Raw genomic sequence first — 69,597 nt, forward strand, 5'->3', positions numbered from 1 at the left:
CCTGTAAGTAACAACACATTGTACAGGGTTGCTGTGAAAAGGGAAACTCTGCACAATGTCGTACATTTGATAAGATCTTCAAACAATGAATGAGTTTCGGAACTTTTTGTACAAGGTATCAAATATGTTTTTTAAAAGAGGAGAAGCAAACGAATCGTTCACAGTATATCGGGTGCACGGTTCTGGTAGAAATATAGTCTATTAGAAACTAAGGAATACCCGCACTCATTTTTGATCCATTAGGATTCTTGTGTATTGCAGATTCAAACCCAGCAGCAGAACAAACGGATGGTTTGTGTGAGGAAGGCCTTCCTCAGCGTTGCCTACAGTCAAGAGGCCTAACAAAAGGAATTGAACTGTCTGCAACCATGGGGGCAGGCAAGACGGGGAACGAGTACTTAAGTCCAATTGACATTTAAGTGAAGCCATGATTTAAGATCAGCTTTAAACTTTAGCAGGGAATTCATGGATTTTAGATTTGCTGGCAAAGCATTCCACTGAGCGGTGACTATATAATAAAAAGCATTCTTACGTCTTACCCAGTTACCCTTGAGCGTGACCTGTAGACGACAGGGGTGGATGCGGACGCCTCCTTCTCACACAGGCTCCTCGACCCGGTCCTCGAAGCTTGTCCCCTGGATGTCATCTAAGATGGACTTCACGTCAAAGTCAGAGATCACAGGCCTGTGGATATATAGATAGAATATTTTATTTGGCATAATTTCAAAGCAACAATTCAATTAGTATTATTATATACATGTACTGTATTTGCGAGGGGCAGCACATATTGAACTCTAATACCCAAGGACAAGTGAACCCAATTAACATGCAGTTACCCATAAACTGACCATTTAATGACCCTTTCCCTAATTCCAATAACTGATCAATTATCTAAACCCATCAAGACCGACGCAATAACACATTAGTTACCCATGTCTCAACACAGCGCAGAACTGAATGAAGGCCAAAGACAGTGTGTGAGCACCATCTACTGGACTGGCTGCATTCCAATACAGTAGGTAGCAATATCATACTATAATTCTAACAATGTCTGTGTGTGTGTGTGTGTGTGTGTGTGTCAGAATATCTCACAACGGGTAAGGACTAGTATATATAAATCACAATTCACAAGTGTGTCTGTCTCTTTTTTTGTCCGTTTGTCTTCTTGTCTGTCCGTCTGTAAATAATTTGATTAACTTTTGATATGTACAATGAAAGCTGGTCTAGATTATTGTAGAATGCTTGTGCTTTCACCATAATGAAGCCCAAAGTGAGAGGACAGTTTTCTTTTACCAGTTTTATTATGGGTATGGTTGTAAAGATTATTAAGCAATTAGCCACATTCAGTCTTGATAACGGACCTGGACCTTCCATGTCAAAATAATAGACTTTGGCTGATTGATTTTTTGTATTCAGTTTGTAGAATGGGTACAGCTCAACGAAGGTACAGGTCAACACAAAGTTCTGGGAGTTAGGCCAGGTCAGGCCTGACTAGTTTGTTTTGGGATGTCTGGAGCTTGTTAGTTCTGAGGCTAAATTCAAATGAATAGCTCTACTCATAATGAAATTAAATTAATAAAAAGCACATAAATGGTGGTATACACATATCCCAGGGTGTATGTTCACAAACTCTATACCATTTAATGGGAACCTGCCAAAGATGTATGGTGGTGGGGTATCTCAGTGCTGATGGTTAGGCCTCTTGTGCAACCTGTAAGTTGCTCAAATAACTTTAAAGGTTTTGTGTGATGACTGTGATCTCTGCAATATAAATGTGAGAGCGAGCAGAAACTTGTGTTCAGTTTGCTCTGCAGGCAACTAGTAACCTGGAACAAACCAATGTGTTTCTGGTGCAGTCTAACCTTTCTCTGCTCCTCAACCTGTGCTCAAAGGCTGAGTTCATAACAGAAGGGCAGTAGGCAGCAGCAGTACTGCATATGGGAGAATATGTACGCATCCTAGCATATTGATTTGATCTTGTAACATATTGATCAAGAATCAACTTTAAAACAAGTGAGTATACATACGTACAACAACAGCAACCACAACTTTATGGTGTTTAATCATGAACTGGATACCTGGAAAATGCAACATTGTTCTTCAGCATTTTAGTTGTAGGCCGACTAGTATAAAATGCACCTGGCCTCTTCTAGTTGGATACGATGTATGCTTTGTCTTACTTGAAGAGAAAGCTTAGAGTAATTAGGATGGCGAGGTCTTGCCATTTCACCTATTACAATCATCTTACACACAAAACAAACAAATCAGAGAGAAATCAACAAGCTAAAATGCCAAAAATGTGTGCTCTGAAATGGAGAGAATACCTTTCTCAAAAGGTCACAAATAAGAAACATGCTAGCCACATGTTATTGTGGCAACATTGAACAATTCAAGTCAAGATTCAAAGTCAATACAGTATGACACATTATTAATAATTGAATCTCCAGATATATAAAACCTCTGACCTATAATTGCTTTAATACATTGACTGAAACTTTGAGTAACTATTGACTGTGCTTTCCATTTTCAAGATCTGAAAAAAAGGATCGTCACAAAATATTGGCATAGATTTAAGTCTATAATGGTTGGTCGCTTCACTACTTTGGTCCTAAACAGATATCAACTGATTGGATTGTCATGGAATTTGCTGTGAAACTTCATGATGAATCAAACAAACTGTATAGATTAATCAAATAATAATAATAATAAAGTATTTAATCATTAGTCGCAGGCGCAGCCCAACTGCATTTTGGATTTTCTTTTAAGGAAGTCCCCTTTAGATGCTGAATTTACTCATCTGTATCAAGAAGGTGGACGCCATTTAAAGTAATAGGGCGACAGAAAAGAACATGCCAGGCGTGGCCATTGAGTTCTATGGAGAAGTGGTACCATGTTATATTTGGTCGTGTGTGTGTGTGTGTTTGTGTGTGTGTGTGTGATTTGTGTTTTTAAGTCAGCACGTGGGCACACTGGGCAGCACACTGCTATAGTCTTCCACCATCTCAAACAGGAAGTGAAAAGGGCCACTTCGGCGGGCCACCTCGCTGGCCGTTTCCCCACTGCTGCTACAGAGTCCGGCCTTCAGGTGCCGCTGAGAAAGGAGAAGCTCTAGTGTGCTTGCGGAGTCTGTAGGCGGAGAGCTGGTGTGGGAGGCAGCCAGGTGGAGTGCCGTAAGTCCCCCGTTTGTCTGGGCATTGAGCTCGGCGCCATGTCGCAGTAAAAGGGCTGCCACGGACACGCGGCCCCAGCGACAGGCGCTGTGGAGAGGGGTCCAGCCGTCGACTGTGCGCGAGTTAATGACCGAACCAGCAGCAAGCAACGCCGAGGCTGCAGCGACATGCCCGTTGTATGCTGCACGGTGCAGAGGTGTGTAGCGGTCCTCGTCATGGCAACATGCCAGAGAGGGGTCAGCAGACAATAACCTGTGGATTGTTGACACCTGAAAGACAGGATCGGAGGTAGGGAGAGAGAATGGTGATTTTACGCTAATTTGTCTAAAAGCGCCACATTTTGCACATATGTAGCCCAGGGCCTGATCTAATGATTTATCTAGGGCGCCCGAGAAAAAAGACGGAGAAAACGTTAAAATCACCAAAATTGCAGCTGTAGGGCATGTTTGAATGATCCTCTTTCAATCTGCAAAGCATTAAGTTTCATAAAAATCCACCGTAGGCGTAGACATGTTATAAGCTACTTCCTGTCAAGAACTTGCAGGTGATTATGTTGGATTTTGGAAGCACTCATTTTCATTAACGCCTTCTGCCTCCTGCATTATTCGCAAATTCGAAATAGTTGGTACGCAGGGCCGTTTAGTGACACAGACGAGCACTTCCAAACTCCAACACTTCAAGACTTAGATCACCTGTACTGAATTTCCTGACATAAAGTAGCTCAGATAACATGTCTACGGTGTATTTTTCATATGAAACAAACTCTTTGCAGATTGAAAAGAGTTAAATCTGGCCCTACAGCTACAATGTTGGTGAGTTTAACATCGTTTAATACAAGCAGATCGGAAATTTCTATTTGGATCAATGGACTGTCAATGGAGGGTGTTGCAACTCCAGATTCATCTTATTATGAACAAATCTAGTGTTGCAAATTGCGGTGTATAACCTGTTGTCAGACCTTGTTTTGTTTTGTGTTGGCCCGTAGCATTTACCCTACCCCCTTAGATAGCATTTGATACAGACGTATAGCATGTTATGTAGACAGCACTATAATTGCATTGTATGTAGTCATAGCACGTCATAGTACATATGTATAGCATAGTAGTATATATGTATAGTTTCATTATATAGATATTCCACTGTTACTTTCTTAGCTTATGCATGTTTCATGATAAATGCTTTTTATGTGATGTATTCCCATGCTTTTTGTTCTTGCTTAATGTAAATCACTCTGGATTAAGAGCGTCTGCTAAATGCCTAAATTGTAATTGTAAATTGTCTAGTCAAGAACAAAAATCTGACTTTCCAAACCAGCCTGGTTGAAGCCAGTTTGGAAAATGCCATTAGTAAGCGCCATGTAATTTATTTGCAAAACTGTTGACAAACATCTCTCAAAAACCAAAAAGAAAAAACCTAATTATGCCAACTAAACTCAGCAACAAAAGTTCAGAAACCTACATTTGGTTCATTATTTCTCCACTGCAGCCATAAGATGCAGCTGATAGATCCGCCTATTGTAGGTTGAAAATATCAAATCTACAAGCTCACAACACATCGCAAGGCACCACGTTGTGAGCTTGTATGTCTGCTATTGTCAATGCAAAACAACACCGTCATACGGCGAAGCCCACATTGAGCTTTACAGACTACAGCTCCGCTACTCATCAGCGCTTTATAGTCTTTTTGGTTCAGGGTGTTATTAAGAATGAACAGAACCAGGCGTTCCGACTCCGAGGCTGAAAGACGGAATAAAACGTGGATAAAATTCATGATGACATTAACAGTTAAAACAAACTGTAGGTTTTGCATACGTATTATGGTTGAATGAGATGTAAAGCCAAAAACATTAATTAATTAATTTAATTTATTGTTGCCCAATCACGGCCACTTTAGTTCTTTTTTGGCAAGCGATGTCTGCATGATAGTACAGTAGATTATAGACTATAGTAGCCATGTTACACATATGACGCTCGTATGTTACAGGGGGACCAGGGGCAGGGCTAGTATTTATAAAAACAGGAACAGGCCGCAATCGCAAGTAGAAAGAAGGGCGGCGCTATCATAATGAGGTGTAATTATGAGCTGGGCGCATGTATCTGCAAACACGCATTTAACGTTATTCACAGCGATTTAAAATAAATGCTGATTAATTTATTATTTGGAAGGTAAAATATAATCCTGTCGGCCAACCCTGATATGGCGTCATCTAGTCCAAACATTAACGTTTGTTTCATTAGATCACCTAATCAACATGAGTTAGACTTTAATATATTAGCGGCCCTCACTTCACAGTTCACACGGGTGTGATTTTTTATTAATAAATAGGCTACTGATTTATGCAATACACTCAATTACTCAAATCCTGGTTCATTATGTCTCAAATCATCAAAGCCTCAGGCAAAGTGCTTGGTTTAATGTTTTTAAGTCTTATTAAAGTTATTATCATCCACTTTCCCTCACGAATACGCTTCCTGTCCCCTATGAATCTTATGTTGTTATTTGTCCCAGGACCCAACGCTAAAATCGAGATGGGGGAAAAAAAACTCCATAACCTGTGAGTTAGCTTAGCATGCTCGTTCTACCCACAGATGACCACTCATTTTGGGCTTGCTGCGGCCCCACTCGCCCGCTGTAAGCCTGGGGGAGATAAATCAAGACATGCCCCTCGCGTGACTGCAGACCCGTAGCCTCTGTTTCACTATGAATATTGCAAAAAAAACAGTCTATCCAAATAAGAAAACATAACGTGTGATAGACTTTAAAGTTTCAACACTTACACGGTTGTACTCTGCTGCCCACAAAATGAGCTCCTCTGGTCTCTCTTTGAGTAAGTCTTCCTTTTGCAGATACCATTCCTCACTGTGCTCTCCCTCCTCATCATCATCATCCTCGTCAACCTCCTCCGCATTCCATGAGCTACTTGCTCCACGGGGGATCAGATGTCCATGTGTGTTTAGAAGCTCAAGTTGATTAAAATCTTCTGGGAACTCCATCAAGCTTCAAGTATCTACCAGAGCAAGAGAGAGAGAGAGATGAGAAAAATATTACAATCATGTAAGGCTGCTTTATTGAAGAGAGCAATCCCTGTGTAATTTCAGGCGATTCTCCTTTTGTTCTAAAATCAATATTAACAACTGCGCAAAATGTGTCAGATAAACATTCTGGCGTTCCACACATAGACTACATTTCTATATCCGTCGCTCTGTGTCCCTTTATTCCTATATATGGAGTTCTGTGTCAGGCATACCTAAATATGGAGTGTTGTGATGTCACACTCATACATGCCCAAATATGGAGTGTTGTGATGTCAGAACAGGCCAGCTCCAATATGGACAAGCCCGGGCAGAAGCCTTGTGTCGGTTCTGGACAACCGTGGGTCCGATCGACATGACATTAAATATTGAAATGCATGTTGTAGATTGATTGATTGATTGATCGAAATATTTATTAACAGTTTGTAGAATTTACAGTACATTTTAAGCACAAACTCAATACAAAGACTGTTAACTGTGAGTGGACGACCCAATTAAGCATTACACTTGTTTACAACAGGGTCCACATTGTTCAATTCATCAAAACATTTAGAGACATACAAATAGACACTTCTATGTAGCTAAAGAACAGAACAGGAATTCATCATATAGGAAGCAAAAAGGGAAAAGATACATATACAGTGAGGGGAAATGGGGTGGGGGGGGGGGGGATTCAGATTTTACAGAGGCCAGTTTCGAATTGCAGCCATCCGTAGGTGCCCTTTGAGAGCGGTTTTGAAGGAGTCAAGGGATTCACATGTCTTAATGACTGTTGGTAGGGCGTTCCACATTTTGGTGGCATAGGAGCGAAAATAATTTAGTCCCTTGTTTGTGCCGAATCTGGGTTGTACATGGTTTGTTGCACTCCCTCTGGTGTTGTGGGTGTGGACTTCGTTTACATTAAGGAAGTATTTAGACAGGTACATGGGTATCTTGGTGGTGTATCGAATCTTGTGGACCAGACCCATTGCAAGATGCTGTACTCTGTCGTCGACCCTAAGCCATCCCAGCCTGTCAAAGTGGGCAGGGGTGAGGTGGGTTCGGGGGGTGAGGCCAAGTAGGAGCCTGACCAGTTTGTTTTGGGAGGTCTGGAGCCTTGTTTTAAGGGCCTTTGAGGTGCTGTGGTACCAAGAGGTAGATGCATAGTCAAAGAAACCTTGTACGAGGGCTCCTGTTAAGGTCTTCAAGGTGTTTTTGCTGACCAGTGAGGAGATCCTGTAAAGGAATCTTGTTCTTTGATTGACTTTTTTGAATACGTTGGTGGCCATCTTATCACCGGAAAGATTGGCCTCCAGTTCCTTTAAAACACTGAATTATTCTGCTGCTACAATAAAACAGCACAAGTTTACTCTTATGCCATGCTCTATATATAACCCAGTATACTGCATATTTAGCTATCAAATACAACTTGTCTTTCTCTAATATAACCCATTAAACCCAAGTGTTTGTCCAATTCTCAAATCACGATGGTCTTATTTTCCATTTATTAGCTAACTAGCCAAAGTTCTGATTGCATGCACTCCATGCAGACACATTTTTGCATATGTAATCATCATTCATTAGATTAACAACATTCGTTTTATAGCTATTCATAGCTATTAACCAGTTTGCGCTGCTATTAGCCCTGAAAGTACGAGCGTCATGTGAACCATATGGCTACGCTGCTATTAGCTAAGGTAGCGTAACAAACACACTGCAGCGCTTCTGCAACGCGCAAATGTCAGCAACATCTAGGGTTATTTATAAAATAAGTTTAATATTTATTTATCAATCAGAAGGTTACCTACCAGCAGCTTTGTTTGCTAAATCAAACCACCACAGCTAGCCTAGGTGGTTAGCGAATGAGGTGTGACATGGGATATGTAGTTCTTATCCAGCATACACACAGCTGTAAGAACTACATACCTGCTGCCGAGCCATAGAATAAGACAGAGTTACGCAAACTCCGTTCACATAAACATAAACATTACAGAGACTTTAGTTGTCACTGTACAATACTTTAAAACAGTTGGCATGATGCACACATGCCAAACTTGCTCTTATTTGCGCCACCCTCGTTGAAAACAATGTATTTCCAACTCCAGCTTGTCTCAGTTCAGGCTGCATGAACAGCGCTCGAGTGCTCGGTTTCTGCCCCCTCAATACCGTAACTCTTCTATTAGATGGCTCTGATACCTGCCAACCATAGACTGTGCTGCCAACCAACACTCCGAGATGTGACTTGGGATATGTAGTTCTTATCCAGCATACCCCTGTATAATTAATTACACAGTAAGAACTACATAGGCCTATGTGCATGATTACCTAACAACACTCAGGACTGCATTTTGCAGGAGACTCCATTTATTTGAACCATTTCTCCTGCATGACTCCTGCAGCTGCAGGCCTGCAGCCCTCCATTTCTCCTGCTTTTCTCTTTGGGGGGATTTCACCCTTTTTGCGTGGTCAACCCATGCAGCCACGGCCATAATGATATGCAAATCACCATGGCAGAAACGGTGCGGGGGTCCCCGGGGGGGTCCGGGGGTCGTAGGGTGTCGTAGGGTGCTCCACATTTTAGTGGCATAGGAGTGAAATTAATTGAACCACTTGGTGTTGTGATTGTGGACTTCATTGACATTAAGGAAATATTTTGACAGGTACATGGGTATCTTAGTGGTGCAGTGAATCTTGTAGACCAGGCCCATTGCTGTACTGAAGTTGCTGTACTCTGTTGTCAACCCTAAGTCATTCCAGCCTATCAAAATGGGCAGTGATGGTTGATAACAAAACAAATGCAGTGAGATAATTTAAAATACCCTCATGTAGCACACTATCTCAGCGCGTCCTTTAATTGGTGAAGTTAAGAGCGGACAAGAGTATTAAGGTTAACATGGATTTAATCAAATTGCATAAAGTTATAATATTACAGATTGAATAATATGAATATAAAATGATTTACAGAGCTCTGGGCTTCAAAACTCCTTACCCTTTCAGTAAGTACAATCACCAAATGCCAGGACGAAAAGTCTGAGCACTTGGTCAACACTATCCCTTGCCCATTTATACTGGTTAACAATGCAAAAGGTTGATTCCGACGAGATGTTCCCTTCTCAGGAACTTCTGCTTTCCTCTGGGTTATTTTATGGTCATTGAGTCATTCAGTCATGTTCAACCTAAAGAGAAAGAGAACATACAAAAAAACATACAACTTATAGAAATATGGAACTATAAGGACTGGAGTCACATGAACACATGAAGCCGTTATCCGGTATTTTCAATCCATTTCTCAATACTTCCTGAGCATCAACTTAAGATCATTGTCTGGTGCCACAGTATGGGGCTTTCTGTTTTGTGAGGGGAGACATTGTTACAGTATATTAGACAAACAGTATACGTAATCATGTAGGTAAAAGGTTAAACATGGATATACAATATCCTAACATATTCATAATGTTTAGTACAATTCTAATACCATAACAACATAATGTTTAGTAAAATCGTATGATCACACTATGCCATAACTAATTGGCCCTTATTTAAGATTAATGGATATGATTAGACAACAATATACTTGAAGAGGATATAAGCAAAGGAAATCTCAACAGAAGCATAATTATTCCATCAGCAGGGCCTCACTGTGGGGGGACACCGGGACAGTGTTCCGTTCACCTCCACCATCTGTTCTCTCCCCGGCTCCAGGTAGGATTGCATCCAGCTCACTGATGTGCTATCACGAGCTTGGGTGGCCAATCGTGATCCTGATTATCTGAGCTGTATCTAGATCCTAGATTGTATGTCTGTCCCAAATCAACAGACAGACAATCTAATATTAAGTTTGAGTGTTACACTTTGTCAGCTTGTTCTTTTGTCAGTCTATGCCTGGCATGTCATGATCTAGTAGCCTACCGGTAATTGTCCAAAGCAAAACGAAAGTGTCTCTGAGGAATCTGGTGGGGATGTTATAGCCAGTGGCCTTGGTTGAAGGTACAGTGTGCCCATACACACATGAATAACCCAAGTAGGAACCATGCACACAACACTTTTCAAGGACCTCAATGCATATTATGACAGTATGCCCATGAGTGAACAGTTTGTCTTTCATGGTATTTTCACAGCATGGTATTTAGCCAGATATATATATATGGAGATATATGGATATATAACACATGGCATGGGTAATTGAAGGATGGCTGATAATATATACTGGTACCGGACTGTCTTTTGTACCTTACATCACTGGCACTACTTCAGAGCCACAACAGAGCCTGCGCCAGGCATTCTTGAACTGGAAGACTGAGTAGAGGATGGGGTTGAGGGCTGAGTTAGTCATGGTGAATGTCACCACCCAGAAGAACAGGCTGGAGGAGACATACAGCTGCCCTAGGAAGTTCCTGGCCAGGATGAGGAAGGTGGTGATGAAAATGGGACTCCACATGATTAGGAAAGAGAGCATGAGGACCATTAGTGTACGCAAGAGCTTTATGTCCTGGCGGGAGACAGAGTACACACGAGACTCTCCCATGTGAGAGGATGGGTTGACTCTGGACCAGATCCGCCGCCTGGAACATTTTCTAACCTGCAATATCAGACAAAAGAGATGGTGTCAATCATTAACTTAATACACATTCAATGCTATCTTGTTCTTTAGGAGGTGATAACAAAAATGCATCACACAACAGAGGCAGTTGACATAGTGATTATTTGATGAAAACGAAAGACACAATGAGATTACCTTATCTAGCCAACTAACTTGCCCAATGTAGCGGCACACGAAGGTCTATTATGTCTTAACATTTCTAAAAGGTTGCTTAAAAATAGACATAGTGTCCCATTATCTCGAATGCTCTAATGTTGCAAGTCCAATGTGCTGAGACTTCCAAAGTAATATTGACAGATGATAATGCAAGCCTTGTGTACATACAGCTACCATTTCCAGCTTCAGTAGTCAATAGCGTAAACACTAATGTCCTGCAGCTTTTCTGTTCCCACAATGACACTAAAATGTCATTGTCCTAAGAGTTACATTAATGATCCACACAAGATGTACAGTATACTAGGCAAGTGAAGTACATGGGACAGACTAGACAGTCACTAGAGGATTCCTACCTGTAGAATTTTGCTGTAACTGACCACAATGATTAGGCCTGGAAGCAGGAAGCACAGGGCCGTAAAGGATACATTCCACACAATCTCTGCAGTCATATCTGGCCACTTGAGAGTACAAATGTGGAAATCTCCCTGTTTTAAAGTCATGAAACGCAGATATGAGAAAGGCACTGTGTGGGACCATATCCATCCATCCATCCATCCGCGCGCACACACACACACACACACACACACACACACACACACACACACACACAATACGTACATGTTTTGGGAATTCCTCCTCCATTACAGTGAAGAACAGGCTAAGGGGTATGGATGCAAGGGCAGAAAAAGCCCAGATGAAAGTGAGGACAGCAGACACCATCCAAGTGTTGAGGGTGGGGACCGTTTGCAGCCGAAGAATAGCTTGGAGCCTTTCCACGCTAATGGAGGCCAGGGTAGAGATCGTGACACAGCCACTCACACAAATGACATACTGCACAATGTGACAAGCTGTGTATCCCAGTCTCCAGGACACGGTCCAACGTACTGCGATGATCAACGGGATCATGGTGACAAAAAGCAGGTCGGCCACAAACAGGTTGAGGGTGAGTACCGTCTTATTGGACAAGAGTCGGCGTTCTCTGACGACCATGACCACAGCTCCCATGTTGGCTGCCACGGAGACCAGCAGGACAGCCGAGATAGCCAGGGTCTCCACAACAGTCTTGCCAATGGGATCCGAGTGTCGTCGTATCTCTGAGAAGAAGGAGAAGTAGGAGACATTTCTGGGGTGCAGAAAATGGCCGTGAGGAGAAACATCCATATCCTGGGGGTCTTCTGTTCCAATTAATTGACTCCTTCCTTCATACGTACTGCAACTCAGAGGACGCCTCATGGGAAGAAAGTGCTGAGGGACGCATGACGATTTAAAGGCATGGGTGAAAGGGGTGGCAATGAGTGTCACCAGCCACCTTTGTGATACTGTTTGCTCCAGCTGCTGTGTCACAGGCCGAAAGCTTGTGTCAAAGCAAACAGCTTTTACACCTTGATAGCAAGCAAAATAGCCTCAATGAATAGACCAATTTCAGACTGTCATAATTCAGTTCATCTTGGATAGTGCAATTCCTCTAATAATAATAATTCACTTCATCTTTCGTGATTCAGTTAATCTGTCATATTGACTACGAATAGTCAATATGACATCAGCACAGACGCGTCAACTCCGGGGGTGCCGAGGCGCAGCTGCACCCACTGGCATTCTGTTTTAAACTTTTAATAGCAGAATATGCACCCACTGTATAGTGACTGTCCTGAATGAAAATGTCACGTAGTCACATACCAGCTTGTGCAGCGTCGGGCGCGGGCCAGAGGTGTTGGGCCGCCGCCCATGGGCATTCAAATGCTAATAAGGTGGCTTTTGTTCTGCTGCCAGGTAGAGAGTATAAATGTCCATACATTACAGTACACGATTCATTTCCAAATCCATTTGACTACGAAACTACGATGATGAAGCCACCTCCTGCAAAGAAGCGAGTCCAGTCCATCCTACAATTCGGCGCCGCTGCTGCCGCCTCAAAGACCCGGCTGCTCGCACCAGAGCCCGCTGCTACATCGACTCCAGTGCCACTGCCCGGCGCTCCTGCGCCTGCCGCCGCCAAGACCCGTCTCCCAGTCTGGCAAGACATATTTGCGATCCACAATGGGACAAGCAAGACTCAATCACCTGGTTCTGATAAACTGTCACAGCGACATGGTGCAGGAATTGGACATGGATGCTATAGCCAACGAGTTCATCAGCCGTGCAGCTGTTAGGAGAAACACTTTCCTCGTACGTTAAATGGTACGTCAATAAGCGACCGCCACAAAGCGACTGCTAGCTGTTTATCATTGATCATGCTGAAATGTTGAAACTATTTAATGTTATAGCTGTAATGTAAGGACTCTAGAAACACTTTCCTCGTAAGCGACCGCCACAAAGCGACTGCTTTACTGTTTATCATTGATCATGTTGAAACAAGATACTGAAACAATTGAATGTATTCGTTGTGAACTGAAACACTGTGTTCATTAGCAAACTGTAAATAAATTACCAACCGAAAAACAAAACTCGTTTTTTTTCCACCGCTGGGGGGGGGGGGGGGGTTATTTGTTTTATTCGCATTACAACACTTACAACTAAATTAAATGCTTGTTACATTTTGTCATTGTAGCTTGTAGTTCAGCTATTTTTTTAATCATGATTTGTAAATGTATGCTAAAAAAATCACACCCGTGTGAAGTGAATATAGCATAGCACAGTACCAAATGCCACCCTACAATCTTGTAGATGGGGGGGGGGGGGGGGAGGGGGAGGAGGGGGGGGGGGGGGGGGGGGGGGGGGGAGGAGGGCGGGGGTGGCACCCACCGCCGTTATAGGAACGTGACGCGCCTGCATCAGCAGATGGCCAAAATCTATGGCTCTGGTCGAAGTGTAGTCATCTTTTTATGAGCAGAGGTGCAGAGAGGCCATGCGGCAGCAGAGACTCTGACGAGGCGACCAGGCCTAGCCTGGCTAATAAGCCTGATGCGAATCTGCCGTTGGCAAAAAAGAAATGCCGGCGTCAGTGGGACAGTGGGATATGAGTCTGGCTTATAGTAATTCAGTTCATCTTGGATAGTGCAATTCCTCTAATAATAATAATTCACTTCATCTTTCGTGATTCAGTTAATCTGTCATATTGACTACGAATAGTCAATATGACATCAGCAGATGGCCAAAATCTATGGCTCTGGTCGAAGTGTAGTCATCTTTTTATGAGCAGAGGTGCAGAGAGGCCATGCGGCAGCAGAGACTCTGACGAGGCGACCAGGCCTAGCCTGGCTAATAAGCCTGATGCGAATCTGCCGTTGGCAAAAAAGAAATGCCGGCGTCAGTGGGACAGTGGGATATGAGTCTGGCTTATAGCCAGGCTAGGATCATTGCATGAGGAAACTCCAATCTGCGTGCATGATCATCATCACCTACATCTGCATACATGTATATGGAGCTGGCCAGAAACTCTACATCTGACAGATAGATAGATATGATTGATTGATTGATTGATAGATAGATAGATAGATAGATAGATAGATAGATAGATAGATAGATAGATAGATAGATAGATAGATAGATAGATAGATAGCCACGTCTATGGACTTTTAATGTTTGTTTAGAGCACTAAACGTGACGTCATGTGGCAGCCAAGTTTATAGACTTTTAATGTTTGCTTAGAGGACTAAACATGACGTCATGTGGCAGCCATATCAATGGACTTTCAGAACAGAACAATATATACTGTATAAACAAAAAGAACATCCCTAAACCATAAAAACAACAGTTTTTACAATAGATGATTGGAGCCTATGGGCCTAAGCTTTTGGTGCATGATCAGTGTGCAGACCTTATTTGTCTTTTTGTGTTAGAGATAAATGCCACACCTGGTCTGACAGTGATATCAGTAAGCCTATCTCAAGTGTACAAATGTGAAAAGATATTGAACATCAGTTCATTATCTTTTCACATTTGTATAGGATCATAGGATGGCTGATAATTGGCAGAGATTATGACTGACTTGGTGCCGTGATTAGCTTCATGCAGGAGTGGAGGATCTCAAAGCCGTGGAGCTCTCGAAGTCTATTTACGTGTCTGGGCTCGGCCCGACACAACTTCCCCAGAGCAATGGAGGCGTTCTTTTGTACAGTGATCCTTTTGGCATCCCCTGCGGCATGACGCAGCAACGACAACACGATGTCGGTGCCAAGGAGATCAGTGGCACTTCCCTCCACTTCCAGGCAGTGGCCCAGGCAAAGGGCAGTATTTCCATGCACCACCTCATCACAATTGGAAACCAGCAAACAACGCAGGACGGAGAGTCTTTTATCAGACTTCACCAGCTCTACCCGTGCCAAGTCACTGATGCTGGTGCACACTGCAAGGGTCTTAATGGCGTACTTTGTGGGGGCCACTCCGTCTCCCTTTAGCAGTTTGTACATGGTCCTCACAACACCTCGCTCAACAACGTGGTGGACGGCAGCAGGGGATTGTGGGAGGATATTGCTCAACACACCTGTGGCTCTAGAGATGATTTCTCCATCGCTGTTATTCAACAGGGCCATACACCGACTGCAGAGGGAAATAGCATGTTCCTGAATAGCTGGAGAGGTGATAGTTGACACATTGATCATTAAGCCAAGTAGGGGATAAAGTATGTTGTTGTATTCATAGCTACTGCAGTGATTCATAGCGACTAGAAAGGCTTCCCAAATGTCTGCAGAGTGAGCCAAATTATGTCGGATTACATCATCAATAGCCAGACAGTTTATTGTCGATATCAGCGCTGGAAGGAGATGCATATTGGCTGTGTTTATATTTCTCAGTATTGTGACAAAAGGGAGACCAACAGTTTGTGAAAACACGCCTCTAATCTGTATGCAAAATCTGTTTTCTGTGGCAAAGTTCTCCAGAATGGTCAGTGCTGTGTTTTCCTTGCACTTGTTTGGCTTTGAGATGCATACCTTTAGATTTCTGATCAACAGGTGCAAATTCAAGTTGTCAATGGCCAGACCTCTTCCATGTGGCGTGTGCGAGTATAAACACAGCAATGCCAGGCATTCATTCTGCACAGCAATGTCCTCTGATGCTAATAAGTCAACAACAGACTGGCTGGAAACTGAGCACGTCATTAACATCTTCTGGTTTTCATGATTTCCATTGCAAAACACCTTCCATAATCTCAGCACCGACACACACAACTCACTGGCAAATGGGTCCTTTGATCTCTGTAACAGACAACTCCTCACAGTGTCATTGTTGCTGATGATACTGAAGCCTTTATTCAGTCTGAAAAGGGTCTGGCCAGTGCAGTCAGTAATGGCTTGCGACAGAAGTTCCACCACTCCACAGTAGTAGAGAGGGTCCTGCTTAGACCTCGAAAGCTTCTCCAGCAGCAGCAGCACTGTATTGTCTTCTCTTTTAACAAACTCTACTCTCGCATCCCTCTCCTGCTTCTCTCTCTCCTCATCCACAGCCGCCTGGGTTAAGTATTCTCTCACCATATTCTGCCTTGCAGGTTCAATTTCCATAATCTTTTCATAACAGTTCCTGCACTCTGTGTAGTTTTTCAGTGCCATATATGCTTTGCCCATGTGTATATAAGCTTTGATGCATCTTTCATTACACTTCAGGGCCCATTCACAGTCACTGATGGCCTCCTTATACCTGCCCAGCTTGATGAAGGCTTGTGCTCGGTTGGTGTACAGGGGCTGCATATCCCGTAGCTCTGCCAATCCTTCACTGTAATACTTAACAGCAGTTTCATAGTCTTCTCTTGCATAAGCTTCATTCCCCTTGTCCTTAAGCACATTAGCTTTTTCCCGCTTTGCTCTTCTTCTCTTCTTCCTGTCTTCTGCATCTCTCTCCATGGTCTTCATGAATTGTTCTGGACTCTCTGCACTTTGAGCCTCATGGGAATTCTCTGAAACAGGGTTTGTGTTGATATTTGTCCTGTTGATTTTTGTCCTGCATGGTTCATCTGCTTCCAAATTAGCGATATAATGATCAACTTTCTGCTCAGCCTCTGGGTCGGAAGAGTTCAGACCTTTCACCAGTTCACCTATTTCATCAACTTTCTGCAAAAAACTCTCAAAATCTTCATCATTCTCACCTATACCATCAACCTTCTTCAAAAGACTCTCAAAATCATCCATTAAGTTTTTTCCCCAAAAAACCTTGAAAATGAGTTTCTTAAATAATCTATGTAATCCTAGACAATCTATTCTTATTCTTTAGTGTTTTCTCTTAATTAGTTTTAATCATTTATGACTCTCCTATATTTCAACTGCACAATTTATAACCATAGCAACGAATGCCCAAAGATTGATGATGTCATTTGGCTGTAAGAATTATGGTCATTATGTGAAAGTTGGGCTAGCAGAAAGCTTTTTCTCACGGGCCAATTGTAAGATGGAGAAATGGAGACAAAATGGAGGTTTAAATTGTGAATAAAACATGTAATCATTTATTGATACTAGTCCATACCCGTTCGGGTATATGACATAGCCTACCCAAATATGTGCAGAGTTTCTCCCTACCTCTCTCCCCCACTCTCTCAGCTCTCTCTCTCTCCATCGCTCTGCCTGTACTCAGACTCAAGGGGTGTCAAGAAAGTGCCTAGACCAGGCACCTCTTCCGGGTTTTTGAGGGGCGCTAGCCCCTCCTATGTAAAGGCTTTGAGGGTCTGTGTAAACCAACACAAACATTGAAGATAAAAACATTGAAGACGAAAGTGTGTAAACACAAACATTGAAGACAAAAGTAAGGACGCGTGATTGGCCAGAGATGATGTACTGTATGATGATAAGAGCGCCCCTCACTTCACGCGGGTGTGATTGAGGGGCGTTAGCCACTCCTATGCCCAGCTTTGATTCCGTTGAACATTTTGAAGACGTAATCTCTAGAATTATGAATCGTTAGATATATCTCTTTCTCGTCCAGAGCCATAATAAAAACTGCCACTCAGCTCTATAACAACAAGTGACATATGCTAGTGGTTTCCAAAGTTTGGTCCAAGGACCCCCAGGAGACCAAGGCCCTTGAGGGAGTTTCAGAGGGTCCCCAGCTGAATAATATAACATCAGAATTAGTAATTTATAGCAATTTAATCACTTGCTAAGTGTTTAAATGTTTCATGACATTAATTTTCATATTTTTTTGTTTTTCTTTTAGGTTGTATGACCTCAATTGCATCCACACAACCTGAACATTGAACATTCAGTGGATTTTCTGTGGTCTGGCGGTTTCTCTGTGTGTTCTGAAGCCTTTTGAGCTTCAATGAAAACAGTGTCAGTGACATCTGCTGGCAAATTCATATGGATTTGTGGACTCTCACCTCACAGTCCACAGGCAAATCAGAGCACTTGTTTAAGCCAGAAAACCCCAGACCACAGAAAATCTACTGAATGTTAAATGTACATATTTTATTAAATTATTTCCAACCATGATGTTTTTGCATATATTGTATTTGTCTGTCATTAAATGTTTCAATGAATTGCATATGGGTTTATAACACTTGTTTTTTTGTGCTAATAAAGTATTTAATCAAACTGTCGTACGACAAATTACATTAATAATAATATTAATAATTCAACCAATGACAATGGCGACGACGGGACGTCGGTCGCGTCACGCCTCTTTCCTGCGCATGCTCAGACACAACGGAGGCGCAGAATCGCAGCTCAGTCTCTTCCTGTATAAAGGATCTAATTATTTCCCTAGCCAAGGTAAAATGTGTGCCTTTTGTGGATCTATGTGCAATCTTGTCAATGGCCATAGGCTCATTGAAGTCGTCAAATTATGTTCACTGTGTTTTTTAACGATGGGTGTTCATGTTACTGCGTTCCCTGCCGTCAATGTTTGTGCTAACCCCGGCACAACAAGCTAACGTTCGGTAGCTAATGTTTAACGAGCTAACTGGTTGTTGATGCTAGCTTAAGGTTCAATGAGCTAACTGGCTTGATGATTCCAGGCTGGAATCATCAGCTAGCTGGAATTTCCAGCTATCTGACGTTAGCATCTGATAACAACACAGCAGCTGGCTCTAACCCTCTCCTTACAGTGATCTCAGTTTTGCACTCAGAAATAAGTAATGCCAGCTTTGTAGAATGAATGGGTCGTATGTTTGCTTACGAATACGTACGTTGCTTGAAACAGACCAACACGATGAATTGAGTTGAGTACATGCATGAGGAGTGAGCCTGTGAGGACAGGCAGCTCAGGACACCAATGGAAACAAGCCGAATGGCTTTTTAGCAGACCTACTAGCCATATGATTCGGTCTGGCTTATTAGCCAGGCTAATAGACTACTAGATCGATGGCTGTGTCTCAACCAATCAGCCATAGATCGGTCCCGATGTGCGCGATCTACTCCGCAGTCCGCACGGTGTGTACTCACGCAATAATAGACTTGGGAGTCAGATTATCAAACTTTATTAGCAGACTCGGGTCCGTAGAGAAACATACAATTACCCCTATCATTGTATGTTTCTCTACGGACCTGAGTCTGCTAATAAAGTTTGAATTTGAATTGAATATCCATTTGAAAGTTCTGCAGAAAACGTGTGTTTAGTAAAATGACTAAAATATCTCCACTTTTCCACGAGCTGCACACGAACAACATTCTGTCAGGGCAAGGCTGAATTATTGGAATATGTAAAAACGTCCTTTGGGAAGCACAAATTGATTGATTGAAATATTTATTAACAGTTTGCAGAATTACAGTACATTTCAAGCACAAACTCGATACAAAGACCAATTAAGCATTACACTTGTTTACAAGAGGGTCCACCTTGTTCAATTCATCAAAACATTTAGAGACGTACAAATAGACACTTCTATATAGCCAAAGAACAGAACTAACAAATTAGTGCGTTGCCATTGATGCGGGGTAATTATTCATCATACCATCACAGACATTCTAGGTCTAGGGCAGACCTAGCCCTGAAACATGACTGTCATGTCATGTTTCACTGTCATGGCGTCATGTGAACCATGGCTATAGCAGACCTGTACTTCCTTGTGCCTGTCCTTGCAATCGCATAAATCAATCTGAAAGCTATAAGTAAATACACCATAAAAAAGTTAATACAGTATTATAATTAACACATGGTGCAACAGTGGTGCAACTCCCCACCAACACAAAAAGTCACAAGGACTTGTTTCCATTGTTTTCCTGTGTGTAATCAATTCATCAATATGTTTTGGTCAACAACATGAGAAATCCTGGCTAGGAACATGAAACTTATGGATTGCAGCAAGTGCTTACAACCATGCACATTTGTGCATGCGTGTATACTATAGATTACAAAATAAAGCCAGAAAGCAATGTGTAACGTTCCTTTATCTTCACCGTCTATTTATAATACAAAAACATAACATGTCGTTTTCTTTTCTTTTTTCTGTGTATGCACAGCTCTTAGGAGCTCACCACCACCAGTAAAGCTGTATAAGCATCGGGTTGACGGGTCGGATGGAAGTGGCGTGTCGTCCTATGGGGAGCTGCGGAGTGACCTCGCCATGAGTTACAAACCCATCGCCCCCGCGCCGTCTGGCTCTAACCACACTCCTCCAGGTTTGTAGCCTCCCATTTTATATCTTTGGTGCTTCTTGTTGTTGGGTCATTGGTTATCAGAGGACATACAGTGCTCTTCATAAGAACAGTAAACATTGCAGAATTATGTTCCAACTGTAATAGAGCTAGCCTTTATCTCTACCCAGGTTCCAGTGTGCCCTCCCCGTCTCTACCGTCATCATCTAATTTCAGGCCGGCTTTCAGTGACTTTGGCCCACCCTCCATGGGCTTTGTTCAGGTATTACTTTGATGCTGTCACCCACTCACCCTCCATTGTTGTAGTTTTATGGTAAAAGCACTGTTGAACATTGGTAGAACCTTGGGTTGTATAGCTAGCTACCTGGTAATGATGTTGATTCTGCCCTTCATAATGGAGTACCCTTTGGCACATAAGTATAAACAAGCAGATTTCTACCACTATTAACTGAACCTCTGGCAAGTAATTTTATTATTATTGTTTGTTTACACACACACACACACACACACAGAAGTAGAGTATGCTTTGTGTTCATGTTCTTTAAGTGTGATTGTACTATCTTTTTTTTAGGGGAGCTAGTCCCTCCAACATCTGGCTTTCACTCGTGATGTCATGTGGCAACCAAGTCTATGGACTTTTAATGTTTGTTTTCAGCATGCCCCCCGTCATGTGGCAGCCACAGTCCCCTCACTTAACATGAGTGTGTTACCATGCAACCATGCAATTAGAGCAGATGGAAGTGCTACTTCTTCACAGAGGACAGAAGTATAAATAGTCTTTAAGATGATAAAAATATTTCGCTTATCAAGCTTGAGGAAACCAATTAAAGTAATAGAGCGACAAAAGATAAAATAACCAGTGTAGTATGTCAATGCTGTAGTACCATACTGAAAATAAGTGCATTTGTGGTTAGATGCTTTGGATATAAATACTAACTAGTTATCATAATGTAAAGGAAAAAAGTTACAGGTTTAAATTGGATGGTTAAATACCCTGTGTACTTTTATTTGTATCACCCATACAGCCAGTGAAAGTATCCCAAGGGTCCACCTACAGTGAGCTGCTGTCTGTCATCGAGGAGATGAGCCGTGAGATCCGACCCACCTACGCTGGCAGCAAGAGTGCCATGGAGAGGCTAAAAAGAGGTATAGCTTAGTTGGCAAGAACAAACTCCAATAGAGCCCCCCTTTGGGTAAATCATTAGGTCAGTTTGATCCTTCTGTTCTTTCCTCTTTGTCTCCTTTAGGTATCATCCATGCCCGCGCATTGGTCAGGGAGTGTTTGGCAGAGACGGAGAGAAGCGCTCGCACATAACCCCCATGGAAAACACCCCCCCCTCACTCTTTAAATGATTCATTTTCTTAGCCTACCTTCATGAAACCTGCTTCAACTATTCACCCTTTTTTCTCCCTTATACCCACCCACTCTTTGCCCTCTCTCATTTGCATAACTTGCATTTTGTCCCATTTTCTACTGCAAGTGCAATAGTTACCCTGGATTTCAATACGGTACTTGTTATTCTACCGTTTTTTTCTGTTGCCCATGGGGTGTATTCAAAATGCACAAGGTTCAACAGATTAAGGACCTTGGCACTTTTCCGAACAAGGTGTTAGGAAACTTGAACTTCTCACTGAGCTGGAATGTAGCTAAAAGGTGTACTGCTACCCAGTTTAACAGATGGGACTACTGGGTATTGTGTAATAACTTTTGACTAAGGAATGGTTCTTTTTATATATCTTAACCTAATCTTTCCTCAAGCTGCTAGACAGAAGACCACACTATCAATTGGCGCCATTTTTTCTATTAAAATAATTTGAGCATCTTGAATATACCCCAATCTCTGACATTTGCTTTCATAGCATTTTGTAGTAGCAGCACAATAGATGCACCAATCGTCTCACCACCCCATAAACTCTGTACATCTCAAATCTGTTTATTATGGCAATTTTGTAAACCAGATTTTTGCAGTTCTGTATGTATATCTTAATTAAATGATTATAGAAAAACATTTTAAATCTCAAACTTGTCTTATATTTAACTACTAGTACAATGCCTGTTTGGAACGAGTGCCAAATGCAGATCGAGGCTGTTCTGGAGTCACTTATGCGATCAACTACTCAACACTGCATCTGTTGGGTTAAGTTTAACGTCAAAGTAGAATACATGTATGGCAGGTAGACCCTCACTCATCTCAACTTAAGCTACTGATTAAATTAATCAAATCTAACTGCCTCATAACAGCAATTTGCCAGTCAAGTCAACTGAATATTGTTTTGAATACCCTGGCCCAGGGTTTGAGTAACTTGAGACTTGTTTTGACAAGGGGGATACCAGGTGATACTGTTTTATCACCAATTCCTCTACACTTTACTTAATGCAGATAAACCATGATCTTTGTGTAAATTCTGAAAACCAAGGGATAAACACATTTATTATCAGTTACACATACAAGTTAACAGTTGCATCTCAGCTGTGTCCAATAGTGTGGTCTACCATCTAACAGTTGGTTAACTGCTGCTCATGAAGTATAACCAGAACATTTTACAGTCAGAAAGGCAAGGAAGATAACGAGGGAATAAAAAAAAAACATATGGTGTATATAATATATATATATAACAATTGCAAATGCTTCATACATTAGCACACTTCATGCTATACATGAAACATGATAGATACATGGAGAAAGTAAAAGCTAAGATTACACTAGTGTCCATTTTGTCCAAATGTTTCATATTTATTGATTGTCACCGACAACGTAGTTTTGAGACCCAACTTATTTAAAAGAAATAGTCAGCTGCTAATGAACTGCTTCTACGATGTGGCCCAAATGTAAAGGGTGAGGTGGGGAATACAGGTAATGTGTCCATTTGTGTACCGACACTGTAGGATGTCCTTGGTGCAATTTGAGTCAAATTGGTTGTCACATACAGTACTTATCCTTTGGGGGAGTGATAACTGATATCTGCCATAGGGCTGAAATGGCAGTAGCTGACCAGTCAGTGTAAACTAAATTGCAACAGCATACTGAACTGTCCCTGTGAGTGACATGCTGTAGTTGCAGTGTTGAACTGCAATTTACTCATTATCTTTGCGACTACGGATATGGGACTGTGAAAATATCACATATTATACACCAACCCCTGGTTGGATAATCTCAGGCAACAACAAAATGAATGCGTGATCTAATCGATATATTCATTTTTCAAATGGGAGGGGAGAAATTGTTGATACAAATTTACAAATTAAGCTATATGCCGACAATACCTACAATTTACATGCCTATGACTATCAATAACTGATAATACATTGCGAAAGACAACAAAAATAGCCTTTCTAATCTACTTCATTCGTTTTACAAAGTAGGCTATTGTAGCCATTTGGGCATTGCTGTAGGGTTTAGAACATCAGAGTCAAGAGCAACATTACTATTGTACATCATAATTTACTTTCGGCAATAATGTTGGCAAATCTCATTTTACAAAGGGTGATAGATGCAGCCAAATTATAAAACTAACACTGATACTGAAATGAAAGGAAATGGATATTCGCACATCGGATTACAGAAATCTGTGATAAATGTATATTTATCCTGTATCTGGCCTAAAAACAGGTCTACTTTGTCCCTGTTAAACAGGTCAATTAGAAATGTGGTCTTCTCGGTTTCCAACACTGGTTGTTAAAAAAAATAATGCACTGCTCTGTTGTTTTTGTTGGCAGCTACAAAATCAATAAGACCGGAGGGTTCCAATGTGAGCACCGTTTCCTTTGGAGAGAGATACAAATCAAATAGACTAAAGTCAAGAAGGGTTTTAAATCATGCCTGTCCAGAGATTATGATATAATCTGAGGAAAGGAAATCAAAAGAATAGGGCAAAAAATCCTATTCCATTCCTTTGGCAAATGGCACCCTGGTGATTTTACTGGAGTGAAGGGTATATAAGGGGTGGATATACATTTATATGTGTAAGATGACAGTGTCTGTGCCATGAAAGTAATGTGGCAGGAAAAGTGTACAACTTTGGTGTGTGGATAAAAGTAAATCTCAGCAGCTTCCACTGCTCATCTCCATCTTGAATTTCACAGTCCCAAGCATCGTGTTGTTCCAACCCCATGGGAGATTCAACCCTGTGTGGGGGTAGAGCAAAGCCATTTTACAGACAACAATCTTCATCACATAGTGTTAATATATTTAGTGGCTAAAAACAGGGTCGAGCAAAGGAGGTCAAAAACCATTACAATAGCAAAGCACACTCAAAACCAACTGACTGTGGTGGCGGTGGCTGGCTGTGCGTTGTTGGCGTTGTAGTTGAACAGGCCTTTATAACGGCCCTTCTCCTCCTTTTCCTTTCCTTTGATCTTCTCCTCCATGATCCGCAGCTCCTTGACGACTGATGGCCCCAGTGTGGTGTCCAGTTCTACCACCTTGGCGAAGTCTGCTCGTGCCTCCGTCTCATTCCACACTGCTGCGTGTGCCTTAGCCCGCTTGTAGAGGGCTTTCACGTTTGCTAAAGGGAAGGGGAGGAAGCAAACAATGTCAGTGTTTCATTTGTGCGTCTTTATTGCTCATATTACCTGGAATCCAACATCAACTTCATGTTCTCAAAGTGGCCTGGTCAGGAGGATGCTAAGTCAGGACATGGCTATGGGTTAACAATGGACAGGTCATGTTTGTGGGTGACTGGGTGTACGCTGAGCAACATTTTAAAGACTTACAGCCTAGAGTCAATGCAATTCAGTGTAGCAACACATGCTTGTGACTTGGTGACCTTTGACCTAATATGTAAAGGGTAAGGATGACCGTGACTTGCTTTCATATTTGAAGAGAAGAGAGGAGCAGTGTTCAATGACTTCGTAGTACTGGCCCTGGACTAACTGGCACTGACAGTAGTTGAGCAGCAGAGGTGTGATCATTTGGTCCAACTTGATCCATGCCTCATCTCCAGGATGCTCCTGATAGGAGTGTAAGGAAACAAGGGAATTAACATAAGGAGCAAGGGCCACTTGTGTACATTTTCTGCGGTGTGGATCTTTTTATGTTAAAGACAACAAAGGGGGGAATAAAACATATTGCTCTCTAGAGATGTCCCAATAACATTTTTTTCAGACCAAGTACTTAATTTTTTAGTACTCGCCTATACCAAGTACTTTTTGTTGAGTAACCACTTATTTTACTCCCTTTTTCTCCAATTTCATTTCATTGTCATGCCTTGTACTTGTAATGATACTGTTACCACAATAACGATAGAAATTTCCAAAATGTTCTCTTTATTTTGCTTATTAGCAATAAAACGTTTTGTTCTATTCAGACACATTCTAGTATTGTCTACCTTTCATCGTTTAAGGAAAAAAGTTTACCTTGTTGTATAGCTGACTTTCTTTCATTATGCTTGAGGCAAAAAAATAATAATAATAATGTATTCATCGGATTGTGTCGCTGCCGAATATAAACATAGATGCAGATGGATCTACACAGCTGTTTTTGGCCATTTGACCATTTGCTGGGTCATACTTGCTCCCGTTGCATTCGTTCTATTCAGCCTAAATGTCAACGAATATTTTGAGTATCAGGCCCGGTTCAGAGTAAGAGTACTTGAGGGTGGTATCAGGCCCAAGTACCAATACCAGTATCAGTACATCTCTTGCTCTCCATTTACCAACAACAATAATTGACTGATGTTCTTTGACAGAAGAAGGACATCTTAAAAGCAACTATTATAAATAAGTGACAAACTGGCCAAACCTTCATCTGTAGATTTTTGAGGCAGGCAATGCCATTGTAGTACTTCTCCGCGGCCAGCTGAATCTGTCCCTCTTTGAAAAGATTGTTGCCCTCCTCGTGGATCTGAGGAACTGCTTCGAGTTTCTCCTTGTCCGACATAGCCCACACATCCAGTCGAAACGTTCCAGGAGGCAACACCTGACAGGGCACGGTAGAATCAGTAGTCACTGGAGCTGACTAGCCTGGCATGGCCAGACTAATATCACTGTGTAGATATTAGTCTGGAACTTCGGTGGGGAAGTTATATTTCCAAACAGATTCCAACGTCACAGCAATAGTGCGCTCTGATCGATCACCCACAACTCTGAGGTGAGCGAAATGTAATTAAAACTGTCAGACCAATCTCTGAAGGGAATAGTTTTTTTTTTCTGTGGCAGATTTGTCTGGTTTCCAGGCTAGGAGCTACAATCACATAAAACCAGGGACACTGAAATGTGCACCATGCACATTGCACACACTCGCTCTATAAAACAGCAAACCATAGACTCCCCCATTGCATTGTATTGGTCATTGCAGCATTGATCTACCGTAATAAAGTATGTAATGCAAATTAATAAAATAATACACATTCACATTTAGGCTTGGACCTTAACCCATTCAGAACGGGAACCCCTTTTAGTGTTTTAAGCATCATGTTATACTTTAGCTATTGAAAAATAGCAGATCTACAAGCTCATAGCATGGCACCGAGTGCCGTGCTACGAGCTTGCAGATCTGCTATTTTTGAACAATCTTGAAAATGTGGCGCAAATCTTTGAATACATATTCTTTCAGAGTGAACGTTTGTAACTAAAATAATTGCTTCTGGGGGGTCCCTACAAGCTTTGCCTATACCCTTTCAATCAGGTTAAAAGTTTTAAAAAATATCTTGTTTGATTAATATTTTTTTGTTCTTTAGGGCGTGAACATTCAGCTAAAATAGCAGATCTACAAGCTCACTCACGAGTCCCGCTCCGACATCTGAGGTTGTAGATTTGCTATTTTTGATGAATAAATTGAATATATATATATATATGTGTAGACTTACAAAGTAATCGTGTGAAATCTTCTTGTGACTACATTATGTTTACACTGCTTTAAATAATGTTATGTTCTGAATCCAAAGTAGGTGCTACAGTGAACCTTTGCACTGTTTTCTTATGTAAAATTCTAAAGTGATTATGCTTATTGTAACATTCTAAAGTGATTAAGCTTATTATGCTGTATTGTTTTTGAATGATTATCCATATATATATATATATATATATATATATATATAAATATAAATATATATATATATATATATATATATATATATATATAAATAAAATGTTTTAATCCTTTTTTTGTCCTTTTTCTGCTGCACAAGCTCTACACTTGTAGGTCCACTAGGTGGCACTGAAGACATTGTCCCCTTTAAATAAACATAAAAATGAATAACAATACCACCCACACACTAACCTCCAACATATCTATAGTGAAGGTGAGGGGTTGTGGAGAGGCTTGGAGGTGATCCAAATCATGGTGTCCTAGAGAGTGATGAGAGTGGATCTGTGCGATACCACAACAGTGCCTCTGGCCCTCCAGTGGGTCTTTGCCCGCGCTGATGTTCCTCAGAGACTGGGACACAAGTGGATACAGTGCTGTATGCTGACAAAAAAGGGGATGAGGACAGGTCAGTGAAAATTAGACCAATAATACTGGAAAGCAAATAAGAACACTATATAGAATTAAAGAAACAGCCAGCAGCAATAAAAGAGCAAAACAACTTTAATTAAGCCCTACCTGGTCAGTTTACTAACCTTGGTGTCACATGTGAAGTCTGCAACCTCAGATTCCCGCATGGTGATGACTACCCTCTCCCACACAGCCAGTTTGAACTTCTTCCCCAGGATGAGCTCCATGGGTTTGCTGCACCCCCCCATTTTCCGAGAGTCATCCAGCACGGTTCCATCAAGCTGGGTGGTGCGGTAGTGGAAAACCACCTAGTGTACAGGACAGGTTTAGTTGAACCTTAACATCTGTATTGTTCTTCATGTCCTCGACGCTCACTGCCTTTTTTTTTTGCTATTCTTTTAATGTTTTGTGCTTTTTTGTTCTTTACTTATTTAGTGTTCTGTAAAGCACTTAAAGCTGCATTTCATGTCATGAAAGGTGCTTTACAAATAAAGTGTATTATTACTTGCGCAAGGCAGAGCGTGCAAGTAATGTTATCAGTCAGGTGCTACGATGCGTATGTCCCTTAGCAGCATATGATATGACGTCATATGCTGGCACGAAGCAGACCGTGCAGGTATGTTTTCCGTCATGCTACGAAGCTTATGTCCCATGACGTGATGAAGATATACAATGTCCCTTAGCAGCAAAAGATATGACGTCATATGCTGGCACGGGACATACGGAAGCAGACCGTGCAGGTATGTTTTTCGCGTATGTCCCATGACGTGATGAAGATATGTACCAATGCCAGGATATAATTGGTTTACGATGGTGACGTAATGATGATATGTTTCAGTGTCAGGTGGATTAAAAAAGAAGGGACATACGCATCAAACCACCCGAGTAACCACATTATACCACTAATCAACTCAGAAATGACATATACATATAGACATATACACATATATAGACATATGAGCATATGACGTGTTGAATATATGTACCAATGCCAGGGTATAATTGGTTATCGATGGTGACGTAACGATGACATGTTTCAGTGTCGGGTGGACTAAAGGTAATGCCCCTATGTATACATGTATGTAATCTGACACCACTGCCATAACAGGCATAAGTAATCATTACCATACTTCAAAATACTACTTTTTCTCCTCCAAAAGCACGTAGCAAATAGCTAAACCTAATAATTCAATATTGCAAACGTTCTTTCACAGAGAGGCTGAGATTTGAAAGTTTGTAGGGGTCTACAGTACTTGCACGCTCTGCTTGCGCACTAAATGGCCTACTAGTGTGCAAGCAAGTAGGCACTCGACAGAGTGCAGTTCTAGTTATTATTACAAGTAAGACGCGCAAACGCGGGAAGCGAACGCAGCTCGTGTGTGTGTGGTTGTGTGTGTGTGTGTGTGTGTGTGTGTGTGTGCTACAGCTGCGCCCTGTGTGTGTGTGTGTGTGTGTGCTACAGCTGCGCCCTCTGGTGGCGGGCGGGTGGTGTAACAGCGTGACACACACACACACACACACAGACATTCAGCCCTTGCTGTCATAGTAAGTGGCTCACTGCGTTCGCAATTATTAGAAGAGAAGAGATGGGATGGAAGCAGGCGAACTTAGAGCACACTGCCCAACAGATAAATCACATTGTTAAAAAATATATATAAATACAATATTAATTTATGTTTTACAATTTGACAGGTCATGATTTTCTGAATTCAGATACATTCAGATATTCATATAGGTAAATTGGAACAGTATATCACTTGCCATGAATGGCATTTCTCGACCGAATATTCTGTCCAACCACAAACACAGAAAACAGACATACAGTACATGCCAACCAATGACCACTTGTGAAAACATGCCATCCTGTCCCGCCTACTCTTGTCATCAGATGAAAAAGAAGGGAGAGATATCTACATCTAACCGGATTAGCGACTTTTATTTCACAAAATATGCACCATGTTTTGACAGTCAAGGTGTATAATAACAATGATGTTTGGCCTGATCCAGGTGACAGCTAGTACAGTCTCTAACGCAATAGTCACTCACTGATTATGGTAGCATTAGCTCCTTAGCCATACTCTAGTTCTGGGTCTAATTCGCGTTGCGGAAATCAATCCGTTACTCTCTTATAAGCATGATTGTTTTGTATTACCTTGGTTCCATCGGGATAAGTAGGTAGCGCTCCTTTACCAGGGCTGACTACTTTCTTTTGTATCCCTTCTTCTAGCAGCGTTCGCACCACCTCCTCCATCCTTATCCTCGTCCGTCCGTCACTCAGACAGATGCTATGCGCCTCCTCAGAGATGGCGAAACTAGTGTGAAATCGGACTTCCTGCCACGGACTTCAAAATAAGACTTCCATTGACATGATTTGACATTTGAAAAAGTCTCTAGGAACTATTTGATTGGATATCTCAAATCCTAAATTAGTAAAGTACCAAAAGTAAAAGTACTCATGCAGAATATCCCATATTTCAAGTTTTCAAATGTACCTGTATAATAATCTTTTGAAAATAGCAGACTACATAGCAGATCTACAAGCTCACAACACAACAATGCGTAGCTTGTAGATAGGCTATTTTCAAATGGCCAAAATGTATACCGGTATGCATATCTGCGCTGGTGGGTAATGTAGGCTATATTATAATAATCCAAATCTGTAAAATAAATATCTACTACTAACTATAGTGTCTAGTAGCCTTAGCCTAACTAAAGTTTTCAAATAAATGTGTAAAAGCACATAATAAAAAGTATTGGAGATTGGATATCCAATCTCCAATAGGCCTACTTAAGTATAGCCTACTTAAGTATAGCCAAAATTGTACTTATGCCTCCAAATTTCTCAGAGACTCTGCCAAAATGTGGAACGCCCTACCAGTACCAACAGTCTTTAAGACATGCGAATCCCTTGACTCCTTCAAAACCGCCCACAACGGGCACTATAGGCTACGGACGGCTGCAATTAGAAACTGGCCCCCGTAAAAACTGAACCCCTTTTTCCCCTAACTGTATAATTATTTTCCCTTTTTACCTCCTCTATGATGATTACCTGTTTTGACTAACGTTGTGTATATTTGTACGTCTCTAATTGTTTTGATGAATTGAATTGAATTGAAAATGGTGGGCCCTATTGTAAACAAGTGTAATGCTTTATGGTGTCTTCCACTCACAGTTAACAGTTGTATTGAGCTGTAGGCCTACTTGAAATGTACTGTAATTCTGCAAACTGTTAATAAATCAATCAATCAATCAATCAATCAATCAATCAATCAATCAATCAAAAACTCATCCTTTACTTTCCACCACTAAGTAGTGGTGGTCAGACGGAATTAGGACATGCAATAACCGTGGTAATGGTAAACTGTGTCAGATAGATCACTTTAATCCAAATAAATAATTTTAATTAAAAAATATAATTTGAAGGCCGAATGAATCCATTTCCAGAGTTAGTAATTAGTTACTATTGCTCACTTGACAGAGCTGACAGAGAACGCGACCTGGTTTGACGTCAGCGCCTGAAATCGGGCCTCCTCAGACCTCTAGTGGCGACACAGTATACTACAGGCACTGGGTAGAGAGTGAGGAGGAGGGAGAGGAGAGCATGATTTTTGATTGATTGAATACTTTACTTAACTAAACGTATATACTGTATTAACAGTTTGCATGGACAAGCACTGGCCTGGGGAATACAATACCTGCTAAAAGGATGAATCCAAGAAAGCCTTTCGGCTTGTTTCCATTGGGGTCCTCAATAATTAATTTGCCAACAATTAATTTCAACTGGTCCTATAGGACCAGCTGTTATCTGTAAATGTAGGCCTACTTGTATTTCTGTCTAGTGTTGATGATTTCTTATATGTTATTGAATGTATTTAAATGGGAGGAGTCGAGGACCACAATGGAAACAAGCCATGCCTTTATGTAATCTTTTTAGCAATATTGTAGGCCTTGAACAAGGTGGACCCTCTTGTAAACAAGTGTAATGCTTAATTGGGTAGTCCACTCACAGTTAACAGTCTTTGTATTGAGTTTGTGCTTGAAAATATGTAGGCTACTGTAATTCTGCAAACTGTTTCAAATATTTCAATCAATCAATCAAAACCTCTGTATTATTTTGCAAACTATTAATAAAGTATTCAATCACCGGATTTTGCGAGGTGGCGCCCACAAGGTTTAGGTGTCCGCAGCCCGGCCCCTTATTATCTGTCGGTGTTATAACCTGGTTACAACGTTGGCCGCGACCACTGCCACTCAAATAAGTGTCCAAAGGTTTCATCATGTCATGTGACTCAACGCGGAAGTGATGTGAAGACATTGTTCTCTGTAAGGCTTTCTTTCTCTCCTTTCTCTCATGCTATAGTCATACTGTTTATAGCAAGAATAGATACTTGTCAACGGTCCTGCTGGAGTTGATTCATAAATTACATCGTATAGCACGGCAGATATACCCACGTTGTGGAAAGATGATGAACGCTGCCGCTGCTGAGAGAAACAAGGAGCCCATCCTAGCGGTTCTCCGTGAATGCGTGGACCCAGAGAGGCGCTTGCAGCAGGCTCTGGAGATCTCATCGGGCACTGGTCAACATGTCACACACTTTGCTCAGTCTTTGAGGAATATAACATGGCAGCCGTCTGAAAATGACCCCCAGTGTCTAACCAGGCAAGTTTATTTCCATAGTAGTCTATAATAATTCAAAATAATTTCAAAAATGGGATTATTCCAAATAAGATAGGCCTTCTATTTACATAATTTACCCCTTGCTGATATTATTTAGTAGGGGTCATTTGTCAAAAGAAAATGCCATTAATAACGTCTTTGCAAAATCATAGATGCTTTGCTGGGCTGGAAGCATTGAAAAACATCTCTTTTGTTCCCATTCTTAGTATAGAAGCATACAGAGCACACCATCAAATGGACAATGTAAAGCCTGGCATCCATCTAGATGCCTCTCTACCCTGTGAGAAGTGGGGAGGGATCCAGTTAGAGAGCTTGGATCTGGTACTCAACATAAACATGATTCACATTTCTCCGATCGCTTGTACAGAGGTAGGGATGCAAAATAAAAATAACTTGGTTAAGTTAAAGCCTTGGCCAGCACTGTTATTTTTTTTTGTCTAAAGTGTCCTTGGGTTTCTTGAAGGCAATATAAATCTAAATTATTATTATTATGATTAGTATTCCTATAGTTACACACACATACAGTAACTGTGTTTTGAGATCATACCTGAGCGACTTATCTTTCTTTGTAGGGGTTATTCAAAGGAGCAGGAACTGTCTTGAAACCACAAGGAATCCTGTTGACATATGGAGTGAGTAAAATAAACAAATCACAGATTGTGCTGTTATTTGTATAAAGGTAAAGGGAGAAAGCAAACAATATGTCAGCGTTTCCACTGTGTGTCTATTGATCATGTTAACTGGAATCCAACATCAACTCCATGTTCTCAAAGGGGCTGGTCAGGAGGATGCTAGGACGTGGCTATGGATTATGTCCACGCTGTCGCTGAGCAACACATACATTTTGCAGCCAAGAATATAGTTTAGTGTAGCAAAGATGTCTTGGTGACTTAATATTGGTGACCTAATAATCACAAAGTGTGCATGTTCTTAAATCCTAAAGATGAATATTGGTAATCATTTATTTAATATTGACTATACCGGTATATTTATGGTGTTAACTTTATTTGACAATGAAGATGAAGTGCAGTGTTTTGTTTCTATTTCCAGCCCTATGCCGTGAATGGACAGATCACCCCACAAAGCAACGTTGACTTTGATTACAGTCTAAGGCAGAGGTACAGTAGTCTACAGTTTGTGTTGAATATGATATGCTAGTGTTAAGGTAGTGGTTTGTTTCTGATGCTTCTCTAATGGTGATGTGGCTAAATAGAATAATATGCATGCATGTGATGTCTGATGTGTGTGTACCCTTGCTCTACGTTAACTATTCCTTATCTTACAGGAACCCAGAGTGGGGCCTTAGAGACATTTCACTTATCAGTGCAGTGGCACAGAAGAATGGCTTGTTTCTGGAGAAAGTGGTTAGTAGCTATAGCCCTATAAGCACTTCACTACTTACTTACGTACTTAAGCGTACTTATTGGCATATTCAAAATAAACATGACTAAACTAAAACTAAAGCCCTGTATACAGTACACATGAATAGTGAAATAAATTGTTGTCTAATAAAGACATGCCCAAAATAGGGACGCCAGGTTGAAAATGGCTAAGCTTTCAATATGTTTGATTACTTAAATACTACATAAGAGTATTTGTTTTCTTAGTTAAATTACAATACTACACTGTAAAAATTCTATACTCATTTGAGTTGTGAATGTGACGCTTGTTTTTCTTTGTAGGTGGACATGCCGGCTAACAACAAGTGTCTTCTGTTCCGGAAGGAGAGTTTAGTGTAAATGACATACTGTATGTCTCTTTCTTGGATGCCAACAAGAGAACCTGTTTATTTCAGCTCTCATCACCATTAGTCTAAAATGCACAATGAACTTTACAGACCTTGAAATTATATATAGTGCCAATTGCCACATTAACTAGATTTCCTTATTATTGACAATGGTGAATGCCATTTGAAGTAGGGTTGTTCCGATCGGGTGACCGGGCCGATCACGTCATTTTCAAATGATCGGAATCGGAAACGTGATCGGGACATCGATAGTATCAATGTTATATCCATATCATGATATTAGACTGGATATTGTCTGTGATTTGGGATATTGTACTATTGTAATTTGTCATATGGCATAAACGTGTTCTATAAATATCGGATCAGGAAAAATCGTTATCGGCAGATACTCAAAATCAAATCGGATCGGGAGCAAAAAAACATGATCGGGACATCCCTAATTTGAAGGAATCATATGTATACTTTGTGTAATTTGAAGTGCAGTATATTACTCACTCTACTTTAGTTTGTGAGTAAAGATTCAATATTTTTATTTGTTACATCTCATATACTAGTTCACAAGAATATTTGTATGTTACAGCTATTTCACAGTAAAAACAATAAACGGGAAAACAACTTATCGTTCAGTTTGCAGACCATCCAAAATCACTGTGTATACATAACAGAAAGGCAACCGAGATTTTAATAAAATTCAAAAACATCATTAAAAACCAAATCAACACAAATTGAAATGTTCTAGAGAAGAAATACATGTACTAGAAAATTCACCTCACATGCTCACAAGCTTATACATTGGCTATTTTCTCAATTCTAATACAAAAAATAACAATAAAAGGAACCGATTTGGGCATAAAAGGTTTCCACCCGACAGCAATGATATGCTTGTTTGAGCAAGCAGCTTTTTTTTTTTTTTTTTTTTTAAGAATTTTTTTTGCGGCTTACGCCTTTATTGATTTTTTAAGGGATAGAAAGTAGGCTGACAGGAAACGGGAGAGAGATGGGGGGATGACATGCGGTAAAGGCCGTGTCGGGTCCGGGAGTCGAACCCGCGGCACACCGCGACTGGATCACCAGTCCGGTGCCCAGACCGTTACGCTACGGCCTGGGCCGAGCAAGCAGCTTTAATCCTGAAAGCGCTGCAACATCTCACAGGTCTTTTTGTCCAGCACCTCGCGGATCTTCTTGAGTCTGCGGTCAGTGATGGGTCGGACATAGCTGTCTGGTTGCACAATGGCCATGCCATCCTGCACTTCACCCATTACTAGCAAGGGGCCTTCTTCCATGGTGATGTTTGGACAGGGACAGCTCCAGTCTATCTTGGCAAGGGTAACCTCCAGGTGTTTAGTGTTAAAGAAATTCAGGCCCATTTTTTCATCCCTGAGGATGTCCTGAAGGCTGAAGCGGGCAATCCCAGAGTCCAGGTCCTCGATTAGCTCTGTCACTCGCCCTACAATGGCAAAGTCACTCCGGCACAGACTGGGCACCATCTTCCCTCTGACCCTGCAGGTCTTACAGGGCTTGTTCTTGGGCTGTGGGCAGTTTGCATCACACTCCTTTTTAGTGCGGAAGCTGTTTGCGTTCCCGTGACAACCGCCGTAGGCGAAAGCCTGGCACTGTTTCATGATGGAATTCCAGGCCCATCGGGCCTCCCAGGTCTTGCAGGGTCCCTGCACAGCAGGCAAGGAGCAGATCCACAGACTCTCGCGTTGGCAGGACGACCGGCACTCCTCATAGGTCCCAAATCGGTTGCGGCTATCCTCACATCCGCTGTTGCTGAAAGGCGCACAGTTGCCCAGTTTGCTGTCATAGTACCAATCCACATGCCGTTCTCGGCTGCACTCTCTCTGGTCTATCTCGGCTAAGCAGTCAGCTGGTGAGAATGGCCGCCCCATGGGCATCTCAGGATCATCGGAGAAGTCATAATCCCCCCGACGGATAACAGACAGTGGGTAATCAGCTTGGAGAGCCCCTGCAGCATTCCGTGCAATGCATGAGTAGATGCCTGTATCCCACACCTGTGCATTGTAAATCACAAGCTGTCCAATATTTGTGATAACAACATTACCATACAACTGGTCGGGCCTCATGACGAGCCGCTCACGTCGTTCGCTCTGCTTCTCCCAGGTCACATCTGGTCTGGGGACTCCGACCACATCGCAGTGGAAGCTGACAGTGCCCCCCACATAGACGGACTGGTGGTGAGGATTAGAGAACAGTGTAGGAGGCATGGGATTCTCCAAGGAGGAGGTGGGTGTGGGATGTGCTGTGGTGGGCAGTGGACTGGTATTTGGCCCAGCAAGGTAAAAGCGGCAGGTGACCACAGTCAGGGTCACCCCGCGAACGCAGGCCTCCCCGTCCATGTAGCAGCGGTTAAAGTAGGTGAGGCCATCAGAGGCACATGTAAAGTTTGGTTCTTTCTCACAGCGGTCCTGGCATTTGCAGATAGGCTGACCCTCCCAGATATCACAGGTTGCTCCCTGCTGGCTGCAGATAAAGCCTTGACAGGTAGCTGTGGACTCCAGGGCCCCATTTCCCTCCCCTCCACTTTGTCCATCTGGTTGGGCAGGCGATCCATCTGAAAACCGTGCAGCCACACAGCTGTTCAGGCCGCACACATTGGTGCAACACTTCTCAAAGTCAGCGCAATCCTGTAAAGAATGAGGACAACAGGATTTACTGAAGCAAATATGGGGTACCTATTAATTAAAAATATAAAAAATAGGTAAATACAATCAATGAAAAAAGGCAACTACTGTAATTGATTTAACCATGATTTTCTTAAACTACGTGGGATTATTAAGATGTTTACATTCACCTCATCAACGTTGCACTCCCTCTCACAGGTGCTCTGTGCATCAACCCATAGATTATTATTCAGTTTGTTGGGACAAAGTCCTGGATGTTGAACTCTGGATCCTGCCACACTTGCACACAATGAAAGCTCGGGAAATGCACAGGTCAAAATTAATAATGAATAAATCCTTCTTAAATACAGTTTATTTGAACCAGGCGCCCTTTCCCAGTGTGTATCAATTTTACATCCATCCTTACGGTGTTCTTGAGTAATTATATGCATTGTTGCTCTTTTGCGTAAATCAATCGCCGGCTAATTCCATAACGCATAGTAGGTCTTCAAGTTCGGAAAGATTTGCACTGATCATTGAGATCATCCGTATGGCGATGTCGGATGAGCACCAATTTGTTTTCGTGCAGAGAAGAAAAGTAGCCTAATGAACAGGAACAACAAACCAAAATAAATGTCCATGTGCTGGATATCGACGGAAGGAAATATTCCAATGAATCATGCATTTAAAAATAAATAAAAATGATTATATTTGTTGTTTAAAATGTAGGCTATAGAACTATAATGAATATAGCTACTAGCCTACTATCTTTAAGTCCGTTTTCCAGTAGAGCAAGACGCGGGTGGACGGAACAGTCAGCAGCACAATGAGAAAGAAAGACGCAACATCAGTCTTTCAGGCGGGGTGTGAATGGAGGTGGAAAGGGCAGCCCCCTCTGACCGCCCCCACGGTCGTTCTGTGTCTGAAACTTTTATGAAGGAACACCATGCGCTTAAGCAACTGGACAAACATTGTAAAAACATCAAAGAAATCGTGGGGCCATTTTGGCAAGCTGTCCCAACACTAGTGCGCACGGAACCAAGCATTCCGGTGATAAATCCAATGTTTTGTGTCCATGACATGACATCATAGGCTAAAAAGGTATAGTTTGAACCCCTTCAGAGATCTACATCATGGTTATTATTCCATTCCATTTATGACAATTAACTCAACTGCAGTTCTCTGCAGGCTACCTACCACCAAGTGTTTTACGCAATAGCCTATGAAGTTTGATCAATGTCCAATCGTCCATAATTTTAAGAAACTTCGTATGGGTGACTCATCTCTGCATCATGAGGTGTGGCGCATCGTGTGTGAGAATAATCGAAAACGTTGTTTATACGTTCTTGTCTAGACGTCTGTCAATTTACCACCATCCCTCATTCACACAAAGCCCACAGATGCCGCGGTCAGGTGGGAAGACGTAAAGCTGAAAGCTCCACATTTTCAATAGTGTGCGACTCATCTTTGTCCCAGTATGCCTCCGAGGCTATGAGAAGCAACTCCCCTCTTCCTTTCATTGACATTAACCCTTCAACCTTTGGATGACTTTTGACCGCACGGTATTCAAGCTCTGCGGTGATGTCCCGGTTTTCCGCGACTGCCCAGCAGCATCATTCTAATACATTCAACACCCCCACAGATTTAGTGCACTTTAGCATCGTACCGGCCTATAGGCCTAATAGGCTACCCTGGACTGGACAAAGACACCAACCAAGAATTCCCAGAATTAAATCACTGAATTTGATGGAGATTGGGTAGGTGATAATAACCAAAACGTGCCGTTTTTGTAAAACAATTTAATTAAAATGCAATGCCATTGTGCTTTTAACCCTCAACTCTTCAGTGACAATGGGGACACAATTACAATCAACCTCTTGTTCTGTATCTTTAGATTGGCAGTTCTTATTGTCATACATACAATGCTTTACGTTTTGTTGGTCTATTATTTTTCTATAACACCACATAAACAGGCACATTAACAGGAAACATGCACCTATATTTGTATGTCCAGTTACCAGTATTGGTTACATGATTGGGAATGTTAAAGTATAAATGCAGGCAGCATAGTAGCACATTATCGGAGGTGGGTGGAATTGAAGTGAACTAAAATTCAGCCAGGAAGCACTGCTGCCTCAGTTGAACTTCACTCCAATAAGGCTACATAAACACATATTAGAAAAATAATCAAAACAATGGCTCAATAATAGACAAAAACATGTACAGAGCATTATTAAAATACTTTCCACCTCTATAAGAAAAGGAAACTTTGTTTCACACCTCGTTCAATCCTGGTTATCAGTCTGAAAAGTGGCTTCTATATCAGTTTGTTAGAACAAACTAGAACCTATTATGCTAAACTATTTCATTAACAGCTCCATTGCAGTAGCAGCAATGTAGCACTATAAGCAAACATTTCAGAGGACAAAAGGCCACGGCTGAGCAAACATTTGCAAATGGGTTTCTCTTCAGCAGTTAGTGCTCCCTGAATTCTCTTCAAGTTTTAGCCTAATTTATACTTTTGTTATACAACCATATATATAGCTTCATTATATAGATATTCCACTGTTACTGTCTTAGCTTACACATGTTTCATGATAAATGCCTTTTATGTGATGTATTCCCATGCTTTTTGCTTTTTTGCTTAATGTAAATCGCTCTGGATTAAGAGCGTCTGCTAAATGCCTAAATTGTAACCATCTGTTTCTCACCAAAACACCTAATTTTCAACAGTTGAGAATCAGTTGAGCTAATTCCGGCAAGCACGAGTCATCTGACGAAGATTTAGCCATTTTGCTGACTTCACACACAAAAAAAAACCTGTTAATGCAATGATATCATGATAGAAACAGACAGTTTATTGTAAGTAAACAGATCAGATAGACTGTCTCATGATTGCTGGAAATGGAAGAGTAATATTAAGTAAAACCTTTGGAGAATCACAACATTCCTAAAATTAAGCCACCCTGGATGGTCAAAGGAAAATTAAATAAAATACATCTTTATTTAAATGGTTCAGCGCCATTGAGGTTGCAAGTGATTCCAACCACCAAAAGCTAAAGAATTATTAAGTATTAAGTGACAAATACAATACCAAATAGCTTCCCAAAACAGTCAAGATGAAACAAGCACAGATCAGATACAGATCAAACAGAAAAGAAGCAGTCACAAGCAGCATGTATATTTACAATTGCATGTCCTATTTTAAATAGTTGTTATGCACAGATGCACACCTACAGAGGACAGGTGCATCGGATAACTGGAACTGGAGAAGTCAGGCATCTTGCCTGATGAAGGTCTGAATGCTCAATAAAAATAATGCTGTAAGTGAGGACAGTGTGCCGGATCCCATTTTTCTCTATTTTAAATACTAAAAACAATCCTTTCGACAAATGTTTACCATTGTTCTTCCACTGTTTTGTAGTGTAACTCCGACTTAGCTTGGCGTGGCTACGCGGGCCCGGACCGGTCACTTCTTGCTTGAATTCTCCAATGACAGGCAAACAAGATCCACGTCAGTTTCAAATGGAACAGAACTGCAACCACCCATTCCAAATGGTAACTAAGCTGTAGTAGTACAATTCTATCCCTTTGAGGATTGGTGCCATTTCCTGGCCTGGTGAACCTGGGGAGCACCAGTGAAGCTCATACTGTTCCCATGCTTGCAGCCCACCGTCGCTATGATATCTTACAGTTCCCCTTGGAAGAGGACGTGGAGTTCTTGGGGGGGCTCTGCGGTGGCCTGAGGGACTTTGAGCGTTTCAGACTGTTGCCTTTGCTGTTGCTGCCGCCGCCAGCAGCCCCCGAGGCTGCGCTGTTGGTCACCGAGTAGGAGCGTCCGTGCATCATGACGGCATTCATGCCATTCGCCATGGAGAAAGACTTGAGGTGAGACTTGATGGACACAGGGAGGGGCAACTTGTCAATGAGGTGGACCGGTGTGCAGGAAACAATCGAACGGCAACAAAGGTCCTGCAGGCTGAACACTGGAGAAAAATCACACCCGTGTGAACTGAGTGGTGCAACCTCTCTCTCTCTCTCTCTCTCTCTCTGTGAACACGGACATTGCTGTTCCTTGGAGTGGTTGCACCACTCAAAATTAGACATTTTACTTGGTTATAGAACTGGATGGTATGGCATGCCAAGAAAACGGCACTTTCAAGTGTGAACCAATACGTCCCTATTTTGGGTATGTCATTACAGGCAACACGATTTTTCACAATAACACATCTACAAGCTCATCATTATGCAATGTTGTGATTCTAGACTGGCTATTTATTTTTATAGGGCTTAATTAAACAGCAGGTTGTAAATTTTTTAACAGTGATAATTTATATCATCCATGTCCAATTATAAAAATTACATAAGGAAAACTATTAAGAGCCGTTTGGAACATACAGGTATTTTTTGACTCCTTACCTCTGTTAGGCCTCCAGAATTTCTCCATGCCATGCCTCATCAGCACGATACGCGATAATTCTGTGAAGGACTCGATGACGTTGAAGTTGCACAACGGACTGACTTCAAAGAAGGTCATGCTATTCTTCTCAGCATAAGCCCTCGCTTGCTCCGTTGGCACCTGTCGTTTGAAGGCCAGATGAAGCCGGTTCCCCACTAGGATCCTGGGCACACCTGGAGCATGCTGATGGAAACAGAACAGCACATTTTTGTTTTTGTTTTATTCTATCACAGCAGGTGAAGCAATCAAATAAACCAAATCCCACACTTAAACCATTCATGATATTTCTATGGCCATGTCTCCTTCTCATGCACACACATATTAGTGGTGGGTATTGCCTGGCCCGGCCGTGCAACGTTACGATCGACATTTAAACAAAAATGTTTTGATGGATAAATGCAAAAGTTGTAAGTAATCATATAAATATATATATTGACGCAATTGTGTTTGAAGTCACGTCAGACACAGCATTTCCTGCCATATCGATAGGGTACGATATGAATATCAGCAAGGTATACGATATTGATTAATTGAACCCACCCCTAACAGGTATGCAACTTGCTGATGAGGATAAACAAGCCTTTTCCAGTGCAGTAATGATATAAGGCATGATAAGTTATAAGGCCCCTAACTTGTAGTGTCTATACTCACCTTTGTGAGTATAGTTCTAGCCCCATATGTGCCCTCTCCCTACGCTCATTCTGTAGCTCCGAGATGAGGTCACACACTGGGCCCCTCCCTGACTTCAGTTCACTCGACATGCACGCGCACACGCACACTTCCTTGATAAACATGGAAGCGACTGACAAAATACGGGACGTAAAGGCTCGGTTCAAATCTCTAGTTGGATTTTCTTGGCCGATCTTAAGGTTGAATTAGTGTAAACCTACACGGGCCCCTACACGTTTTGGATTCATTACTAATAAGTAATAAGAAATAAGTATTGCGGAAACTTGCGCCGTTTCTGAAACGCGGTGGGCGGGGCCCAGTGTGTGACCTCATCTCGGAGCTACAGAATGAGCGTAGGGAGAGGGCACATATGGGGCTAGTATAGTTCATGAAACAGGAAGTTTCCAATCAGTTGTCACTTTGTCTTATGGTGTGAATTCAACATGAGCCCCAGTCAAAATGCTCTTATCCAGTTTACCTCATCAATCTCACGGATCCAGCGGTCAATGCCGTCAAATGACCAGCCATTAGTGATGTCATACACAAGCAGGATTCCCTTTTGTGACAGAAAGTCAAACAAGAGTGTAAGTATTAACCAATTACAATTGAGCCATTTATCACTTGTGCAGTGTCTAACAAAACACAAGATCAGAGTAAATTGCATGGACCCTAGTCAAACAAACAGGGAAAGTGGACAATTAAAACATTACCTATTGAGAAACAAGCTAAAGAAGATCACAGGTAAAATTGAACATGTCCTCCTCACCTGTGCCCCACGAGAATAAGACCTGAAGATGGTACAAAATCTGCCTTGCCCAGAGGTGTCCCTGTTGAGGACACATAAATCAGAAACAAATCACCTGGCTAGACAGTTACCTTCAATGCAGTTAGTATTGAAATAATACTCTGTCTGGAGTCTAGCATTTTGTTTTAAAATGCAATTTTGGGTCAAGCCTGTACCTACCATAGCCCCTTTCGGGACCCTACGTAAAACTTTTCTGATATATTGTTGAGTTTTACGTTGGGTCCCTGCTCACTACTGTATTTTCGTATGGAAATTCCTATATGCGGAAATGGAGATTCTCTCTAAAATAGGACCCGCGGCATGTGACGCCATTATTTTCCTTGAGTTATTCTGAATTCGGTAACTTTAAGTAGCTATACATCCAGCTGCGAATATCTCCTGTGGCGCGGAAGCCGTTAAGTATTTTTAATCTTTGTTTGACCGATTTGGTCGCTTTATTTCTTCTTGTTTGTTTACCGTTTATTGTACCGCCTCCCGGTGTGCGGTTCGCTTGTGAGGCTACGTCCCTGCCTCTGATCTGCTGTGTCATAGCTATAGCGCCACTAGCTAGCCAGATAGGCAGTACAATGAGGTGTCAATAAACAAGGAAGGAAAAGAAGAATCCAAGCTTCCAAATCGGGCAAACATATATTAAAAATACTTAACGGCTTCCGCGCCACAGGAGATATTCGCAGCGGCATGTATGGGTACTTATACTTTACATATTCAGAAAGCCTCATACTGAAGAATATCGTCAAAGAGCGCGGGGAGGCGGTAAACATGTAAACATGAGCCAGTAAATGTTTTAATCAGGTGGCATGGACGACGTGGAACAGGACCCAATGCACTGGGTCGAACAAATGTCAGAAACTTCAGTAGCATTTGGGTTCTGCTTGGAGGGCTATACCTACCACATCTCTAACTTCACTCTTCTTCCATCCAACAGGATTGTAGTGCTCTTGTAATCAATCCCTATAACACACAATAATCATGATCATCTGTGACAGAGTCCGACAATCGTTTGCGAAATACAAAGCTGGTACAAAAATGGTGTTTACAGTGTACTACTGTACTCACCACTGCTATAGGCGTAGGGAGACTCTACTGATCCGTCTTGCAAACTGTCCAGAATCTCTCCCTTCCCAACATCACTGTCTCCTACCAACAAGAACTTGAGGAGATAGTCGTAGCTCTTGACAGGGCTCCCCTGGGCCCCTACCACCCCACCTTGGGCCCCCATCACCCCACGCATCGGATTCTTATAATAATATTACAGAGCAGAGCTTTGAGCTCGCCAGTGGAGCCACCCTAAATGTTTTACTTTTAAGGAATGTTGTTAGCTTGTAAGCGAACTGTGGTTAACATCCACGACCTCTGCAAGATCATGTAAACGAAACCTTCATCTTCCAACCTGTATATAAATAACCAATGTTATAATTGATTTAGTATGGGCTACAACCGGTACCACTTGCATTGTCTGTAGCTGTTAGCATGAAGAATCATAACAGCGCTAGCTGGCTAGCCTGGCTTGTTAGCTAGCCAGCAGAAACGCAGTTAAAACGTTAGTGCTAGTGAGTCGTTATAGTCCGTATGAAGATGACACTTCACCAAATCAACTTGTAATCTATTTATTTTGTGTTGAATAAAAAAAAACTATAGAAATAACTGCTCTGCAAATCTCACCAACACGACCACCATCCTCAACGTCTGTGTTGGAACTTCCTAGTTCTTATACGTCAGCAGCTATACAATATCCGGTTAGAAGACGAAGCCCCACCCACGCATATACAATTTATAGTTTAAACGTATTAATCAAATATGAAACAAACAACCCACAATTTGGTGGTGTGTAATTAATAACCACAAAATATATTACCGGTATTACGGCGAGAAGTGACCTGATGGTCACGCCTCGTGACACCACGTCTACATATATGGTCATCCCTCATGACACGTCATACGTCATCTCCATATATGAAGATCACAACACTGCCCTAGTTATCACCTAGATCTTTTGCCGGCCAGCAACTCTACATCTGACCTCAAACCCTTAGATCTCCATATGGAGCTGACCTGTTCTGACATTCCATAAAGTATGTTGATCCTACCCCACCCGTCCTTCCTGTTCTGACATTCCATAATATGTTGATCTGACCTCATCAAACCCTGTAGACACTCTCCATATATAACAAAATACATACATAAATGGATGCACCTGGGACGTATCCTCAGTGATGTATCCCAAGGTCATCGGGGTTTCGGGTCTCGCAACATCATACCCCTCAGTCAGGTGACCCAGCCGGGGTGATCAAGTCCCGACTTACGTCCCAGTAGCTACCCTCGATAAGTCCCATTAGGGAAAAACCAGGGCCACACAATCCGTTCCTCCTGAACTACTCTGCCGGGACTGGGAGGTACCATTCTGGCACATGGAAGGACTAGGCTCTGTGGGTTGACACCTGTCCGGGCCCCTCCTACGTCTCACCAGGTCCACTCCTGCTCTCACCAGGTCAGGCCCTGTGCGTTGCACCAGACTCCCAGCACCAGGCACTTTATTCAGGAATAGTGGATTCTCAAGCCGCAACGGTTCCGCAGGCTCCACCTTGCCCTTGATGGTGCCGCAGGCTCCGCTTGAGGCTTGAATGGCCCTCCTAAAGGCCTCACCGTGGGTTTGTTGGGCTTCTTCCTCACGGAAGACACAGGCTGGGGCGCTAACCCATACTGCTCCCGGGTGCCGTCTAATTTCCGGTTTCCACCCGTCTCTCCGGTGGTCACCAGACTATTCCTGGTTGTCACTTAGTCTATTCCTATGAGTCACTATAAATAGAATAACTATAACAAAATACATACATAAATGTATGTATCGGGATATGACCAGTGTGTGCGTGCGTGTGTGTGTGTGCCTGTCTGTCTGCACGTGTGAGAACTTAAAGTGCCAGTTTTTTATCAATAACATTTTGTACAGCATGACTTTGGCTGACAATTGTGAAAAATATAAATTATTTATAATTGAAAACATTATTATAATGATTAGGAATTAATCATTATAATATACACTCACATACAACAGTCAGATACCCAAAACTAAAGAATATTGTGTTGTTGGATAAGATTTTGTCCACAATTCCATGCTGTATTGATGTTAATTGGTACCATTAGGAGAGATAACAGGCACACGTTCATAATATAATAATAATACATTCTCTAATTGTGTAGACTTCTTGTAAATTAATGCAGATGTTTAACAATAATAAAACCACTGATTTAGATTTAAATTCCATGGTGCTTAGTGTTGCTTACGTCTCATTGGTTCTCCTTAATTGTGGACTATCACCAGCTGTGGTAATTGAAAGCACACACTATAAAATCCAGAGTGAACAACAGCCTCTTCATGCAGCTTGTTGGGGCAGCTGTCTCAGTCATTCGCAATGGTGTTATGCAGTGTGGGCTTGCTCTTCTCTCTGTTGTATTCCTCTGTGCTTGTTAGTACCCAGGAATTTATTAGTTCTGACGTTCTTGATCCTGAGTTGGAATGGCTGCAGTTGGAGAATGTCCTGGCAGATGAAGCGGTGATGCAGACGAGGCCTGCATTCCCACCAAAAGGAAGGCCTGTGTTTTCTCCCAGGAGTACATTGACAGATAGCCATCCACCTCAGCAGAGCCAGCAGATGCCTATGATGTCTTCTCAATCTCAGCAGAGCCAGCAGATACTTGGGATATCTTCTCAAATTCAGCAGAGCCCGCAGATTACACCCCTGTAAGCCTTTTACATTGTTTCAATGTTGTAAAATATTCAAATAGTGGAAATATCTACAAGCACATGTTGACTGCTATTACACTTACATCTTAAATATGTAATTTCTTTATTTAAGTGAACTGTTTGTTTACAAAGGGTAAATGGAAAATTTCAATTTATGTTCAATCCAAACTCTATTGCAATATTTGACACTTAATTGAAATTTCATGATCGTCACAGCCCTACTACAGCCCAGGTGCTTCCAGAGTCCCAGGTGCTTCCAGAGTTTGTGCCTGTCCCCAAGCACAAGAACCTCAAACGCCTCTTCAGGCCAGAGAAGGGGGCCCGCATGCTGCCAGCTCTGGCGAAGCAAATGCTGCGTGTGACTGCTCCTCCTACACCTGCTCCAACAACCCGACCCGGACAGTTTGAGGTTCTGTGTCACATTGATAGAATGTATGTCAGGGTCAGGAAAGAACTGTTTAATACCTTCAATTGTTACAAGAATCTGAAACTGGGCTCCTGTCCTGTCAATCAAGCGTCCAAGGACCACTTCTACCTCCTCTACTTGCTGCGGAGTGACTGTGGTTTCCACAAAGAGGTTGGTGGGGGGGGGGGTGGAAGGGGGGGTTAACCTGTCTGTACAATGTAACCACAAGTCAATTTGGTTGCATGGTACAGACTCAGAACTCCAAAGAAGAGGAAGAACATCCAGTATGTAGAGCTCCGAGATTTTATGACAACGAATATGCAACGTTTCGACCGTCTAGGTCTTCATCAGGCAAAAAATGAAGACCTAGACAGTCGAAACGTTGCATATTCGTTGTCATAAAGTAAGTCTCGGAGCTCTACAAACTGGTGTGCGGATGTTCTTCCTCTTTGATGTTTGCCTTGATGCCTGACATCCAGCACCTGGCCTGATTGCTGCCTGAATATAGGCATTGTGTGCACACAATCTTCTCTGTGAACAGACTCGGAACACTGCAGACTTTATTGCACTCTTCAAATGTAGTGGCATAATGTTTGGTCTATGTCAAATTCCAGAGCACTGAAAATGAGTTTCTCTACTCCAACATCATCCACTACCATCCAAATACTACAAATGGAATTGTGAGGGAACTTTCATTTGACGTTCCTATACGGTGCCGCTATCACAGGTAAGTCTTGTATCAACTGTAGGCCATGTGTGAAATTACATCTGAAGACTATTTAAACATTCAATATAACTGGTACAACTGCAGTAGCATTTGGTCTCACTACTGCAGTTAATTTCTCCCCTGCCTAAGCAAGCAGGTGTGTTCATTGGCTCAGAATTCTAGCCATTTGCAGGGAACCTGGGTTTGAGTCTTGGGTAAACCTGAAAGTTGGATTGAGTTTTAACCCAAATTTGACTTTTGCAGGTTCCATCACTCCTTTAGAGCTGGCTATAGGCCTAAACTACCAGAACTACAAGTTTTCAAACAGCTCGGCTCAAGACAGTCTACTGGTATATCCCTCAGTGTTAAGGATGGTATGTTCAATTGTCACTTTAAATAAAATGCATTAATTTGAATATGGAGCCTATAAGATGGGCCCTAAAACACATTGTGCGAACCCAATCTCTTCTTGACGAAAATCAACTTATAATTATTTTCCCCCAGAATCTGGGAATGATGTCAACATCTTCACCATGGGAACGCCAATGTGCTTTGAGGCTGTGCTGTCTTCTCCAAAGTCAGGGGACAGGCTTTACATCAACGAGTGCTTTGTGACTGACATCCCAGACCCAAGATCCACACCTCAATACACCGTGATTGCCAACCAAGGGTAATTTCAAAATGCTTTGCTGTTTCAGGAACATCCATTGACATGTGCTTCAGGACCACATTTGCCTGATTCCTACACATTTCTCTTACAGTTGTATGACTGATGGCATGCTGACTGAACAGTCAAAGTTCAAGCTCCTTGCAAACACTCCAAGGACTGTACAAAAGTTTTGCATTGGTGCCTTCAGATTTAAGGATACTTTAAGTAACCCATCAAAGGTATAGTCTGAGCTGTAGTTGCTGTAACATGGGGAATCGAAGTAATGGACTAATAATGCAATACTTTGTATTCATTTGCTTGCAGCTTATGTACCTGCATTGTGACATAAGTGTGGGGAAATTGGAAGCCACTCCAAGTTCAAGGACATGCAATTTTGACTTGAGAGAAGGAAGGTTAGTTCACGTTTGCAGTAATATGTATGTAATATGTATGTAATCTGTATGCCAAAATGTACTAAGTTGCTCTCCCTCTTCCTTAGGTGGAAGGAGTTGTATAACAAACACTCTGCCTGCGCCTGCTGTCCTGACTCCTGCTCCCCACTACAGCCAAGGAGTACGTTTACTTGTTCTGTTACTTTAATCCAACACACACCAAAAAAGGGCAACTCTACATGCTCAAGGAAGCTTAATTGTTTGTAGATGAGCCATTTTCCTTATATTTATTTGGACAGGATGGCCCATGAATGAATGTAGTGACAGTGTAAATGCATCAGCTTTAGCAAGAATGCAAATTGCCATCAGTCTTTCAATTTTCAGTAAAGGGATTTGTACTGAGCTGACCCTGTTTACTTGACGTGGTTAAGAACCAGTGGCTTTGTAAAAGAGTGAAATGCTACTTTTCTTGTAATTCATGGCATTCTGCTATAACAGATTCTCATATTCAAGCAGTCTTTCTGTAAAACATGTCTTAATATTCTTTCACAGCATCCAAAACTATGGTGTCCAGTCCTCCTTGGGAGGTTGCCGATGGTGTTAGCAAGATAATGCTTCAGTCCAAAAGCATTGGGCCTGAGATGGAGGAAGAACCAGAGAACTATGCTGACTTCCTAAATCACTGGGAGGATAAATAGAGTTAAATGGAATATCACTGCTTGAATGTTAAAATGTGTAAAAATTCACAACTCTTAATAATTTGTATTGCTTGTTAAAATGATCAAATAAAAATCATCTTAATACAATACTTCTCTGAACGTTCATTTTAGGCAGGCTGACTCATCACAGCATGCATACTAAGTTAATTGTATGTACCCAAACATAATTGTTGCATTCTCATTTGGGATTTAGACCTGAAAAGGGTTGATCATTGGCTTGTCTACTGAAGTTTGACGTGAGTGAGTGACAGGAACCAAGTAAGACAACTGGCAAACTTGGTTACATTGTATTGTAAATAAAGTTTATTGTGAAACCAACTTTAATTTTCACTAGACCAAACACGGGTTCAACCAAGTATAAATCACTGAAATGTATCGATTCCTCAACAATTTGAACTTTATACCTGCAGCAATGACGGATTCCACAAACTGGTTATTGCAGAGCCTTGTGTGCCCAAATCTACATTTCTCTTATGAGCTGGAATAAACACACCCCATGGCGCTCTTGTGTATGTGTACTGAACTTGGCACATAATCCTCTATTACTATAGGGCTGTTTTTGAGCATCTCATGGAAATGGTTAAAGGTTTTGGTGTAGAGGGTATCGTTGACCACAAGGTGGTGGAAGAGATTCACTGGCTTTGCATTAACCACAGCAGCTGGCAGTTCAATGTCATTTTGCGCCAAAGGGTTCCCAATAAGAACATGATGCAGCTGTCTCTGCCTAAGGCTTTCCCCTATGGCTGCCAACAACTCCTGCATCCTACTGTCCAAGAAGTCCAGATGCCACTGCAGCGGATCGGTTTTCAAAAGCAGATGCACTAGGGCGGTTTTGAAGTGAAAATCTTCAAGTGCACTTCTTCCTGTCAGTGCATTCTGCTTTCTGTGAAGGAAAAGTACAATTTCAAGAGCCTGAATGTGACATGAGTTTTGAGGTAGACTTCTGGAGAGATGACTTAAGAAACGATCCTCCAGGATGGTTAGGGAGAGTGGCCACCAAGTGTCTGGGAAGTCTTTTGAGAAGCAAGAAGCGGAGAAAAAAGCATCTGTGTTAAATTTCACTACAGGGTTGATGTTGAAACGTATCTTCTTCCCGGATCTGAATCGAACTACCAGAGCACCAGCGGCATCTAAGTTGCAAAAGTTCAGTTCAAACTCATATTTATGGGAAATCTGTGCCCATGCCTTTCTAATAGTACTTTGAAACCCTTTAATAACTTGAGTTTTTGAAAGAAAAGGGGTGTTCTTCATGCATAGAGGGCCATTGAAAACATCTGTTTTTTCATAGCCTGTCTGATGTTCACAATGGAGTAGGCATAGAACATCATCTCCCAAGTTTGATTTGTCACAGTGGCAGCCATTTTGACTCTTAACATTTTCCACAATCTTAATTTGACCACAATCTTGTAGATCTTGTTGATAATGTTTCAGGTCGCTCCCAAATTGGCACTGAAAACTATATGGCTTTGATGGTTTAAATGGGACGATGATTTCGTATATATCCTTCACGTCCTCCACCACCAAGTCTTCTATCATCATGCCTTTCATGTCATTTGTTGTCCTCATGGTCTGCAATAGGTCATTTGCAAACTCCTTCAAAAAATCACCTGTGGTCCAATACTTATTAGGTAAAGTTCTGATGCATGTAGCATGAAAATATTGTAGAGTTTTGCTGTCTGGCACAAGCACTTCTCCAGAGATGTATACTCTCATGTTAGTATCTTCAGCACTACCAACTTTGGTTTTCTGTTGAGAATTTCTTGACAGGCATTTTCTGAAGAAACGAATCATGGAGACAAATGAGAAAATATTGCATATGTACCACAAGTAGTCCTCTTCCCAGTCAGTAATAGTCATATCTACATGGATTTCCTCTGTTGTCTTAGCAAGGAGTTGTATTTGTGACCCTTCCTGCTCTGAAATAAATACTTCCCCTATCTCAAGCCCCGATAACATACTTGGTCCAAGAGAGGAAGCTGTCTCTTTATTGTCTGGAGAGGGGATATCGTCATTCAGTTTAAATTGTCTATTTACATGGGGCCCACTTTCCTCAAGGTCTATTTGGGGAGGCTTTGGGTCTATTTCAGGTTTACCCGCATCCTCTCGTGACATGTGTAGATCCAGTATACCTGTATGATCTTCAGTTGGTAACCTATCATAGATTTTGTCTAGTTGGAAATTATTGTAGTTAATGGGAATTAAATCTTCTGCCATTGGCAACATATAATTTTCAGCACCTTGATTGTCAGGCTCAATGGAAACTTCAGCCTCACTTATTTCCTGTTCTGAAATAAATACTTCCCCTATCTCAAGCCCCGATAACATACTTGGTCCAAGAGAGGAAGCTGTCTCTTTATTGTCTGGAGAGGGGCTATCGCCATTCAGTTTAAATTGTCCATTTACATGGGGCCCACTTATTGGTTTTTCCTCAAGGTCTATTTGGGGAGGCTTTGGGTCTATTTCAGGTTTACTCGCATCCTCTCGTGACATGTGTAGATCCAGTATACCTGTATGATCTTCAGTTGGTAACCTATCATAGATTTTGTCTAGTTGGAAATTATTGTAGTTAATGGGAATTAAATCTTCTGCCATTGGCAACATATAATTTTCAGCACCTTGATTGTCAGGCTCAATGGAAACTTCAGCCTCACTTATTTCCTGTTCTGAAATAAATACTTCCCCTATCTCAAGCCCCGATAACATACTTGGTCCAAGAGAGGAAGCTGTCTCTTTATTGTCTGGAGAGGGGCTATCGCCATTCAGTTTAAATTGTCCATTTACATGGGGCCCACTTTCCTCAAGGTCTATTTGGGGAGGCTTTGGGTCTATTTCAGGTTTACCTGCATCCTCTCGTGACATGTGTAGATCCAGTATACCTGTATGATCTTCAGTTGGTAACTTATCATAGATTTTGTCTAGTTGGGAATGATTGTAGTTAATGGGAATTAAATCTTCTGCCATTGGCAACATATCATTTTCAGCACCTTGATTGTCAGGCTCAATGGAAACTTCAGCCTCACTTGGTTGCTTGTGAAAGTTATTTAGGTCAAATCGAGGTCCGTCTTCTTCAACTTCTGTAATTTTCTGATGGATGGATGCCACTTCCTGGTCGAGCCTCTCCCCTTCTCTCAGCAACCGTTCTTCACGCTGAATGTCTAATGTGATTTTGTTATCCAGTTCGTCAATCCTGGGGTCGTCCCTTGGATAGATGATCAGACCCAGAGCCACCAGAAACACTCGAAGGAGAGTATCCTGCATCTTTTATCTGGGAATCTTCAGTCTGGGAATTGATCATACAGAACAAAGCCATACTCAGTATTGATTATTACAATTGCCATAATACTGTAATAGTATGTGTACAGATTTAAAAGAATAGCTCTCCATTTCCCATGACATAAGAACAAAAGAAAATAATTGTATAAAAAAGATTACATGTTCATATTGGTATATAAGGTTGATGCAAAAAGAAGTAATTTCCTCACAATTTACAATTTAGGCATTTAACATCATTTTAAAGTATCCTCCTCATGTGCACACTATTGTCAGTAATTAATTGTTGTCTACTGTGACAATAGAACTTACCAGTATTGATGTAGAATATCACAACCTTCTGTTCATCAAAGAATAGCCAGAGGAGGAAACTAGACTAAGCGTAAGTGACAGCAATAGGCTTTGTTGGTCTCTTCCTATTTTAGATGCCGTTGTAAGTTGTCTATCTTTCGTCACGTATTTCCTGTGTTACTGCATGTGCCCCTGTGTGCAATGGTGTGATCCTTTTCTGTGTGATGCATAGCCAAAAACGGTTTGAGAGCACACTTCCTGTTGCAGTCCTGTACAGTTCACCATTATACTTTATGTTTTCAGAATCTGATATAGACCATGCATTTACTTTGTAATATTGTGTCCTATGAGTTGAATGAATTTGATAGACCTAAAATTATAATATCATGGAGTATTATTACTAGATGTCTGGCCAAGAACTTATCAAAGAGTGCACCGCTAAACAAACACCTAATGGTATATGAGACATGGTTTCTATCCATCAAAAGGTAATACGCCCCCATGTCTTGTGTCTCCCTGACTGTCTCAAGTCTTTAAGTGTGAGAGATCCTCCTTGGTTTGATTCCACTCAGTGATAGAAAAATCACACCTGTGTGAACTGAGTGGTGCAGTGCAACTTCTCTCTCTCTCTCTCTCTCTCTCTCTCTCTCTCTCTCTCTCTCTCTCTCATTAGCAGGCCAGGCAACAGTCCTCCTCTCTCTCTGTTCAAAGTGTAACCTCGGCTGGGAGGCGAACCCCAGACCTCTTATCAACAAGGCGCATACGTTACCAGTGGACTAAAGAGCCAGACCTGACGAAGAACCAGCTCCTAAATAATAAAAAAGTGTGAAGTGATTTTTGAGCTGCCATTGAGCCCCATTATACATTTCTCAAATTTGAAAGCACTATATTTATAAAACTATGAAACATTTTAAAGATTCATTTTCAGGCAAACATGTCCACCGTAAGATGAACCTAAATAGGATTGTATGGGGTTTCTAGGTGTAAGTATGTAGGACTAGTAGCATGCCAAAGTTTGTGCTATTGCCAATGAGAATGCATTGGGCGTTTAAGTTAAATAAGTTCCAGCATGTGTCTCCACAGTAAGCTGAATTATAAAAAGTGTGAATGGAGTTTCTAGGTGAAAGTGATTTTTGACATGCCATAGAGCTGCCATTGAGCCCCACAGTAAGCTGAACTAGAAAATTCGCAATTTAAAAAAATTGCAGAGTGTGGTTGCCGCAGTGGCTTACATATGCCCCTCCCACTAGTATTGCCAGCCAATTACAATTTCAAGTCACGCCTTAGATCATGCGTAAGTCATTCGGAGGGGATTTAACCCCCGAAATTCATGTTTTTGCGACAAACGGTTACATTTCTCGCATTTGCGGCGCCCCCTATGGATGAAAATGGAATTGCTTTTAGAACTTGGTTGATTGAACCACCCCGGACATGTGATTGAAATTTGGGATGGATTGGACATTCCGTTCGTGATTTATGGCATTTGTTGTGATATAGGCCCCTCCTACTAACTTCGGAAGACGATTACGGCCGAACGATACGCACTTTCAAAATTCTGCGGCTCAGTTTTAATTGGATGGGTCCAGAGATCACGTGTGCCGATTTCTGTGAGATTTGGACAAAATCTGTAGGAGGAAAAGCAAAAAGTGTGTTTTGGACAAAATTCAAAATGGCGGAAAATCTATCATGGCGGAAATGGGCGTGGCCTATATGGGGAGATGCGTCATGACCCAAGGAATCCAGGGAAAGAATAATTTTGATTTTACGACCTACGGTTCAAGAGTTATAAGCCAAAAGGTAAAGTGGGCTGTTATAGCGCCACCATGAGGCCGACCGATACAATTTTAGGGTTAAATAATTTTAGGGATAATGTTGAATTATCCCTAAAAGTTTTGTAACTATAGTGATTACAGTCTCCGAGTGTGGGAGGTATAAAGCGTCAAAATAAAGACTACTCCAGTGAAATAATAAAGTGTCACAGTTACAAGAGTCTGGTTGCCCATTCGGGCAACCACACTAATAAAGTATCACAGTTACAAGAGTCTGGTTGCCCATTCGGGCAACCACACTAACTAGAAAGGTATAAATTAAAAGCACAATACAACCTACACACAGACGTAAAGGGTGTTCAACAGCACTGATTTATAAAACAAACAAACAAAAAGTAGAAAAATTGAGTATCTGTTTTCTGCCCAACAACGACTATATGTATATCTGATTTATACTGTGTGTGTGTGTGTGTGTGTGTGTGTGTGTGTGTGTGTGTGTGTGTGTGTGTGTGTGTGTGTGTAGGAGCCGTTGTACCCTGCTAGGGTGGTGTACGACCTGCTGTTCTACTTCATCGTCATCATCATCGTTTTGAACCTGATCTTCGGTGTGATCATCGACACCTTCGCCGACCTGAGGAGCGAGAAACAGAGGAAAGAAGAGGTTCTCAAAACCACCTGCTTCATCTGTGGTGGGTCTAACTAACCATAAATACAAATATGCCATTTTAAAATGGTTCTAACTGAAGTGGATGCTAAAATGTACACACCACAGCTATAGCCATAAACGATCTTTAGAACACTTTCAGCATGATTTTTATGAACGACATTGACATTGACGGCCATCCATTAGATGATTAGAAAGTTGTATTCGCTGGGATGAGGAGACTATTTTGAATAGCTACTGTAAGGCCAGTTGGTGGGCTATAGCTGGCATTACCTCATCAGGTACAACCATCTCGCCTCTATATAATTAATTATCTGAGGCAGATTATCCATACAGTATATCTTATTCAATGTGTCTTGCAGCACCACTGAGATAGAAATCTCTCCCATCCTCCATGTGGGCTCTGACACAGGCATGGCCGAACGGTTTGCTGAAGTGCCCTTGAGCAAGGCATTGAACCCCTACCATGAAATGTTCTATGAGTAGGGCCTGCCCGTAAACAAGTTCTTTATAGTATGGTTGCCTACACTAATTATAAAAAATGTGAATGTAGTTTCTAGGAGAAAGTGATGTTTTTGACTTCGAGGTCCTTTTCTTTACCAACTGCACCATACCTTAGCCTGACTGGGTGAGATTTCCATGGGCTTTTATCTTCTTCTTCTTTCTTCAAAGTAACATTTCAGAGTAAAGACCAGAGTGGGATTTGAACCCACGTCTGGATCATGTGGACAGCCACTTAACACATTGAGCTACCAGGTTGTCTGTGTTCTGGCACGGTTTCTCCTCTGTATTATGTGATTAAAATCCATGATAACAATTAAAAGCACTAAAAGACACCTTTGATGCACAGCAAACACCATGAACATGCTCTGTACATGATCCCATGAAGGCCCCATTTGGAAAGTGACACCAAGAAGAAGAACTTAAAACTTGAAATCACTAGGGCTCAGTGGCACCCTTGTTAAGACGACATCCATGTGTAAACACAAATATTGGCTGATGATTGGCTGATCACCCCATAGCAATGATTTGATTGGCTGTGCAAACTACATATTGAAGATAAAAGTGAGGGCATAAAAGTAAGGTCAAAAGTCAAACGGAAGTCCTCAATTTTAGGCGTACTGTTGCTGTGTCGGCTATGTAACGATGGCGTGTTGTCAGCCTGGATGCATTTGACACAGCAGGAGCTTTCTATTGTTCCAAAAGTGACAGGCAGGCATGTAGTATACACAAAGTTCCTCTGTTAGTGCACACTTAAGTACATAGATTTGTACCATGACTAATGACTTGACTATGGATTTATACCTTGACTATGGATTTATTTGACTATGGGTAAAAGTCTCACGCACGCACACGCACGCATGCACGCACACACACTGTGGTAATTTAACATGATAAATGTTTTTTACAGTTTAAATTTGAAGTGCATTTTGAGGAAAACATTTTTTTGTTGTTGGCATTGTCTGAAACAGATTGACTGAACAACTCACACAAAGCCAAAGCCACTGTCATTTGAATGGGCTGGGGCCATGTTTTGCATGTCTAGAATATTGTGTTGATACGGCTCAACATGTTTGTTCAGGCCATGTTTCAAGTAGGCCTACCTTTAAATAAATCACATTACTTACTAACCCAATTCAGAAAATCCAAGTTAATTATGTTAACGCATAATTGAGCAGAATCTGTGAGGCACGTTATAAATGTATTTATGAAACGGGTGTGGTGTGCACTGGTGTAAAGTAACTAAGTACATTTACTCAATTACATGTACTTGAGTGCACTTCAGCCATATATTTATATTTCGGCCATTTGAAAATAGACGATCTACAAGTTCACAATGCGTCAAATCGAGATTCTTATACATTTTGAACTGGTGAAACGAAATGGGACATTCTGCACAATGAGTACCTTTACTTTGGGTACAAATACTTAGTATATTGATGCCAATACTTTTGTGCTCTTACTCATGAAGCATTTGTTTCTACATTGCAGTATTGATACTTTTAATTACGTAAGTAAAACATGCAAGTACTTCTTCCACCACAAGTGGTGTGAAAAGAGATGCGATTATTACATAACAGCAGCACTGGAGAACAGGTGAAGGGAGTGGCATGATGACAAATGATGCGGTCTGCTTTCAACATCTCTGTAGAGAGTTCCACAATGGACAGAGTCATCCAAGGGGACGTACAGACCTACGTTTGAAAGTATATTTCCACGCTGGAAACAGGAATTTCTAAAGGACATTGGGTAAGCGATGGGAATTCTTTGCATTTAATCAAAAACTGATTGCACAGGAATTATTTTTGCCAGGAATTGTCCATCAAATCATTAAAATGATGTGTGTTTTAAATGTGGTAAGTTTAGAATAAGATCTATTAGTTATGGTTCACACGAATCATAATCATAATCATTAAATCTAGACATATTTCACGGGCATAGCAAAAATGGTTAAGATCACACTTGTTTCTTGTGGCCCATTGCTTCTCACATGGGTTGATTTCTAACAATTGTCCAATCATTACTGCAGATTTGATCATTTTGAAAAGCAAATAAAACAACGCTCAAGATGGATAAGTTTCGTATGATGTTCCAGTTCCTCCAGTCCAACCAGGAATCTTTCATGAATGGCATCTGTGGTATAATGGCCCTCGCTAGTGCACAGATGTATGCTGCCTTTGAGATCAGCTGCCCATGTATACCAGAATACAACTACAGCTATGGGATTGGACTACTCGTTATTCCACCAATATGGTTCTTTATGTTAGGTTTTGTATTGAACAATAACGTGTCCATGCTCGCCGAGGAGTGGAAGAGACCCATGGGGAAACGGAAGAAGGACCCAGCAATCCTCCGCTACATGTTCTGTTCAATCACGCAGCGCTCCCTGATAGCACCCGCGGTGTGGGTATCTGTGACTCTGATGGATGGGAAGAGCTTCCTGTGTGCTTTCAGCATCAACCTGGATATTGAACAGTTGGTAAACACCAGTCTCGTTAGCGGTATGTCGGAGACAGAGAGGATGAAACTGCTGGCAAAGATCCCATGCAAGGACCTGTTTCACCAGGATGATGTGCGAGAGGCAGCAACACGATACATCAAGTGTATATCACAGGTAGGTGGTCATCACTGCTCTCCATGTACACACGACACAGTAAACTCCTCAGTGTTCATTTTACTCTGCAAGACAATCTACCTAATAGATCTGTAAGGGTCCATTTGAACCATCTCGGAGTTACAAATGGATAAATGCAGCCACATATCAATGAATAAGGAATGTGATTAAATGTTATATTTTCTTCTCCCACGAATTGTATGTCCATAGAAAAGATGTGGGAAAAACAGAAAAGGCTCACACACTGACAGAAAAGGGTTGAGGCTCTTGGAATGCAAATATCTTGCTACCTAACATTGAAGCCTGCACCCCAGCAGTGGCCTACAAACTCAGAGCCAAGCAGTAATCTAATTCTCTCCCAACTTGCTACAAAAATTGCTCGTGGTTCTGTCTAGGCAACCATCCACTTTTCACGTGTCCCTGACCGTACTTCTAATAATCACAAAATGTTTGCCAATTTTCCCCATATTGTAGTCTGAAGGCGGCACACAGGGCTGTGCTTTGCTGTAAGTAAGCAAGGTTAGGCCTTTGTGTGTGTGTGTGTGTTTATGCTTTTTTAAATATACATAAACAAACAGCTTTCCATTCGAGGCCTCAAACAGTCAAGGGGCCTCATGAGATCTCCTCAAATTATTATTAAAAAATATATATATAAACAAACATCTTTCCATTCCATTTGAACAAACTCTCTGTGTACAATTCCTCTCAAATAAACAATTTAGACTGCAAACCCTTCGACTTTATTGGCATAGAAAGGCTGTGGCCTTTTTTTTATCACAGGGGATTTTCTTTGCATTACATGTCCATTAATACATCTATACACTTATCAATAGACACCCATTCCAAGTAATTGACATAGCCTACACTATGTTCCGTAATCTGCTACACATCATATATCTGTTGCAGGCATGTGGATGGCTGTTCTTGCTCATAATGACCTTCTTGGCCTTCATGATTCGGGCCATTCGACCATGCTTCACTCAGGCTGCCTTCCTCAAGACCAAGTACTGGTCACACTACATCGACATTGAGCGCAAGCTGTTCGATGAGACCTGCAAAGAGCACGCCAAGAGCTTCGCCAAGGTCTGCATCCACCAATACTTTGAGAGCGTCAGCGGAGAGCTACGCAGCATCCACCGCCATCAGTCCAGCGGGGATGACGATGATGCTGAGGATGAAGACAAGAGAAGCGATGAAGACAAGCTTCTTGGTATACGAGCCCAGGATGATATGAATAAAGTGTTGTGGAACTGGCACACCTGTAAGCCTCCTCTGGCTCTGAGAAAGGATCAGCCAGACGGCCAGGAGAACGCAGAGGCCAACGGAGGGCCAAACATGTTAGCTAATGGACACGCCCATGATGTAGAGAAAAAGGAGTGGGCAGTGTATTACAGCAAGGTCTGACCGTTTCAAAAGCGGAAACAAAGCTCTCACATAGATCAGGGCTGCTGCTAGCCGTTAGGACGTTTAAACAAAGCTCTCACATAGATCAGGGCTGCTGCTAGCTGTTAGGACGTTTCGGGTATTCGCTATAGTCTCATTAAACTTGTATTTTATGAAGCAAATAAATACCATTTAGATTTTAGAACCCCGTTTCTGAAAGTTCTTTGAAAATAGCAGATATACAAGCTCAAAACACGTCACATTTGCTATTTCGGAAAAATATTAGATGTACTGTATTAGTATCGTCATTCTTTGGTACATCGAAACATAAATAGGTTGTCATTCTTTAGTACAATGGTGTACACAAATGGTCGAACATAATATTGAAACTATCTAAATTTTTGGTTTTAACTGACTCAGTTGACCCCTAAATAGCATGTTCATAGTCCAATTCTCATCATTTTGACTGTTCAGCACTGTCTTCAAAAACAAAGACCATAAAGGCCTGGATTATTGATGAAAGCACACTACCAAGAACAAGAATAGCATAACTTCATTATACTGTCACATTGCCTGAGCATTCTGGAAACTTGGAACTGGTAGACATGACGTAAACACATTGAAGCATATTGGTCTATATATGCTACCATAGCCCATTATTCCCCAGGCACAGATCAGTACTGGCAGCCATATTATGAGCAAAAGATCATCGTTATAGATCTTTTTGGATCCAGGGCCCAGGACATTCCCTGACATCTTTCTTACTGTAAGTAACTGAAATCTGAATCAAGAAAATGTTTAATGATCATTAATTAATATTCATTTAGTAGTTATAGTATTTATGATAAATTGAAAAATGTGTCTATAAAAATGTGTCTATATTGCGATTGTTAAGAATATGTATAACACAATGTTTTTGAGAATAAATATTGATATCTGCATTTCATTTTGTTTATTCTTTTGATATAGTCACTACATACTGTACTTGAATCACATAATTAGAAAGGCAAAAATACTTAATCGCCTCTATTTTCTTCACCATGAACAAAATGTTTATGTTAGTCTTTGTAATTATTTTATAATCACAGGCCGAGTTCAGAACACACTTGCCCTGCCCTGACAGAGGTCTGCATTCCCTCTACTTTATTGTTGTGAATGACAATCATCAACCTCATCTAAGCAGGATTCCCATCCAACTACACAGCATCCAATTGGGCATACCTGATGCTAAACCTGTGAAAATACATGCAAAGCCAGGCCAAAGAAACCAGTCAATATTTGCATCTCTCTCTCTCTTGGCTTCTTTATAGGCACGCTCTGATTATCATACAAAGCTTAAGCAATATTATCACCTTCATGTTTGACATTCTCTGTTTTATGAAACAGACCGAGATGAGATTTGTTCTCATTCCACGTTAAGAGATGTTTAATGCAAGGGTGTTTTCATTGAATATATAACCAGTGAGTGCTCATATGTTACATTATGTTTATATATTGCACAATTTGTAGATGCGTTGCTTACAGTGTATTGAGTAGTTCTCAACACCTGTCCACAGGACTTTTCTAAAAATACGATAACACTTTAGTCTAAAAACCCAATTAAGTCCAAAAAATTAAATAAATAAGGAATATATACTAGCAATATTTTACATCAACATCATAACCATTACATTAACTTCATCATCAGTCAGAAACTATACATGTGAGCACATATGATTTGATTTCCTTTGTAAAACATATCCGTCTCACTCTCTAGTTTTAGAACCGTAGGCAAAGAGTTCCAAAGGTTTGCCCCCTTTACTGAGAAGGCAGACTGGCAGAATTAGTTCTTACACTTGGGAACAGTACAGTTACCATTTGTTGAGGCTTGTGTAGTTGCTCTACCAGAGCTCGGTAGTCTACCAACCAGTCCAGAAAAGGTGAAACAACAATTTCCTTTGTCAGCAGTCCTCTCAAGCCTAATTTATACTTCACCAACCGTGTTGGTTGCTGAAAGTGAAAAAAAAGTGGTAAATGGTATACAAATGTGGCTTTACCATGCCAGCATGGCTACAACCTCATAGTCACAGGAATATGACACAGGTTGACCGTATAGGGCAGGGCATAGCAGTGGGCGTGGTTTTCTGGTGCCAAAAAAAGATCGGCCATTCATTTTTCCCATAGAGATTTACAAAAATATTTATATCAATTATTTTAAGTCTATAATGAAGCCATCCAGGATCCTGGTGAATCATGACCTTAAAACCTTTGATTCTGTGATTTTATTTTTTATTATTTTGAATTTAATTATATAATATATATATATATTATATATTACTATATCTAACCAGTAAGACGTCCTGAGGGCGAGAAGCACGCATCTGCCTGGGTGACGGCAGACTGCTGAGGGTTTGATGAGGTCAGATCAACATATGTAATGTCAGAACAGGTCAGCTCCATATATGGAGATCTAAGGGTGGCAGCGGGGGCAGTGTTTTGAGTGTACAGGGTTTGATGAGGGCAGGTAGGGCCAGGCCTACATTTTCGGGCCTGTTGAGAACTCTAGCTTTCCCTGGCTGCCGGGTGCGGCTGCACTAATAACTTTGCTGTGGGCACATCTAGAGTTTGAATGGACACGTATCAGTCAAAAGGGAGGCGTGACCATATATGGAGGTGTGACTGACCAATCTACGTTTTATGGTTTCACCTGGATGTTTTCATTTCATTTCATTTCATTTCGCACATAGTGTATCACAATACAGTACAAATCATAATAGATAACAATTCATTTGTCTTTCATTCTAGCTTGATTCTAGGCTTAAAGTAATTGATATAAATGTTGTAGCACCAGAAACCCATGCCCACTGCTATGCCCTATACTAGGGCCAGCATCTGTGTAGCCAGCCCAGCTGTTCCTAGGTATTCAGCAGTGATGTCACAATTAGGATGGGGATGAATGAAAATGGCATGTATCCCACCCACCCACAGAAGCATCGTGCCCCTCCCCCTGAGGATTAAGTCAGATTTATTACTCAGTTGTGCGTCTGTGGAAATAGTCAATCTACAAGCCCACATATGAGTCGCACTTCAAGACATACTAGCCTCTGTCCCAGCCTTACTGACAAAATACAGACACGCACACGCACACATGCGCACATGCACACACCCACACACAAGTATATCAAGTCCTTTTTCTAGGAATATGGTTTCCCTTGACCAGTCCACAGCCAGCCCGGTAGCAGCTGCTCTCTCCCTGAGTGATTTGGCAGCCAGAGACACTGGTGTGAGTGAGTGGGGGTGGATGAGGGATGTCTTTGTCCAGACACACTCTCTCTGTCATCCCTCTTCATCAAATATCTCTCTCTTTATAACCCCCCCACACACACACAACCATGCAAACAACATAATGATGCCCAATCTCCCTGTTTTCACATCAGACAACATTAATAATGACATCTAGAAGATATACTGTAGGTTAAAGACAGGTGTGTGTGTGTGTGTGTGTGTGCGTGTGTGTGTGGCATTTGTTTTGCTCAGACTGCTGCTGGCCTCATCTTAACCCTACTCTCTCTCTCTGCTTATCAAAATAGCAGCCATGCTTGCTTCTGTCCTGGACCTCCTCTGACTTTGCTGCAAAACTCTCTCTCTTTCACTCACACACACACACACACACACACACACACACACACACACACACACACACACACACACACACACACACACACACACACACACACACACACACAAGCATGCTCGGAGGCACCCCATTCGTCAGTGTCTGGCTCATTCTGCCTCCCTCCAGCCCAATGATTGGAGGACATTACTGGAGTGGGAGGGCTGAGACAGAGGAGAGTTGCGAGGCAAAAAGCAGTGCTTGGTCACATGGGCAGACTGAGATCTGTTTACAAACCCAAAGCAAGGCAGAGCAGAGCAGGCAGCACTGAGACAGCACTGAGACAGCACTGAGACAGCAGCACTGAGATCTGTTTACAAACCCAAAGCAAGGCAGAGCAGAGCAGGCAGCACTGAGACAGCACTGAGACAGCAGCACTGAGATCTGTTTACAAACCCAAAGCAAGGCAGAGCAGAGCAGGCAGAGCAGAGCAGAGCAGGCTCTCTCCAGTCTGGATACCATTATGGACTGAGAGAGAGAGAGAGAGAGAGAGAGAGAGAGAGAGAGAGAGAAAGAGAGAGAGAGAGAGGGGGAGAGGGAGAGGGGGGGAAACCTGCCACGACATACACAGCCAGCTGGGGGTGGGAGAGATTGAAACACACACACACACACACACACACACACACACACACACACACACACACACACACACACACACACACACACACACTTTGTCTCAAATTTTTTCTCAATTGAAGGAACAGATGGTTAGAGGGAGAGTAGGATCCCCCCCCCCCCCACACACACACACACACACACACACACACATACACTGACTCAGAGTCAGACACACTAGCAAAATACCTAACACAGCTTGAGACTGTTTGCATGGAGCCACGTTCAGGCCAGCTCTTTGTTTGGGTTGAGGGAAGCAGAGCTTTTGCCTCGGCTAAAGAGGAGGAATACCCCCTACGAGATCAGAGGATTGGAGGAGGAGACCGCGGAGGAGAGGAAAGAGGGATGAGGCTTTTGAAAATCCTCTGTTAAAAAGAAGCTTTGGGAAGAGGACAAAGCGTAAACTAATGCCAGCAAATTACCCTCATCGGACAGGGACTGTCAGTCTGGATGACATTGAAGTTGATGTGGAGGAGCGACTGCTGTTCAGGCACGCTGAGGTCAAGGGGGATGTTTTTGTACTGTAAAGGTAAGCATTTTTGGTTTTGACACAGAAACGTGTTTTAAAAAACGTACTCGCCTTTAGTTAACGGACCAACTCCTCAATGACATTGATAACAATGACATTGATATGGTGGTAAAGTGCCACTGAACAAGATTTTTCTTTTGTCTTCCTTTCTAACTTCCTGTCTTCCTTTCTAACATCCCAGCTTCTGCTGGGATGACATCATCTGTGTGTTGACTTCCAGGATTCAGGCGCCCATGAAGTCTTCAATCCCATTCCCAGCCCCAATCCCCCCCATCTCAATTAGCTGGGGTTAATCCAGATTTGGGAATGCAGGGTAGCAGAGATTCCTGAGCCAAATCTGCACCACCTCTCAAGGATTTGTGGAATCTCAAAATCCGGTTTTGGGGGGGACGGACGAACAAGCTACACATAAACCCACAAAGGAGTGTACAGTACAAGGCCGAACCAAAGGCTTGGAGCTCCACCAACCCAATCCTCCCAGCTTGGCACCGATCCAGACCGACCTTCTCTCGACAGGGTCTGAATCCACTGCTGCCGCCCTAAGGAGTCAAATTTCATCCAACCATTCCAATGGTGTAACGGTAAGTGATTTTCTCCACCGTCTGCCAAACACATGAGGCTAGTAGCCTGCCCTACACACAGATAATAATACTTGCTTGTCTCTCTTAACCATTCTACTCGGCCACTCTGTTGCTGCCTGCCAGCTGACAGGCTTTAATTAATGGATATACTTGAGAATTATGGCAAGGAGATGAGGGACGGGATGGTAGTCGATCTGAGTTTTGGGGATGGTGGAATGGACAGTTTAAATAAAATGTATTTATAAGACAAAATAAATAAGGAAAATAATAATACCTGGGCACTTCAGGAGAGACTACCCAAGCAAAATATACTGGAGCACTCGACTGGTCTGCAGTGGCACGTGTATTATTGTTTTGCAGTGGTTACTGACATTTTGAATTTCACCTTCCTCAGAGTCAAACAGGTACTTTTACCTTCTGCTGGCCTTAGCATGCTGCATGGACTTCTTTACGTATTTCTAAGGCTGTCAATTATGTTGTACTGTGATTCTACAGTACAGATATGAATTAATTCTGTCTTACAGAATGAACTGAATATTGTGTGTCTACTGACACGGCCGTCTGGCCAGACTAATATCACTCTGTGGATATAAGTCTGGAACTTCGGTATGGAAGATTTATTTCCAAGGAGATGGTTGCAAACAGTATTAACGTCACAGCAACAAAAGTCTCACTTTGAATAGCTGAAATGTAATTCAAAGGAGTGCCAGACCAATCTCCCCAGGGACTTTATCTTTCCCCTGTGGCAGATTCGTCTGGTTTACAGGCTTATAACTCTGCACCTCTTGTGTAGAGACTAGCTCCACCTACCAATGTCTAATAATCCAACTCGTACCCCCCACAGGGTACAAGCTGTAGCCATTAAATCACTCTAAAGAGAGACACATGGTCGTTTAGACTGGCAAAGGGCAGCCATCTACGGTGCAAATTAATAAGGACACGCAGGGCATATGGAAGTGAGGCTTCCTTTGCCATTGTTTGGCCAAATGGTGCTCTGCTCCCCAGAGTGCTTTCTAGTTAATGTAATCTCCTCAACAGCCAGCTACTAACACACACACACACACACACACACACACACACACACACACACACACACACACACACACACACACACACACACACACACACACACACACACACACACACACACACACACACACACACACACACACACACACACACACACACACACACACACACACACACACACACACACCTACCTCAGGAGGGTCTGTGGAACAGATGGTGGTGTGGCGGAAGCAGTGCGCCTGTCTGTCCACCATGTTTATCTTGTTCACAGCCAATTACACAGAGATCCAGTCAGTCACCTCCAGATGCCAGTCATTTAACCTAACTTTCTCACCAAATATTTGCTTGTCATTTTACAGTCAATATTGCAACAGTCTCTTGCTGTGTGGAGACAGGGCCAAAGTCATGTGCAATAAGACCCTTGTGCCTTGTAGAGCAATTGCTATTAGTGGTCTGATGTTTTGTGTTAGTAGTACACCACAAGACCTGAGCCCCATATAGGTCCATTTCTTCTAACACATATTCTTCAGTGTGTTAACTTGGCATAGAGCAAAGAATGCAGAGAATTATATTACTGTGAAGTCATAAAGAGGATAAGATCAAGGCCAACTTTAACAGTGTTTGCAAAGAAAGAAAGAAAGAACTGCTCTCCAAATCAATTAAGTCACAAATGAAATATAGGAAGCAATGCTGCCCAAGGCCTACAGACATAGCAAGCTTTAACTGTCCTGAATGTTGAAAGAGAGGTGATGCCGATGTTCATAATATTCAATGAAGTCAGAAAACTGGACAGAATTATAGTTTCCCTCTATATTGATTAAATATCATGTTTTTCCATTTGAAAGTCAGTAATTGTGTGGTATAATGAGTGTATTACAACTACACTATATTTTATAGTGTGTGTGTGTGTGTGTGTGTGTGTGTGTGTACACACACACACACACACACACACACACACACACACACACACACACACACACACACACACACACACACACACACAGACTAGCCAAACATTACTACATAACAAAGAAAGTCAATAGAAAAACTATATTTAATCAATATAGACTTCACTACTAGAGGATATCTAATTCTGCCCAGTCTTCTAACTTCATTGAATATTATAACCATGGTCATCGCCTCTCTTTCAAGTCCCGTTTCATGATGTAGCTATAAGTTAACGCTAGCTTCTGGCTGTAAGTTAGCTTTACTTCATTGCTATAATTGTTTTAGAGAGAAATTCTTCATTTTTATATATCTCACTCCCCCCCCCCCCCCCCCCCACCAGTTAACTCCTCTTGGAGGCATGACCTACAATGAAATATTATTCGCAGAATTTGAGTTCCCATTTCACATTAATCCTCTGGAAGTGGTGAATTTCTCTGTACTGCCACAAAATCTGAGTTGGCTGTGTGATCTCACCAATCCCGTGAAATTGGCCACTTGCTTAAAGCTTAAACCACTTTGCATTTAGCTGGTTCACTCCCCAACCACAATGATCACACAAGAGTGTCCACACAGATGTATGCCGAGTATTATCATCTTACTTGAAATGTGATGTGATGACTTCTTACCCCCCCTCCCCTCTATGTTTTATTTTTCTATGATGCAAGAAAGATGTATTTGGCGCTGCACTGCGGCGACATGGACATAAGGGCTACGCTTGCATGCGGGCCCTTTGTCTAAGACAAATTTCTTCCTCGGGAGACAAATAATAAAGAACCTTGAACGTTGAGATGTATTTGTTCTTCTTGGTTGTTCATAAAAGTACTATCACAGAAAAAATTGTTCCAACCCAACTCAACTTTGTGACAGCTGCTGAAAGTTGGGGTACCATTATCAACCAATATAAGGCAAAGAATTCCAAATTTCATTATACTATAGGTAGCATGTGACATGTCAAACTATGGGGTTTTCATGATGCTGAATCCATTCCAAGCATTAGTTTTGCACGAAAAACACTCCACGGCTGACGGCTATGGGCATTATTGGTTGATAATGGTGCCCCAACTTTCAGCAGCTGTCACAAAGTTTCCCAAGGGAGTTGGGTAGGAACATTTTTTTCTGTGATAGTACACCCCTTTATGAACACATCTGTGAAGAAAGCTATTGTCCCTTATTAGGATGTCAGTGTGCTTTGTAATAAGGTGCAATATTTACTTGCTCTTCTTTCCAGGATACCAGTGTGTTTTGGGGTTTCCGGCAGCACTCGGACCCCCAGTACTGCACCACCACCATGACGTCAGACATCTACCACCTCCCTCTCAATGTGTACATCATTGTGTTGGGCATTGGTCTCTTCGTCTTTATGCTCAGCCTCATCTTCTGCTGCTATCTGTTCAGGTATGGGGAGGAGGTTGAGGAAAGATGAGTGTATTGATTTGGTTTTGGAGGTGAAGGAGAAGAATGAAGGAAGGAGGAATGCATTGATAGTTGTGCTGGCTACACAGTCAAATCCTCTGTGTTAATGCATCCAGTGTACAAATGTAACCAAATGGACCCAACATTTAGGATTTTACTGTGTAGGCACTAGGCAAGTACAGTGCAATGCTCTCTGCAACAGAACGAAATGCAGGAAGTTATATACATGTGTTATTTATATTATTCATTACATTTTCTAACAGGTTCCTACTATGAAAGCAGTATCGTTTGAGACAATAGGCACTGTTGTAGAGATGCCTAGAGTACAGAAACAACACCATGACTGCATCTAAACTAACTATAGTATATTACTATATCACACACTAATTCCAGTTGACAATTTACAATTACAATGGTTTCAAATTACTCCAATAACTTTCTCTCTCCCCATCTCCCTCTCATTCTCTGTACCGTGTGTATAATCGTCTGATCATCAAGATTGAAACAACAGGGAACAAGGGAGCAGTTCAGCTACAACGAGGTGTGTTATTGCAGCAACTGTCACTACAGGAGTACATTTAACACCGGGTTCTGAGATAGGTTAAAAATACAACCACTGCCATTTCACACTGTTGTGGCCATGTGTGAAACTTAACACACTCCTTTATAGATGACCTTGACAAAACAGTAGTTGCTCACTCTTTGAGGGTTTAAAGTCAAATCCCATGTCAAATCCCCTTTTCTCAATGGGAGAAATGCGTTTTTGAATGATTTATTGAAAATTCTCTGCGACAATAGAAGACCTTCAGAGAAAGCTTGACAAGTTTGCTTCCAGGAAAAAAATGAATTGAGTTGATACAATGTTTAGTTTTTGTGTTGGAAGCCATTTAAAAAAGAATGCGCTTACACAATGT

General features: G+C 41.8%; 12 protein-coding genes across 15 annotated transcripts in view; 5 read left to right on the plus strand and 7 right to left on the minus strand.

Moving 5' to 3' along the window:
- Positions 1-2,312: 2,312 nt before the first annotated feature.
- Positions 2,313-8,030, minus strand: ankrd49 (ankyrin repeat domain 49). 2 transcript variants are annotated; one of them, XM_083765954.1, is made up of 3 exons: positions 7,990-8,030; positions 5,948-6,177; positions 2,313-3,439 (listed from the first exon to the last, which is right to left on the minus strand). In XM_083765954.1, the coding sequence occupies exons 2-3, from the start codon at positions 6,161-6,163 to the stop codon at positions 2,954-2,956; spliced, it is 702 nt and encodes a 233-aa protein (XP_083622080.1). In that variant the 5' UTR covers positions 6,164-6,177; positions 7,990-8,030; the 3' UTR covers positions 2,313-2,953. The 2 variants fall into 2 exon arrangements, with proteins under 2 accessions (XP_083622080.1, XP_083622081.1); XM_083765955.1 differs by having other exon boundaries at positions 7,986-8,030.
- Positions 8,031-10,412: 2,382 nt separating this feature from the next.
- On the minus strand, positions 10,413-12,098 carry LOC310858353 (free fatty acid receptor 4-like; the record flags this gene model as incomplete). Its single annotated transcript, XM_083764458.1, has 3 exons — positions 10,413-10,760; positions 11,291-11,422; positions 11,556-12,098. The coding sequence occupies 3 exons, from the start codon at positions 12,096-12,098 to the stop codon at positions 10,413-10,415; spliced, it is 1,023 nt and encodes a 340-aa protein (XP_083620584.1).
- Positions 12,099-14,854: 2,756 nt separating this feature from the next.
- ttc12 (tetratricopeptide repeat domain 12) lies at positions 14,855-16,999 on the minus strand (the record flags this gene model as incomplete). Its single annotated transcript, XM_083764459.1, has 1 exon — positions 14,855-16,999. One exon carries the CDS (start codon positions 16,997-16,999, stop codon positions 14,855-14,857), a length of 2,145 nt encoding a protein of 714 aa, XP_083620585.1.
- Positions 17,000-18,501: 1,502 nt separating this feature from the next.
- cdk2ap2 (cyclin dependent kinase 2 associated protein 2) lies at positions 18,502-23,513 on the plus strand. Its single transcript, XM_083766133.1, has 5 exons — positions 18,502-18,571; positions 20,261-20,419; positions 20,566-20,657; positions 21,421-21,541; positions 21,643-23,513. Exons 2-5 carry the CDS (start codon positions 20,365-20,367, stop codon positions 21,708-21,710), a joined length of 336 nt encoding a protein of 111 aa, XP_083622259.1. The 5' UTR covers positions 18,502-18,571; positions 20,261-20,364; the 3' UTR covers positions 21,711-23,513.
- aip (aryl hydrocarbon receptor interacting protein) lies at positions 22,810-30,129 on the minus strand. Its single transcript, XM_083766132.1, has 7 exons — positions 29,984-30,129; positions 27,957-28,139; positions 27,616-27,804; positions 26,137-26,313; positions 25,205-25,346; positions 24,663-24,901; positions 22,810-24,521 (listed from the first exon to the last, which is right to left on the minus strand). Exons 1-7 carry the CDS (start codon positions 30,080-30,082, stop codon positions 24,516-24,518), a joined length of 1,035 nt encoding a protein of 344 aa, XP_083622258.1. The 5' UTR covers positions 30,083-30,129; the 3' UTR covers positions 22,810-24,515.
- Positions 30,130-32,132: 2,003 nt separating this feature from the next.
- Positions 32,133-34,875, plus strand: mettl26 (methyltransferase like 26). The gene is made up of 6 exons (XM_083764974.1): positions 32,133-32,491; positions 32,716-32,878; positions 33,082-33,141; positions 33,560-33,627; positions 33,795-33,873; positions 34,192-34,875. The coding sequence occupies exons 1-6, from the start codon at positions 32,295-32,297 to the stop codon at positions 34,246-34,248; spliced, it is 624 nt and encodes a 207-aa protein (XP_083621100.1). The 5' UTR covers positions 32,133-32,294; the 3' UTR covers positions 34,249-34,875.
- A 502-nt stretch (positions 34,876-35,377) lies between these two features.
- On the minus strand, positions 35,378-37,332 carry wfikkn1 (WAP, follistatin/kazal, immunoglobulin, kunitz and netrin domain containing 1; the record flags this gene model as incomplete). The annotated part of the gene is made up of 2 exons (XM_083764460.1): positions 35,378-36,904; positions 37,072-37,332. 2 exons carry the CDS (start codon positions 37,330-37,332, stop codon positions 35,378-35,380), a joined length of 1,788 nt encoding a protein of 595 aa, XP_083620586.1.
- Positions 37,333-39,717: 2,385 nt separating this feature from the next.
- LOC310858493 (ras-related protein Rab-40C-like) lies at positions 39,718-44,502 on the minus strand. Its single transcript, XM_083764625.1, has 6 exons — positions 43,870-44,502; positions 43,704-43,764; positions 42,775-42,835; positions 42,487-42,564; positions 41,300-41,522; positions 39,718-40,866 (listed from the first exon to the last, which is right to left on the minus strand). Exons 1-6 carry the CDS (start codon positions 44,042-44,044, stop codon positions 40,559-40,561), a joined length of 906 nt encoding a protein of 301 aa, XP_083620751.1. The 5' UTR covers positions 44,045-44,502; the 3' UTR covers positions 39,718-40,558.
- A 1,967-nt stretch (positions 44,503-46,469) lies between these two features.
- zp3c (zona pellucida glycoprotein 3c) lies at positions 46,470-48,830 on the plus strand (the record flags this gene model as incomplete). Its single annotated transcript, XM_083764466.1, has 7 exons — positions 46,470-46,549; positions 46,769-47,129; positions 47,573-47,685; positions 47,929-48,038; positions 48,169-48,334; positions 48,426-48,552; positions 48,813-48,830. 7 exons carry the CDS (start codon positions 46,470-46,472, stop codon positions 48,828-48,830), a joined length of 975 nt encoding a protein of 324 aa, XP_083620592.1.
- A 942-nt stretch (positions 48,831-49,772) lies between these two features.
- Positions 49,773-53,098, minus strand: LOC310859098 (inositol 1,4,5-trisphosphate receptor-interacting protein). The gene is made up of 2 exons (XM_083765477.1): positions 53,007-53,098; positions 49,773-52,704 (listed from the first exon to the last, which is right to left on the minus strand). The coding sequence occupies exon 2, from the start codon at positions 52,680-52,682 to the stop codon at positions 49,896-49,898; it is 2,787 nt and encodes a 928-aa protein (XP_083621603.1). The 5' UTR covers positions 52,683-52,704; positions 53,007-53,098; the 3' UTR covers positions 49,773-49,895.
- A 2,213-nt stretch (positions 53,099-55,311) lies between these two features.
- calhm1b (calcium homeostasis modulator 1b) lies at positions 55,312-59,996 on the plus strand. Of its 2 annotated transcripts, none has more exons than XM_083765705.1 (4): positions 55,312-55,443; positions 57,500-57,668; positions 57,949-58,533; positions 59,440-59,996. In XM_083765705.1, the coding sequence occupies exons 3-4, from the start codon at positions 57,988-57,990 to the stop codon at positions 59,935-59,937; spliced, it is 1,044 nt and encodes a 347-aa protein (XP_083621831.1). In that variant the 5' UTR covers positions 55,312-55,443; positions 57,500-57,668; positions 57,949-57,987; the 3' UTR covers positions 59,938-59,996. The 2 variants fall into 2 exon arrangements, with proteins under 2 accessions (XP_083621831.1, XP_083621832.1); XM_083765706.1 differs by having other exon boundaries at positions 59,518-59,996.
- Positions 59,997-64,214: 4,218 nt separating this feature from the next.
- Positions 64,215-69,597, plus strand: part of LOC310859276 (RING finger protein 122-like) — an 11,456-nt gene continuing 6,073 nt past the window's right edge. Inside the window, exons 1-4 of one of the 2 annotated variants that reach the window (XM_083765708.1) lie at positions 64,215-64,712; positions 64,894-65,293; positions 68,499-68,665; positions 69,182-69,224. In XM_083765708.1, coding sequence (XP_083621834.1) covers positions 68,559-68,665; positions 69,182-69,224 — 150 coding nt within the window. In that variant the 5' untranslated portion in view covers positions 64,215-64,712; positions 64,894-65,293; positions 68,499-68,558. The remainder of the gene's footprint in view (positions 64,713-64,893; positions 65,294-68,498; positions 68,666-69,181; positions 69,225-69,597) is intronic. The other variant, XM_083765707.1, reaches the window with a different exon arrangement.

Source organism: Protomyctophum parallelum (assembly GCF_964188405.1).
Source record: "Protomyctophum parallelum genome assembly, chromosome: 5".
Taxonomy (NCBI): Eukaryota; Metazoa; Chordata; class Actinopteri; order Myctophiformes; family Myctophidae; genus Protomyctophum; species Protomyctophum parallelum.

Coding starts and splice junctions, on each gene's coding strand:
- aip (XM_083766132.1), bottom strand. CDS start 30,082: ATGGAGGAGGTGGTGCGAACGCTGCTAGAAGAAGGGATACAAAAGAAA. Junction 26,314..27,615: donor TCACTATAGATATGTTGGAG/GTTAGTGTGTGG, acceptor GTGCCCTGTCAG/GTGTTGCCTCCTGGAACGTT. Junction 24,902..25,204: donor TCTTCTCTTCAAATATGAAA/GCAAGTCACGGT, acceptor CCTTCCCTTTAG/CAAACGTGAAAGCCCTCTAC.
- LOC310859098 (XM_083765477.1), bottom strand. CDS start 52,682: ATGCAGGATACTCTCCTTCGAGTGTTTCTGGTGGCTCTGGGTCTGATC.
- calhm1b (XM_083765705.1), top strand. CDS start 57,988: ATGGATAAGTTTCGTATGATGTTCCAGTTCCTCCAGTCCAACCAGGAA. Junction 58,534..59,439: donor ACATCAAGTGTATATCACAG/GTAGGTGGTCAT, acceptor TATCTGTTGCAG/GCATGTGGATGGCTGTTCTT.
- mettl26 (XM_083764974.1), top strand. CDS start 32,295: ATGATGAACGCTGCCGCTGCTGAGAGAAACAAGGAGCCCATCCTAGCG. Junction 33,142..33,559: donor GAATCCTGTTGACATATGGA/GTGAGTAAAATA, acceptor TTCTATTTCCAG/CCCTATGCCGTGAATGGACA. Junction 33,628..33,794: donor GATTACAGTCTAAGGCAGAG/GTACAGTAGTCT, acceptor CTTATCTTACAG/GAACCCAGAGTGGGGCCTTA.
- cdk2ap2 (XM_083766133.1), top strand. CDS start 20,365: ATGAGTTACAAACCCATCGCCCCCGCGCCGTCTGGCTCTAACCACACT. Junction 20,658..21,420: donor CCTCCATGGGCTTTGTTCAG/GTATTACTTTGA, acceptor TCACCCATACAG/CCAGTGAAAGTATCCCAAGG. Junction 21,542..21,642: donor CATGGAGAGGCTAAAAAGAG/GTATAGCTTAGT, acceptor TGTCTCCTTTAG/GTATCATCCATGCCCGCGCA.
- LOC310858493 (XM_083764625.1), bottom strand. CDS start 44,044: ATGCGTGGGGTGATGGGGGCCCAAGGTGGGGTGGTAGGGGCCCAGGGG. Junction 43,765..43,869: donor TCCCTACGCCTATAGCAGTG/GTGAGTACAGTA, acceptor TGTGTGTTATAG/GGATTGATTACAAGAGCACT. Junction 41,523..42,486: donor GGATCCGTGAGATTGATGAG/GTAAACTGGATA, acceptor TGTTTCCATCAG/CATGCTCCAGGTGTGCCCAG.
- ankrd49 (XM_083765954.1), bottom strand. CDS start 6,163: ATGGAGTTCCCAGAAGATTTTAATCAACTTGAGCTTCTAAACACACAT. Junction 3,440..5,947: donor GGGCAGCAGAGTACAACCGT/GTAAGTGTTGAA, acceptor CCTGTCTTTCAG/GTGTCAACAATCCACAGGTT.